The 72089-nt window shown below is 33.5% G+C and overlaps 2 protein-coding genes and 1 long non-coding RNA gene across 3 annotated transcripts; 2 read left to right on the top strand and 1 right to left on the bottom strand.

The window, feature by feature from the left end:
- Positions 1-15058: 15058 nt before the first annotated feature.
- Positions 15059-37359, bottom strand: LOC137396566 (cysteine-rich secretory protein 2-like). The gene is made up of 9 exons (XM_068082879.1): positions 37280-37359; positions 30144-30237; positions 27070-27155; positions 22613-22840; positions 21848-21939; positions 19927-20012; positions 19556-19654; positions 16533-16652; positions 15059-15387 (listed from the first exon to the last, which is right to left on the bottom strand). Exons 1-9 carry the CDS (start codon positions 37334-37336, stop codon positions 15281-15283), a joined length of 969 nt encoding a protein of 322 aa, XP_067938980.1. The 5' UTR covers positions 37337-37359; the 3' UTR covers positions 15059-15280.
- A 13680-nt stretch (positions 37360-51039) lies between these two features.
- On the top strand, positions 51040-64678 carry LOC137396904 (nmrA-like family domain-containing protein 1). The gene is made up of 8 exons (XM_068083203.1): positions 51040-51118; positions 53864-54002; positions 55963-56060; positions 57062-57206; positions 58183-58289; positions 60667-60863; positions 61771-61873; positions 64318-64678. Exons 2-8 carry the CDS (start codon positions 53881-53883, stop codon positions 64428-64430), a joined length of 885 nt encoding a protein of 294 aa, XP_067939304.1. The 5' UTR covers positions 51040-51118; positions 53864-53880; the 3' UTR covers positions 64431-64678.
- A 1282-nt stretch (positions 64679-65960) lies between these two features.
- On the top strand, positions 65961-71439 carry LOC137396161 (uncharacterized). Its single transcript, XR_010978487.1, has 3 exons — positions 65961-66048; positions 68995-69103; positions 71355-71439. It is a non-coding gene; the product is annotated as an uncharacterized lncRNA (long non-coding RNA).
- The last annotated feature ends 650 nt before the right edge of the window (positions 71440-72089 follow it).

Here is a 72089-nt window from a genome sequence, read left to right as displayed (position 1 = left end):
CATTATATTATGAGGATAAATAATTGTAAATATAAATTATGTAATTATGGTAAGTATAATTATATCAGTATACTGAACCGAGCGTACTATATAGTAGGAAGTAATATCAGTATACTGAACTAGTTTTACCATATAATAATATATTACTTTAAATAGTATACAATAGTATGCTGAACTGAGAGTGCCATCTGATAATAAGCATGTGTTAGTATACTGAGCTGAATGTATCGTAATTGTGAGTGTATATAAATACATTGAGTTGAGTGTATCACATGATTGTGAGTACATATAAATGGAAATATACAGAACTGAGTGTATCATACCTTAATCAATATGTATTAGTATACTGAACTGAGTGTACTATATTACAGACAATATATATTAGTATACTGAACTGAGTGTATCATACCTTAGTCAATATGTATTAGTATACTGAACTGAATGTATCATACCTTAGTCAGTATGTATTAGTATACTGAACTGAGTGTATCATACCTTAGTCAATATGTATTAGTATACTGAACTGAGTGTATCATACCTTAGTCAATATGTATTAGTATACTGAACTGAGTGTACTATATTACAGACGATATATATTATGATACTGAACTGAGAATATCATACCTTAGTCAATATATATTAGTATACTAAACTGAGTATATCATATTATAGTCAATATATATTAGGATACTGAACTGAGAGTATCATACCTTAGTCAATATATATTAGTACACTGAACTGAGTGTATCATATTATAGTCAATATTTATTAGAATACTAAACTGAGTGTATCATACACTAGTCAATATATATTAGGATACTGAACTGAGCGTATCATACACTAGTCAATATATGTTAGTATACTAAACCGAATGTACAATGTAATAGTATAAAATACCTCAGTCATATACATTCAGATACTTAAATTATATTCACTGTTTGAAAGTTTGTAAAATATTTTGAGAGTTTATTGTTACACCATAGTAACAGAATTAACTTAACCTCACCATTGACTCTTCCTGCCAACGAGCAATCAAAGCCTTTCATACAAATATTCTTTGCATATGGAGCGCCGGTGCCATGGTATAGCAGTTTTGTTACAGTTGTTGAACCACCCACTTCCTTTTCAACTTTCTGTTTGTAAGACTCAAATTTCCTACAGAGGCCTCCATTCTGAACTTTGATCTCAAACAAAAACAAACATCAATTATTTAAATACTAAGCTTTTGGATTCTTTTGATCTGTAAAAAAATAAAAACCAACTTCTTAAGTACTTAGCTTTTTAAATTTTTTGTTTTGTAAATGCTTTTGCTCATTTAACTAAACTAGCAAGGTTATGCTGTTTTGAAAGATTTTTTGATAGAAGGTTGTGAAGACATCAAGGCTTTGTTTGGTTGCAACAATTGGTTGGTTCGTACTGATAACAACCATAGGCTCTTTAGCGCTTCTTTGAGCAATATATAATGCGTTTGTTACAATTTTTCTCATTTTCAGCAAAAAATAACAATTACAAAGGTTCTTATCTATAACATATACATTTGTATTTAAAATGACATATTATATGTTTTGTGAAAGTTTACTTTTACAAAAAATTAATTTGTGAAGGTTTGTGATTAAGTTTTATTATATTATAGAGGATTTCTATTGAATGTGAATATCTTAAACTAAAAGTACTTACAAGTGGACTTAGTCATCTTGAACGATGCAAATGAAACAACATAAATGCAAACTTAAGATATCAAGCTTCCATTCAATTTTTTGTCATAACAGCTTACCCAGTTCAGAGCTACAATAGTTAAAATGACAATTTTGCTTGGAATGCTAAGATTTAAGAGAAAATGTTATAATAAAATTCGTAGTTGCACTTTCTGCTAGTTGTCCGAGTGTTTAAATTGCGATAATATTTGGACAATTCTAATCGTAAAGCATTCTGGCGGTCTGATTACCTCAAACATCAAAAACAATCCAAACTTATAAAAAACCGTCAATATGTTCTGATAAATCTACTAAACATTTGTGAAAATTCAATTTGAAACTAAATATGACTGACTTACCACAAGATGGTCGGCCTTCAGCATGCCTTGGTCTAGCAAAACAAGTATTCCACGATAGTCTTCTTCTTTATAATGCTGAAGTCCACTTTGTATTGCTGATTTAATCCGCCCGAGGTGAATAGCAGTCCTGCAGACTGCAACAATATTATTTAGGATAAAAGCATTCTGAATATTTTGCTCAACTTACATGTATTTACCGTAAATAACGTGTTTAATAATTGATTCATCTCAAATATTACTTACATTACAGTAAACTTCAACATATTCCTTTAAATTCTTACCCACTTTTTCTCCTTTTTTAAGAAACCTTTTCATGGATTCCAAATTGCGTATAGATCCCTCAGCTTCTATAGATGTGTCCTTGAATGTCAAAGCAACATCTAAACAAGCTGCTTTTCTCATCAATGCGTCCACCTGTGCATTTGTGTTGTTGTTGAGTCGCAAAAGTCAAGCAAAATGTAAATTGAATTTCGTAAAAACTATAGAAGCTTAGTTTATAAAACATATAAAACAACACGTTTGGAGACTGCAGAAATAATTTGAGAATTTCTATTTTGAGAAATAACTAAAATACTAACCTCTTTTTTACGTAGTCTGGAAGTATCTGGATTGCATATCCAGTATTCTTCCTTTACTACAGGCATGTTCAGGTAGTCTTCAAGTTGAAGGATAGAATTTGCAACAGACCAGTCATCAATACCGATGTAGGTGATTTTTAGCTGGGTGTAAGCGTTAAGATGAAAGCTCTTCTTCAGCTTCTGTATGGAAGAGAAAATATTTCAATCTGAAAGTGCATGTGAATTTATTTCAGTCTGAATGTATGTTTGAAAGCATTTCAGTCTAATGATGTGTATGTTATACCAGTTCTGTCTAAGGATGTATGTGAAAGTATTTCAGTCTAAGGATAAATGTGAAACCAGTTCTGTCTAATGATTTATGTGAAAGTTTTTCAGTCTAATGATGAGTATCTTCATTAGTCTAACTATAGTTAGTCTAATGATGTATAACTTGCATGTATGTAGAATTTTTATTGCAAGTACATTTTTATGCACATTGAAAATGTTTATACTAACCTTTTGTAGAGTTGACAGTGGGCAGGTCACTAGGCATGTCAGGGTTTTGTCAAGTTCCTCTTTAATCTCAGATAAGCTGTCAAGAATCTTTTCAGTAATATTTCCAATTATATCCTTCTCTGTCGTTTTTTCAAATTTTAAATTTGGAGGGAATGGTAGGACAACTGCTGATATGTCTTCAACATTTGCCAATTTCTTTAGTTGACGTTGTAAGCCTTCTGTCAATAACTAAAAAGTGCATTTTATTTCTCATCGTAGTTGGTTGCTAAAAATATAATATTTTTTCTGTGCTCACTAAAACTGGCAAGGAGAAGATGGGTGTGAGAAGCAATAGAATTTTCTATGAAACTTTCATTAAACATAAACCTAAATGTGGGAATGATCCAATAATTAAATACACTATTGACTTTAGAAAACTGTTCTTTAGACAATAGTGTTTTTTGCATCATCCAACTACAGGTGTTATTTATCTCTGCAAATCAAGGCAACTCCTAAAAATTGCTTGTTTCCTTTAGTCACATGACCAAATTGGCCATCCTATACAGATCTTACAAAACTTGAACCTTTGCCACATACCTTCAAATTTTTAAAGTTGTCGGCCCAGTTAGAGTCAAAAAGGTGAACTCTGTTTTCATCAACCACATCCAGTTTGTCCTTCTTAGCTCTAAGTAAACTGCTCATTCCGAGTTCCTAATGACATTGTGCAAAACTTAAGTTAACTTAGAGATTTAAAAACTTAAGTTAAAGACTTAACAAAACTTCATTATATCTGACCCATTAGGCAAACTGTAGCACCATGCTCAACAATTTGTACAAATCTTATAAGCAACTTGTCAACAATATTCAGAAAGAATCTTTCGAAGTTTTGGAAGTTGATGTGCTGATAAAGATATACATCATAATTTGATACAAATTAAAATTATTTAAACTTTAAGCTAATTGGTACAAATATATATTTTGTTTACTATATTTTGCAAGACCATTTAGTTAATTCTTAGCTGCATCACTTTTACTTACAACAAACAAGCCACCAACTTTGAAATCGTGTTAAAAACTGCTTCTGATTTGAAGGAAGCAGCTAAAGAAGTTGTATGTTGAATGAAATGTGTATCTTTAATCCAAATTTGTATGTTAAAGCACGAGTATGCAGACTTTCTACTCTACTTGTTTAATTAGTAATTTAGGTTAAAAATTTGGAGTTTAGCACCAAATATTTATACATAGACTACGTTCTATAACTATTATACGTAGTGGTTTATAAGCTAAAACAAGGTCTATTCTGAAAGCCCAAAAGGTAAGTCTCTAACACAACCGGGTTGAAATATCAAACCTTTTAATTTGAAAAAATTGAGTTTTTCAGCTCTATTTAATGCAGATCTTATAATAAAAAATTCACAAAAAAGACTTGGACAAAAGAAACATTATCTAACCAAATCTGACATGGCCATTTAGCACTTACCTGCAACTTTTTAGTGCCTAGATAGCTATCAGAGACTTCTATTTGGACTAAAGCAGCATCCGTGAACTTTTCCTCTTTATAAACACAATGATTATCTGTAGCGATTTTTCTACATTCTTTGCTTGAACACGAATTGTTAAAATGTGCAAGAGCACTTCCTTTTTTAATAACATAGGTCTTACTCGTAATTCGTTGTTCAAACTTCTGAAGCTCTGTATGAATTGATGTGAAGAAAGCTGTTTTGGCTTCAATAATAAGTAAATCATTTTGCACTTCCAAGACCTTCCCAAACTTTTGTAGCTTTGACACCAATGTCGAGGAATGAAATTGCAGCAATTGCCCAACTTGTGGCGACACTTCAAGTTTTATTGTCGCAATTGAGATTTCCTGTAGTAAAATGCTATGAACTTTGAATGTTTCTTCTATAAGACTGACAAAGTTAATTTGAGCAGTTTTGTGATCAACTTCAATAACTGCGCTTGGAGCTGCATCTTTCAGCTCAGTGTACAAATTAGGTAAAAACTCCGAGTTATCCTTGAGCCTCTTTAAATCTCGAGACGAAAGATACTTTGGGGGAAGAGGGTAAACTGACTTTAGAAATAAAGAGATAATGGCAGCTTCAGCGGCGTGGACATTATGGCTACTCTCACCGCAAATCCAGACACAATCACTTTTTATATCCCACCCAGCTCGCAGCTGCCTGCTCACCAGTTTCTTAAAAATGTTTTCACTATCCAGATAAGACAGAAATTCCATTGTGAGTTTGTCGTAGGTGAAGGACATCCTAACAAACTGCTTGACTTGATGGTTAATCGCTGTAAAAGCATTGTGAGCATTTGTAGTCATAGATATGACCTTAAAAGCACCTGCTAAAAGATCAATTTTGATTTGTACTTGATAGCATTTGGTCAGCTTGTCGATCAAAGTTTTGAGATACCGCAGCTGATCAGTTGTTGCTATACCAGTTTTCTGGTCATATGCTGACAGCACAGTAGATGTTCCATAAATGGGGTTCGGTCGCCTCTGGCATAGTGGCATCAACCAGCTTTTAATTTCATTGCCATATGTAAGTGGCACAAGTTGTCTATAATCATCGCACACTACAAACAATACGTTTTCATGAATGCTGAAAATGAGTTGGCTTCACAAACCTCTAAGCCACATTGACAATTTTAACTTTGAGATCACATTGTGAATCCTATATAAAATGTGCAGAGTGTTATAACTAACTAGAGTTTTGAAATAGATTAATGTTACTCATCTTTCTTCCAGAATGATGTTTTTGTTTGGGGAGTGTTACGACAGGTCTGTTTTGTGCTGTTGCACTCTTCAAGTGACATGCGTTAAATGCCTCATTTGTATTGACAATGATACGACCTGTCACACTTGTATATATGTGAGCGTGTGCGTGTGCGCGTGTTACAGGTCATATCATATCATATCATATCATATATATATATATATATATATATATATATATATATATATATACATAGATACATATATATATATACATATATATTTACATACATATATATTTACAATAATGCAAGCATGTCCTACTAAAATAAGGATATTTGCACAGTTTTTAGTACAAAATTTGGGCAATCTTAGGAAGGGTTCAATCTGCAATTACTTTTAGTCGATATTCCGTGTTGAAAGTGTTTTTAATTTACCTTTTCAGTTTAGCTTAATTACTAAAGGTTTTTAAAGTTGAGAGATTCTTTTTTCTTTATCTAAAACTACCCAACAGAAGATTCCAGTTTTGCATGCTTTGTTGTAACACTGCTCATTAGACTACTGCTGGTTAAAAATGTGTACAGAATTTATTAGCTCTAAAAGAATAATTTTGAACATAAAATACTTGAGCTGCTAGTAAACTAGTAAAGAATCACATTTAAATTAGAATGGTTAGAGACCGCTTATTTAATGTATTCACAAACCTTTAGCTTGGGAAAGTTTGTGGTTCAGTTTATCATTACGTAAATTCATGTTTACCATGTGTTATTTTAACACATTTCTGTTACAAAACTGCCTGTTTTAATGCATATCTTACAGAGAACTGTGACCATGGTAGTTATGTAGATTTTTTACCTAGTTTTAGCAAGTTAAAAACTACAATCTACTTTTATGAAACATCTTTTTTTTCAACTAGCATACAACTAGTAAGCTGTATCTTCCACAGTAGTTTAAAGATACAGCTACAGATACTTACACAAAACTCTAGTAGATTTTATCAGAAAGTATTCATATTTTTATCACTTGTGATGGTTTTTGATGTATGAGATGATCCGACTGCCAGGTTAAAGTTTCTAAGAAAAAAGTACTCAATACTTTTTAAAAAAATCTCTTTCAAAACTTGATTTATTTTTTCTAAGTTCATCTTCAACTCACACCTTTACTAAAATTATATTTATAAGATACTGGCAGTTAATTGAGCATAAACATGATATTTAGGTTAGAAAGTGACAAAATTACAAACATACTTGTTAGTGATGATCTGGAGTGACCAAGAGCAAACCACCAACAACAGTCTAAAACACAGAACCATTATGATTAACATTTGATAATAAAAAAGCTTCAAATCGCACTTTAGTATTGTCTAAAGCATAATATAATGTAGTGTATATGTATTATAATATAAACTGATACGAAGGAACAATAAGTAGGCCTACCTTTTTATTTTAACAAGATCATCTAGTGTACTTGGTTGAAAACACAATCACTGTTAACTGACACAGATATAGCTTCAGACTTCTGACATCTGCAAAGACACTCTAGACTCCTAAAAGCAATTTACCAGCAATATAACTGTGTTGCTTGCAATGTATATACATGTATGTATGAACTCTAGCATTACGCTTATAAGATAATCTACAAGCCGTAGATATAACTACAAAGCATGTTTTGCTTGACTAAATGCAAAGCTACATTGTAAAAGCTTCAATATTACGGAGATAATTAGAGCTTTGAGCGTTTCAAAAGCTTAAGAAGTTGTCTTTTTCATTTTGTAAAGTTATATGAAATGTAAATTTAGAAGCCAATGAATTTGAGTTTAGTATGTTAGTTTTTATTGACTGCCAACTTCAGGTAGATCACAGCACTGTTATAAAAATTAGGTTAGGCAATCTTGGCTACTAGGATATGTAAAATACAGAAGAACCAATATAAACCGCAGAAACTTAAAGAAATAAAATAAACCTCTCCAAGTTGGAGCTCTCTGATCATTTACTTTGTGCAGTAATTAATTGACTGGACTGCTTGCTTATTAGCAATAAATGGTTGCAAATAAACTCTCGACTTTTAATAACTGCAATGATTGGCCAATAAGGAAGATTCTGATTTAAGGTTTGCCAGTACACAACTTTGGCGGTAGTTATACAATTTTGCATTTTTATAACTTGCAATAGTTCATCTTTCAAAATTGTTAAAAAAAATCTTTAATCTTGCTGTTGATTGAAGTATTTATATAAAGTAATTTATCTCATGTTTTTGGAATATGTTATTTTGTTTCAAGAAACATTATAATGTAAGTATACAACATAATTGTAAGATACAGAAACAGAGTGAATTGTCTTTTAATATGAGTTTACATGTTTAGGCAGTACCTTTGTCTTCAACCAACACTTCCATTGTCAAAACTTTTTCAATTTGTGAATTGTTTTGAAATAACAGGAAATTAATATGAAATTTATTTATTTTAAATAGTAGTTTAGAAAGAACTGTATCTAATTGTCTTTTAAGACAGAAAAGGAGTCGATGTTATGAATTCTTTTGCCTGAAAAGTAAATAAATGAGTTGGGGGGATAGAGGAGAAAGTTAAAGTTAATCAGTTCTCTTTAGTATTGTATAGCAACAAAGCACGTTACCAGACAATACATTATAGTATTGTCGGACATAGTAAAGAATTCAACTCAAACAACCCAGTTCTATAATTAGAGCATCAATGGTACTTTTAAAGCGTTTAAAAAAATCGAAATGTGATTAAACATTTACAAGTCTCTTTGAAGACTGTATGCTGATGTCTACACAATAAGCGTGGCTTGAAATTTTCATCAAAGTTTAAAATTGTACCCAACTAGCAACCTTAAAGAATGAAACTCAAAAATATGAATTGTTTTCTATCTTGAGATGCTGAGCCACAGTTACTAGTATATTAACTAATGGTTAAAAACTTAGTTTATAATCTAAAAGCTTTTTGTTTTGTTAAGAAGTTTTTAATGAGTTTATAGCTACTTTCTTATGTATATAAGAAATATTATTCTTTATATATATATATATATATATATATATATATATATATATATATATATATATATATATATATATATATATATTACGCATATAATATAATTATATAATTATATCTATTAATGGCACATAATATACGTATATATATATATATACGTATATTATGTGCCATTCATAGATGTATCTACATATTTTGTCATTCTCAAGAGTATCTATATAGTTCATCATTTACAGATGTACGTTGTATAAATTTAAGCTCTCTTATGTGATGTTCATAGATGTATTTATATATTTTACCATAGACACATCTTTATCTTTTGACATTCATAGATGTGTCTTTACCATATGCCATTTGTAGATGTATTAGTATTATTTCGGTATTTATTTTGGTATCGGAATTTACAAATTATAATTGTATTTGTATTGTTATATTGTTATTATTATTGCGCCTTTTGTTATTAAGAGATATACGTCGCTTGTCATGCCGAGTTCAGGGTAATCCGTTATGGTAAAAACCGATTTCCCATCAAAAAAGGGATAAAAGTTTAGTTTAAAGTTCGAAGTTTACAAAAATACGTGTTTAATAAGCTAAATTGATTTAAGTTAGATTCAACGCTTATGTTAACATCTTTTTCGAAGGTAAAACATCTTGACGGTACTTTTTAGGAATAGTACATTGTAATGTTACATTTTTTGCAGACCATAACCACAAAATGCACTCAGGTTTTTGTAGATAACTATGTATAGTTACTCAGGTTAACATCATTATTGTTTTGCTACTATTTTTTAATGATGAACATTTTTACCAGGGGTGCTTGAATTAGATAATTACAATGGGTTTTTGTAGCACTATATACAATGTTTTGCCTCATGATGCCAACCCCTAAATTTGAATTGAAATCATAAAACTGTATACCAAATAATTTTTCATCAAAATCGTAGCAAAAAGTGCTATATTTAGTGGTTACTTGCTAATGAGTTCACTCACGTTTATGTTCTTTATAAAGGTTGAATATTCAGCTCATTGAGACTAACTTTATTAGTTGTGCTCGTCTTGACAGTTGGGAACAAAAAGAAAGCTTTATATGAAAAAGCTATGAGTACCAATAAGCAACAAGCTGTCAAAAAGCACAAAGAGAAAGCACTATGAAAACCATGAACCTGTTATTATTGCAATAGTTTACATTTAAACACCTGAACCGTCTTTTTTCCATAATTTATTTTAGCAAAACACTTATTTTCTTATATAAAATTGAAAAGTTCCAGTTGTTTGTAAACATTTACAGATGTTTTATTTTTCTTTCTTATTTATTGGAGCTGCACGAAAAACACTTTTCTCATGATACAAAGTTTAAAAGTTATAAAGGTAAATGTTGTACATACTGAATAAAAATAAATTTTCTGTTCAAAGACTTTTTTATTCCTCTAACAACTCGGGGCATTCAACTAGTATATATATAAATCTCAAAACTTGTCATCATCCGTCTGTTCAGATGTTTGCCTGTCCAGTTATAGGTAATAAAATCTTGGAATGAAAAACTTGCTATGTGCAAGGTTTGAACTCACGGAGCTTGCAACCACAAGATTCAAATCACTCATCTAACTACTGAGCTGTACAGTCCTTAGAGTTTCATTGCTCTCATCATATATCGTACGCACACGCTAAATGATCGATTAATTGATATATTGTGCCTATCTATTGCAACGCCCTTGTTATAAAATATTTTTGCCTAACTTTATGCAACACGATGATTTTTCGTTATCTTTTTATAAGAACAAACTTGTTTTTCGTCACACGATATCAAAAATGTTTTTTCTTGCAATTAAAATTTGGTGATTGTTGTACTGATTATGAAGAATTAACAAAATGTTGGTGTGCTGTCTTGTTGCTATTAGTGTTACCTGTTATGTTAAATATGGGTTCACAAACAGATAGGGTTTAATTTTAGTTAAAAGTTTGAGGTTCACTGAAATACCTGTTAAAAACTTCTTCAAGTATGTGTTTAGTTAGCTAGATTCATTCAAGTTAAGTTCAGCATTTACATGTATGTTACATGTCTATATCGAAAGTAAGAACTCTGCACGGAATACATTGTAATGTTACTTTTTTACAGATCCTAACCACAAAATACACTAAAGTTATTGTAGGTAACTATAGTTACTAAAGTGAATGATTTTACCGTGCCACCTTTATTGTTATCCACAAGCCGAGTAAATCACGAAGACCGACTTGTTATCAGAGCATACAACGTACATTGATGTAATAAATACATTTGCACGAGTATAACAATGGTCCATCATGCATACATAAATAATAAACAGTATTAGTATACAATGTCTATCATATGCAAGAAGCTGCGCTGCTCTGCTTGTCTCTCTAACACGTTCTTCCTTTTATGTTCTTCTCTCCCGTTGGCTCCGCCCACTTGCGGTTTCTGCTTCCTGCCGTATCGTTCGCTGCTATGTGACCTGCGTACATTGCCCTACAGTCACCTTTGCCCTTTATCGCTGGCCAGGCCTCTGGGCACCAGGGGGAGGCCTGGCTCTATTCACGATGCTAATCCATCACACTTAGGTTATCATACTGCTTTGTTACTATTTTTTAATGAGAATGATTTTGATGATTTTTAGCAGAAGGTGATTGCATTAGATGATTACTATGAGTTTCTACACCACTCTATACAATAATTTCTTTTTATGATCCAACTCTGAAACAAATTAAAATCAAGTAATTGTATACAAAATAGTTTTTTATTGTTATCATAGCAAACCAAACTATATTCAGCCATTAGTTGCTAATAATTTCACATTTCCATTTAAGCACTTTGGCAGTTTTATTTTTTTTCCTAGTTTATTTAAACAAAACATTTCTTTCAATATCTTAAACTAAAAACTTAAAATTGTTTAAAGAAATTTGAAAACTTTTATAGTTTGTTTTCTTGTTTTTCTTAATTTATTTGAGCTGCAAAAAAACACTTTTTTCGAGATAGGAAATTTAAAAGTCAGAATGGTAAATGTTGTATATTTTAAACAAAAATAAGGTTTCTGCCTAAAAACTTTTTTATTACTCGAGAAATGCCAGGCGCTCACTTAGTATATATTTATAAATTTCAGTGTTTGTCTGTCATTCGTCTGTCCATTATAGCAATAAAGGTTTAAGCAAAGAAAAATCACTTTTGTACTAGATATGAACTTACAACATTCAATTCATAAGTTTTCTTACAAGGGTACGTAACCACAAGGCTACGCTGTTCTTAGCATTCCCATTGATCTTACCATATACTGCACAGTGTTCTCTCAGATGACAATAACCCTGTTATACGATTTTCTTTACCCTGCAATGTAGAACACACTAATTTTTTGCTCTCTCTATATGAAATTTTTTTTGTCATACGAAATCAACAAAATTCTCTCTTAACATCCAAATTTGGCAATCGGCGTTGATTCCTCTAACAACGAACGAAAAGGTACGATGCTTGGTCTTACTTAGTTATGTGTTATTTTATTAAGAAAACAAAGTGGAAACACATAGATGATAAAATAAATAGAGCTACGATGCCCAGTTTTGCTCAGTTCGACCTCATGCATGATTAGTTATAGTGAAAACGAAACCGGAAACGGATAAGTGATAAAATTTTGACAATGAAAGGATTGCAGTTTAGTGAAATAGTTCAAAACACATACTAAAACTCAGCTTCAAGTATGTGTTTAGTAAGCCAAATTCATTCAAGTTAAATTCAATGTTTATGCTATAAGTCTGCCTCAAAAGTAAGAACTTCCAGCGGTAAGTACTACCCGTAGTACTTACTTAATGATTATGATTTATAATAATGAACTCAAAATGGTAAGTACTACCCGTAGTACTTACCATTTTGAGTTCATTATTATAAATCATAATCATTAAGTACACTAAAGTTGCTGTAGGTAAATATAGCTATTAAGGTTAACATATGGTTTTATTACTAATTCTTAAATTACGCATGTAAAATTTTGATTATTTTAACCAGGGGTGTTTGCATAAAAGAATTACTATAAGTTTCCATACCACTTTATATGGAATTTTCACCTTACGATGCCAAAACCAAAGCAAAAAAATTCATATACATGAAAGTGTATACCAAATAAATTTTTATTGTAACCGTAGCATACCAAACTTACGTAGTCATTACTTGCGAATTATTTCACGTTTGCATTCAAACACTTTTACAGCTGATTAACTTTTCTCTTAATCTATTTGAACACTTTTCTCCGGATGTGAAATTTAAAAGTTAGAATGGTGACTGTTGTTATACATCAAATAAAAATAAATCTTTTGTGCAGATATTTTTTTATTACTCGGACAGCGTCGGGCATTCATCTAGTCTTTACTATAATAAAAGTTGTATTAGTTCTGAGTTTGAAACTCTGTTTTTAGAGTTTAGGAAAAACATGCTTTAGACAGGAATCGCACTTCCATACTTGTCTCGGCAGCCAGGCACACTACCAACTGTGCCATCAACCCGGAATAATTATGCACATAGATATTACACATGATTGTTTCTCACGGCACTCGGAGCTGCCAGCATACTAGTGCCTATAATAATCAAATTTTTTGTCTAAACATGTTATCTTATATAATTGAGATTGACGTATACATGAGTATGTGCGGTACATTTCTTGTTGGAAAATTTAGTTGAATTACATATATTATCAGCTACAAAACTCCTTAGGTTAGACATAGAGCGTGGTTATGTACAATGATCAAGCAGGCTCTTTTGTTCTTTGAATTAAAAGACAGTAGGCCTATATACAACCATCATATGTCAGTTTTGATTGGCGAAATGTGCAAGTCTGTAGTCATTAAAAATTTCAAAACTAATATATAATTCAATTCTAAAAATAATCATCAAGAATAATAATTGGAAACAGTCGATCTTAGAATGACATGGGCACATTCTAGTCATTTACGGTGTATGCTTTGCTAGATATTTTTGAAATTAAATTAATCTTGTATCTCTTTTGCTTTTTCATGGATCTTATCAAAGTTTTGAGAATCCAAAAATAATTTGATCTAGCGTAACTCAGCTTCAATATGTTTTTGTAAACATACTTTCAAGTTAGTTATACACTAGATTGCAGAAGATTTTAGCTGCTCCTTTTTTAAACACTTTTTCTAAAAAACTTTTTACAGACTTTTAGCTGGTAATAAATTAATTAAAAGAGAAAGACTTTTATTGTTTTTTTAACCAAATTGTACTCAGCATGATAAAATAAACTTTCAAGTCCTGCACCCATGTGAGGTTATACTAATAAATCATTTGTATGCATTTAGTTTTGATTCAGCAGATCATAAAATTGTTTACTATGATCTGTTCAATGAGGAAATTTGCTAATCATATTTATAGTTTATTTAGTTGTAAACATATAATTTAGTGAAATCCGGTAGCCACAGAACTAGGATGAAGTACCGCAGCCAAAGAGCTTGTTTAATTTCTGTTTTACTTTGTTTGTGTATTAACAGTAGTAAATTGTATTAGTAATAAATTGTGCTCATAAAATTGTTGCATTATTTTTTGTATGTGTTATTAAGGATAGTAATATCACTGTTGTATTAATGTGCTGCTGTGTACCCAGAACACGAAATATGGCCAGCACGACATCTAATTAGTTTTATCCTTGTTCGAACCAGTTCTGCCCAAGTTTTACCAATAATTGTCTGTATGCATAAGGAGCCTGATATGTATAGAGTATATTCATTTAGTTTATTGGATCGCAACCACACACATGTGTAGTGAGCTCTGTCACAAACAATGTTATATTACGGATAAGATGAATAATAACCTTTTGATAGTAAAATTGATACATTTAGCTTTAGGATCACTAACAGACTACTCCTATTTTTGAACCAAACATACTAATGGTGTTAATATATTAAATTCAAAGCACAAAACTAGCTGTTAGCTTTTTTCCAGAAAGCAAAAAGTATTTCTGTATATTGGCTCAACAGAATAATATATAAGTTTTGTATGTAAACTAAACTGATAAACTAATTATTAGTAGTAGAAGACAAAATAAAACTGAGTAAAAGTGCTATTTGAGCATAATTGCGAAGATACAACACATAAAATATAAACATTAGTAACACTGTTCTACTGCTAGTATTAGGTGGGTCAGCTAGTTTCCTTGTAAGTTGGTGTATTGTTAAAATGGAGATAGCAAATCTGTAGAGGTATTTAAAGTAACAGTTGTGTTATTGATCATGTCACAGTGAGAAAGACTTGTTTCACCATATTCAAGTTCATTTCTGTTTAATTCACAGTTCTTGTTGTATCAAAAAAACACAAAAATAAAAATAATATTCTCTGAATTTATACTAAAATATCCACGAAAATATAGTTGCGTATACTTTGAGCTATTTATTCGTTTGTATAATCTTCATTTGGCAAGAAGTCATAACTATGGAATTCAGGCTATTAGCAGGTATTGCAGAGAGATAAAAAGAAACATGAGAAGTTCTGGATAAGCAACAGCTGCTGCAGAGTCGTCTTCTTTTTCAAATTCTACTCCAGAATCTGTCAAAATAAAGGCATATAAACATTGATAGGCAAGTAACGAAACCTTGAGTTGTGCTGATTTTTGTACAGCGTCGCAGTTCAGACAACTGCATAGCTGAGTTTTGTTGACTCTTAATCATTTTCAGCAATAGAACCAAGTTGTTAGTAAGATTACCTAAACACACTACAAATACAGTAGATGCTGCACGACAAAGTACGTAGCGGATAGAATGTTCTGGCTGGAAGTAAGAAACACGGTTTAGGAAAGCGAAAGCTTTGAAATTTCAAATTAACAATGATCTCATTCAGCTATTTAACTATATAACACTTAGACCTATTAACCATGCATACACTATACATATATACTATACATAGTATAGTTAATAGGTCTATGACATAATATATGGAGTAAAATATGAAAAGACAACTTCAAATTCAGAGGTCACGTAGAAAACAATCAACAAACATCTTAAGTTAAGAACAAAAGTCAAATGTTTGTTTTACGGCAGAGCTGAATATAGTAAAGCTTTAAACTAGTTTAGTAGGTTATTGAACTACTAGCTATTTTACAAGCGTGTCTAATGACAATCATACAAATTATCTTTTCACTATGTAATAGATTTTTGTTTATGTTTAGCTTGCTGTAGCATATTTTTATCATGAACCGTATTCATTTTTATGATGTGGTTATGCGACTTCTTTGTAATTTTATTATTACTAATACATGTACATACATATATATATACATATATATATACTATCATTAAGCAGGCCTAAACATTTTTGGTAGAATACAGGTTTTATGTATGGTGCGCAAAGCAACTAATACTAAATCAATAAATGAAAGATATTGGTATGTGGAAGTCACACAACAAAAAATTGATACAAGAACAACTTGAAGAAGGCTTTAAACTACTAAGCTTAGGTATACATCCTGTCCCTTTTAAAGAAAAACTGAAAGAATTACAAATACAATTGTTGTGTGCAACTTTTGGTAACTACATAATAAAATCATCATATTTTTTTCTATGTATACTTTAAAATTCACCAAAGTTTGTAACTGAAGCTTTAAGCTCATGGCAGTTCTCATATTCAACCTAACATCTACGTATATTTAAGAATAGGGGATATTATATTAGACTCTATATTCGAGCGATACTTACATGGGCAAATGTTGCACATATTTGGGCACTCATCTGGCACATTTGCCCAACTAAAGCACTTGCCATCATAGAACTCGCCGGGTTTACAACTTGATGGCTCTTCTACCGCTGTGCAGTTTACTACAAAAAATCAGCACAAAGAGCTAGAATGTTCTTGAATGTTCTTGAAGCAGTCAATGGTTGGTGTAACTAGTAGTAAGATCTCAGTCTTTAAAGATGCTTTGTTTTCCTTAAAGGTTGGCTTGTAACAAAATTCACATTACAGTTATTTGGTATCATAAGATTCACCATGTCTTACTCTATTGTGTTGTAGGTGCAAAATATATGGGAATGTGATTAAAAGCTCTTAAGAGCTAAAAAACGAACAGTTAATCGCAGCTACACCAAAACACTTTCCAAAACGGCTCAAATGGGACGTAGTTGTGGGAGATGGTTTCTGTTTACACTTTCATGCAACCTCATTCGTTGAAATATTTTCACAAATATGTTTCACGCATTCAATAAAACCATGTCTTTTGTTCTTACGTGTCTGTTTTATTGTCATTGTAATGCTGTCACTTTTAGCACTGATATCTTATAACTTACCGTAAAAACTCGTTAAACTTTTTAACCTTAGCTCGAAGGAGTACATATTATTGTCTGATAACCATGGCAAGTCTGTTGGTTACCTGTGATAATCGAAAAGTGCTGCAAAAATTATTTGCGAAGTATTGGGTCACATGATCAGATTACGACTTGCCGATTAGACCAGGTCACGAGGGTCGAAACAAAACTGTAAAGTAGCGAGCATTTATATTTAATACGGGGACTTCGGTAAAACCCGAAGTGTTTGTCATGAACTAGTACTACGATATATTTTAGAGTGAGCTTTTTATTGGCCTTTCAATACATGTGAGAACATCACGTGACAAGACGATAACCAAACTGTAATGAACACGTCAGATAAATAAACAGATTCCAATCTACAGCGGCTTTTCGTTTTTGAGCTTTTAAGAGCTTGTAATCACATTTCCACGTATTTGGCACCTACAACACAACAGAGTAAGACATGGTGAATCTTTTGATGCCAAATAACTGTAATGTGAATTTTGTTGCAAGTCAACCTTTAAGTATATCGCATCAAGGAAAACCTAAACATGTCATTAAATCGGTTTTTACATAAAAGACAGGCAACTAGTATGGCCTGTAGGTTTGATGAAATTTTTATTTGTCTCGTCTCAAAATCTTTGAACATATTGCCTTATACCAAACTTGTTCGTTTCTGCATTTGTTTTACAGTTTTGTCTATGAATAAAGGCAAAATAATTGCGGAAACTGACAATTTGAATGTAGTCCATTGTTAGTTCTCACATGTAGGGTTGAGAAACTAAACTTCATTATAATGTACATGTATACGTAAACAGAATGACAACACTCTGTCCTTTGATCATAGGCATTGATATTTATTTTTTGATCTCACCATACCAACAGCAGAAAACTATACTAAGGCTTGGGTACTACCAATAACATATGACAGCTCATCACACTTCTATCAATCACATCAAAAAATCTTTGAACATATTGCCTTATACCAAACTAGCTTGATTCAGCAATTGTTAAGGTTTCAAAATTCTGCTTCAACTATCCCCAGAATATTAGTATTTATCCTTCCACGCATATGATCAACATAGCTTTCTTTCTATTCCATGACACCAGCATACTACATCCACCATCGTATGTTTCAGGTTAGGAACTTTCTGTCACTACAACCTACAATTCACTATCTCAATTCCTCGGTGTTACTGTTAAATTACCAGCTTTAATAACTAATAAACCAGTAATGTTCAACAACCCTCAAATTTGAGCCTTGAGCTGGTATTTTAGTTCTCGGGCTAAGGAAACATTTCTGATGATCTTACCAATAGATAGCCAAATACAATCAAGTTTTTAAGCAGCTTTTTTAGTCCTGTTTGGAAATTATGTTTAGCCTACTGCGTTTCTATGCTTGGGATAGGTTTGAGAGTTACCAGCTACAGACCAACTCACACCGTATTATTTCAACAATTCAATATAGATTTTTTCAAAGTTCATGGTGTGTCCTTCAAACTAAAGCTTGTTGACATAGTAAAACTAAAAAAATAATGATTTTGTCATTTTTGTATGAGCAACCCATCATTGTCATTTAAATGGTAATGCAAACACCAGAACCCAAGCAGAAACAATAGTGACTAGCAGTAGAGCATGTTCATAGCAGAGACACGCATGATTAGTGTGGAATTTTTGTTACATCCACTGGAAAGAGCTTAGCCGACTATTACCAATTTATATCCATCAGAAGTTAGCTTTGCAATTATGTCAAAGTACTCTCACAGCGAATGCCTTCAAACAAATTTAGCAAAACAAAATGGCGTCGAATGCATTCGGAATCACTGTTTCATTGATTCAGAGTGGAAGCAACTCTGACTCTATTCGAAGCATGAGAGTGCAATACTAGTAGCAAGCAGAAAAGTATACTCATATGCAGCATATCAAACTGGACCTTCCATGATAATGTTTAACTTATCGGGGTGCAAAAATAAAGTTGAAATAAAAACGGAAGAAATTTTTGTCAAAGTGTTTCAGGGCTGACAACTCTTGGTTTAAGTAAATTGAGAAAAAAACTGAATATATTATTGAAATAGTCTACAATAGATTTTATTGATGTTTTTTTAAATCATAAGAATAGACAAACACTATTAGGCAAATAAAATAGGTGACATATTTTCTTTTAAATGTCTCTCAATTGAACTATTTGAGTACTGAAATCAACATCAAGATAACCCATGCTGTCAACAGCTCTGTTACTTACATCCGCTGTCAACAGCTCTGTTACTTACATCCGCTGTCAACAGCTCTGTTACTTACATCCGCTGTCAACAGCTCTGTTACTTACATCCGCTGTCAACAGCTCTGTTACTTACATCCGCTGTCAACAGCTCTGTTACTTACATCCGCTGTCAACAGCTCTGTTACTTACATCCGCTGTCAACAGCTCTGTTACTTACATCCACATGTACCAGGAATATTCCAAGTCTGTGAGCAAGTGCATTCACATGTATTTAGGTCCAGAGATCCGCCATTTTCACATACCTTCCCATTACAATCTGTAAACAAAGAGTTGCAAGAATCTTAGTCTATATTTAAAACTGTGGCAATCTAACTTCTTTAGTCTATTAAGAGAAAACTTTGAATCCTATTTGACAGCAAAAGATACTAACAATAAGAAAGATGATAAGAAAAGAATTAAACAGACACTTATGATAAAATGAGCTGTATGGCTGTTAAGCCATACAGCTTAGTTTGAGCCATAACAAATAGTTGTTATGGTTTTAACTAGAGCGGACGGATGTAAAGGTTTGTGACAGCAATGCCTCACCGCACAGTTTGTCATCATCACAAGTATCAATACAAGCTCCGCATGCGGTTCCTGCTTCATATGGAATCCACCAATCAAAGTTCCCTCTACAATATTGACAGAAGATATTCTAACTTGATTAAATTATAACCTCTTAGAAAAGTATAGTCGAAGCAGATGTTATAAAAGTCTGCAAGGATTTATTAAGGGTGATCTTTGTATAGCCATCAAGTCAGGTTTTTGCCTTGCAAAATAGGAATATTGCATTAGTTAGTTATTCAGTAGGTAATATTGTAAGAGAATGATTTTAGAAATATGGTTTAATTAGAATACTTCATAGCAGCATATAAAGTTAAAATCAGTAAATGAAACAAGAGGCAGTACAAAAAAGAAGAAAATGATAAAAGTTCTTACTGGCTAAGAAAGCAAACTTAGAAAATGTTTTTGGTTTGCAGCTCTCTATACAAATAAAATTGATTATAAAGATTATATATGAACTATGTTTCTATAAAGAGTGGTGAACCAAAAACATTTTCTAATCTTGTAATCTTAGTAAGTAATGTTCTAAAAGTAGCCACCTAACAAATAATCAGGTAGATTAAGTTAATAAAACTAATTATTAATAGAAAAAAACAAGATGAAACCGAGTAAAAATGCTATTTGAGCAGAATTGTGGAGATCCAACACATAAAGTATCAACATTAGTAACACTTTTTTAATTTACTTATTAGGAAAGCCAACTAGTTCTTTTTAAGCTGGTTAATTGTTAAAATAGTTATGCTATGATCAACAAAGGTGATGAAATAGCAATAATACCTCAAAATTGTTAAAGTTTGTTTTCCATAGCTTCACAGGTTGCGTTCCTGCTCAACCATGTTGATAGATTGAGCAAGTTTTAACTCAAGAACTCTAATATAAAGACTATACTGTATATAAAGTTTTTGAGTTAGGACCCGCTCAATACATCAACATGGCCGTACTAAAAAGAATGTCCCAAATAAGGATGATACCAATATGCTATATGATGTAATTGTTGGCTTACATCCTGTTATAAAAAAACATTTGAAACCATTAAATAAAAAGCTTTTAAAAATTAATTTTGCTTAAAGATCCGTTATATTGGTAAAACATTTTATCAAAATCAGTAGTTTTGATGTTTTGGTTTAAACCCTACTGCTTTAAATAGCACTTCTATTATTATTACTTATTATTATTGTTAGTTATTATTATTATTAGTTATTAGTATTAGTTATTATTATTTGGTTTTTTTGATTTAAAAAATAAAATAATTAACCGCAGAAGTGTTGGAATAACAACAATACATCCAATTTATTAGAATTTGTTTCCATAACTTCAGCAGACATTTATTTATTTGAAAAACAATAAATATTTAGAATAAAATGTAGGCCTATTGCTGATTAATTGCACCAACTGACTTTTGGTTTAAATATGGGAACAAAAAGCATTCAAAGTTAAATATAATGCATTAATCAAACTGCATTACCCAGTTTTTAACAGTGTTCGCTAGTTTTATATAGACAAGTTGGCTTCCTGGCTTATTAGAATGTTAATATTGTCAACAATGGAAAACAATATTAAAAAGCCAAAAGCTATCAATTTGTGGTTGGTATTTGAAAAAACCATTACAGCTTTCTCAATAGAATACATATAACAAATAATAACATTAGAGCAATGAAACTACAAATTTGCACAAATTGATTTCAGAGTAGAAGCTGCTGAAGTTGCATACACATATTTATTGTTAGGAAAAACTGAACTAGTCAAAGAAGTATAAGGTATGATGCATTCCTAATTACGTAAGGATTACAACAAGCGATTTGAACTAGCAAGAGTTTTATTGTTAATGCAGTAAACATTACTAATTTTGTACAAGAAGTATTAAAAATATTTTTTTGCATTAAAAGTAGTTATCTCCACTTACGCTGGCCCGTAGTTGCAGACGTAAAAATCTGCATTCAGGTTAGAGCAGTATGAGTAGCCACAGCCTATTTTAGAGGACGACGCCCACACGATCTAAAAAGTAGAAATGCATGCCTCAAGCTCAAAGGTCGTGGTCCAAATGCACTAAAAATAAATCTTTCTAGATTAACTCTTTGGTTAGAAACAAATTCTCAGACGCCAGTGCATAGTCATTCTTCATTATCAATGTGCCTCAAAATTGTGCACATCAATGTACTGCATGTTTGGTACATATAAACAGCTGATGGCACATGCTAACTGAGGAGAAAACTCCCAGCATCAGGAGCTTCAGTAAATACTCCTGCCAAATTTTGTAAAAGGTGTTTCAAAATACATTTTGAAGCACATAAATTTTGGCTTAAATTTTGAAGCAAAAAATGTGGCTTCAGCCACAGTTTTTGAATAGGTCAAATATTGCTAGTTATGGCTAAATCCCTTGAAGGCTTTCAGACCATATTATTCAAGATTGGAAAGAAAAAAGATTGCATCCTATGGGATTTGAACTCATGACATTCAGATTGGTAGCTAGACACTCTAACACTTACTAACTTGCCAGAAGGCACTTAAACCATGGTTGCTAAGGGATGCATATAGTGTTCAAAGTTTACAATCTTCACCATAGTGAGAGGTCTACCGGTCTGTCCAAAGCAGTGGTTGGAGAGGTTTGGAAAAAGGTTTGCTTTGTATGAGGCTTGAACTTCCAAGTATAATGTATAATATAATGTACCTGGGTGTAGTGGCCGACATTTGAGAAGACGTTCGCAGATTCCCTGCCATAAGTGAAGACATCGACTTCATCGTACCAGCCTTGAATTGCGGTGTCCCACAATCTGTAGCCTAAAGCCAAATTCTGTCCCAAGGAAAATCTTCCGGGAATCGTTCGGTACTTGTCATGATTGAAGTCGCAGTTGTCTGCCCATCTTTGTGCTATACTTGCGATCTCATCATCCCAAACCTTTGGATATTTCATAACCAAAAATAAAATACAGTATCAGATTATTGTCAGAGCGGTAAGTGTGCAGACTACCAGAGACTAAGCAAAAAAACAAAAAATAGCAAATGGGAGTTGTCTTCCTGCTAAATTAATACATACACCACAGCTTCAGTTAGTTTCTAAATATCACCAAAATCTGAGCCAAAGATTATAAAGCACTATGGTTGATTTAACAATATACACATTAAAGAACCTACACATCTGAGAGTATCCATATTTTTCTATCATTTGCGATTGTTTTGATGCTCATCGCATTAGGACACTCAGAAGAAAAATGCGTGGAAAATGACATCACTAGTTGCTATCATCGCTATAGTTGATATCAGCTATTATGTTCAAGTTGCAACATTACGCGTCTCTAGTCTGTTGGTCTCCTGGCAACTATAGATGTTATAATCGCCCTTTCACTTGATTTGAGCATTTTAACGGCAATCAGGTTTTACCAATAATTATTATGATCATGAAATATCCTAGCAGTTAAATCAACTCAAACATCAAAAACAATCGCTAATGATAAAAAATAACAATACTTTCTGATAAAATCTATTGAAACTTTTTGCAGGTTCATCTTTACTGTGAATGCTTACTCATGGCCATAAAAGACATTTCCATTCATTTTCCACTCTTAATTTGATCTTGTTTATGCCCATGCTAGCTTATTTACATCTGTCCTAGCTTGTTGGCTTTGGTTATGACTCCTAGCCTTGCGTACAAATTAGATTATACCAAAGCTTTATTGACAACTAGCGGAATGCACCGCATTGCGCAGGTATTAAAAAACAGCTTATATACAGTGGCAGGTAATGTACGTAGTTGCCATCGGCTAATTTGAGTAAGCTAGTGTCCGTATTGCTAAACTTACTAACAAGAACCGTGAGAGCAAGCTTTAGTGACATTGAGCTGTGACGCAAAGAAGCTATGCATGTTTTAACCCTTTCAATGAATTATATTGCTTGAGTAATCATTGCATCTAGTATAGCTTAATTGGTTAGCTTCTTGCCTTGTGAACAGGAGGCTTCAAGATCAAATCTTGCGTAAAACGCATGTTATTTTTTTATTATTCAATGTTAGATTTAAATTGTTATAGCTGGATTGACAAATGTTAAACTTGGAGATGTATATATACATAAATTATTCTTCTTTGAAGCCAGACAAATAACATGGCAGCTTTTCTCTGGATGACAGTACACTCTTGGTGCTCATAGAGTGGGCCTATGCATATCCTGCTTATACATGTATGTACCCACAATGGAATGGAATGAAATTTTACTAAGCAAGAATACAGATATAAATATCCTGATATCAAGTGTTGTTACAATGTCGAGCTGCATGTCACTAGAATAATAGTCATCTCTGATTATAAGTAGTTTTTTAAACTTTAAAAGAGCCGCAATGGAATTGTGCGACATTAAACTAGTTTAGTTTGAAATGGGGAAAAGCTATGTGAGCTAACTTTTACATAATCTAACTTCTCAGCTCAGGGCTGGCTGCTTGAGGATCCCTTCCCCCTTCAATGCACTGATGCAATTAGTCTAATATAGCAGATATACACTATATTAGCCTGTTGCATACTAAATTCTTATAGGGTAACAAAAGCATTTTAAATGTTACTTTTAAATTTTAGCTCTTTACTGTTTTAAACAATTTTTCATATTTCTATGACATGATATAGAAATAAAAGTACATGTGTTGCTTGACTCATAAACATGCATATTCTTTGGTTTTTGTTCTCTTTATCATAATCTTAAACTTAGATTTTCCCGCATACTGAAAGTTATGTTTTGGAAATGAGAGTAACCTTCATTTTAAATTCTCAAAATCAATCCCCTATTGAACATTTATAGATTGACAAAACAGCCCACATTATCAAGACATCTATTTTTAAACCTTTTTTCACTTTTTTTAATAATATGTTACAATCTTTAGGACAAAAATCAGGAATAGCCAGAATAATATAATTTACTGTTTATATTTCTTTATTTGTATCGACAGTAACTGTTTCTTATTTAAGTCTTTCAGTAGATATTTACTTCATGATTTAAATTCAAATCCAATCACTGCCTTGTTTACACCAATCAGACTTTATTAAACATGTGGGTTTCTGTTTATTGCTATAAAAGATCCTTGGATACATGTCTTTAAATCTTTGGACTTCACATTCGTCAAACCTCTGAATTTTTAAAAGAAAACCTCAACTCCTGATCTGCTTGATTCTTTTTTTTCTTTGAATGGTTCTAATTCGATAAATGGCCATACAATTTTTGCAGCATTTACATTGTTTAAAGTATACATTTGTATAAAATATTCTGCTAAAAACTGTTTGCTAGCCACCTTCACCTGATTCTCTGTTGCTAAATATAGCATATATATATATATATAAATATATAAATATGTATACATAAATATATATATAAATATATATATATATAAATATATATAAATATATATTTAAATATATATAAACATATATATATATATATAACTTCAAATAAATCTCTTTTAAAATAAGACCTTTCTAACATGAGCTTTTATATGGAGAAACTCCAGACAAGCAGCATACTAGTAAAGTAATACATGTATTTTGTTAAACCAATTAAGCTTTCATATCATTTCATGAAGTTAATAACAGTTACTTGACAATAGTTCCTAAATAATCCAAAATGTAGAAATATACCATTTAGCATATTCAAACCATATTTAAAAGTAGCTCTTTTGCACAGTGCATACTAGCTTTGGATTTAAAAATCACTTGGCTACACTGAGAATTAGCAGATGCGATTTGCCTTTAGTTTTTCCTAGACTAACACAAACCAATTATCCGTCAAAAGCCAGACACCTGGATACTTTATGAAGTAGTGCCACACAATTTATTATCTAACATAATTACTGGTCAAGGGGTTTAAAGGCAGTTATTTCTAGAGTTAATTATAGGCAGGCATATCATTCTGTAATTTAATGTACTTAAGTTACAATTGAGGATTGTCAGAGTAAACCTCTTCTTTCAGAATGTTTCAATCAATATGATGGGTATTTTCCATCTTGACTGTTCAGAAAATATAAATACAAAATAAGAAAAATTTTATCATGATTTTTACCATAATATATGCCAATTAAACAAAACTCAAAACATTGAAGCGCTTTTTGGTAAAAATTACTATCGTGGATACATTACAGCTGTAACTCAACAGTTTGCCCGTGTTTATCATTGCTTTAGCTGAATACTGCACGACTTGACTATAAAAACATTTTTTGGTAATTTAAGAGACTCGTTGGTCATATCTAGCTTTACTTTGTTTGTTAACCTAAAAACTTGTAGCTTACAGTGATTCAAGCATGAGGCGAACAATAAATGTCTAGCGCTTCTGGTCAATGTATCATTACTATTGTTCCACTCCAGGTTTGATGAGTTGAAGAAACTTTAACATGTACTAGAAACATGAATTTGAACCAAAGATTTTGAGTGACTTCAGGTGCATTTAAATGAAATCCTCTCTCTGAACATTGAGCTTGTAGATTCCACAAGTTTGCTATGTTTGAGAAGTATAGCAAGAGCTAAGTATTGTAGCTTTTATTGTAACTATAGTATTGTAACTTTACATTGCAGGTTGATAGCTGTATTATCAACTTTTTAAGTACACTTAACTGAAATCAGCGTTAACTTTTCATGCAAGTGTTTAAAAATAGATGACAATTGTTTGTAGCTGAAATGTGCGCTAAGCACTTTAATGGTTTTGCTCACAGTCTGCATGAACTGTGATTTGCCATTTTTCAATTGCAGATAATTGCTGAACCTAGAAACCATATCAATATAAACAAAGGTATAAGAATTCTATAAAGTGATCTGCAAGCTATAGATTATTCAACTTTCTTATATACCATAATAATGATACAAATACATTATAGTGTATGGTATAGCAGACTGTCTCAATGTCTTGACCTTTCCGTCTCGCCAACATCAACTGCTACGTTTGGCTAAACACCGATGAAATTACATCACCTATAGTATCTCTGTTTCTCACGCGTATTTACTATCTTTCCAATAAAATTCTTATTTTATACAACGAAAAATTAACTTTTATATAAGATACATGTATATATATATATCCCTACTGTAAAAATTTTATATTACGGTATAAGAGAGATAATTTGCTTACATGTACATTTCTCTAGCCCTGGTTACTTGTACTTACCATTTTCTGCATGTTTGTTGCACTTTGCAAGGCTCTTAACTGGTTATGTTTGTTTACAATCAGCTTCTGATCTGCCTCCGAAACGCCTAAAATTTTACAGTTTAATCCGATTTAAAAAATGTGTAATGTTGCCAATTGCTATCATATTTACTGTAGAATAGCAAGATTGCCAATAGATAAAGAGAATACACCATATTTCAAAAGACTGACTCATGACTTCGCTGGCCAGAGGGGCAGACATTTTGCTGCTGAAACTGTAAGAGTTAAACCTAGAGTTTATTTCAACATTTGGTTACTTAAGAGTTCATTTTCCTTTCTGTAAAAATATCAATTTTGCAAGCTGGCATAAACTGATTTTTTTTAAATGCAAACTCAGCTCTTCGTCTACCAACCACCTGTTTTTTATCATTTTCCTTATCTATATTTTACAGTGTTATAGTCTAGTATATAAAAATAAACTGCAAGAGCTACCTAGCCTAGTGAAAACATATCTTTATTGTGTTTGACTCATAGTTACAAAACATTTTTTGGCACTGCCATGTAATCTTTTGTTTGAAGCTGACAATTAAAAATTTAATAAAAGTCAAAAAGCTTAACAGAACCTCTCTATAAAATAAACTAAAGCTAAATATTTTGTGAGGTGGTGTGTTTTCTGCAAGATTAACTCTATATGTGAAAATTTCATACTAGTAACTCTATTGGCCCTCACTTGTTTTTAGCAAGTATCTATAAAACTAACACATTTTCTTGCACTTTGTTAGCTCCTATTATATACATGTCGATGCCTTTTAGTTACACATGAATCACAGTAATGCTGGCTCATGTAACCAACAATGTGACAGATTAAAACACCACCTTGTCAAGTAAAATGAGTAAGTGATTACTTTGAAGATGGCAGCATGCATTTACACAGTATTCAACAATCAAACCTTTTAAATTTGAGCAGTGTATTTATAGACTCTAGCAAACAACCTCCTTCCCTTGTATAATGATGAGCTTGTAGGATCTGACAAGACAGATCCTCTACAGACACTTACCTAGATTCAACATAAAGCGGTGGTGAACTCAAAGGTTTTAAACTCAACAGGTCAACATAGCTAAATGTTATGTACAAAAAATCATAATGGAATTTAACCATTTTCTACGTAATATCTGGCCTCTTAATAGAGAAAGATATTTAAAATGCTATATGTCACATCATTTATTTGCTTGTAGTGGCTAAAGTTTGTTCTTTTATGATTTTTATATGACATAATTAAAAATCACTTCTATTTAAAATGAAATTATTGTCAATAAAGTAATAAAATAGTGTTATTTTTTATTATTCTTACAGCTGTGTAAATTTTTTATGATTATTGTTTGGCAGCCACTTACTAGGGTGTTGAAGTGGCCGGCTTTATTTGTAAAAATAATACAAAATTTATTTAACTTATGGTTTGGACAAAACTGCTGTCTGGGAAAACCTGAACTCAAATAATCTTTAGAAATATAGCAAAACAGCCCATCAAAGCAGAGTTCTACTTTGCATGTATTTGCTTCAAAATAACATAGCCCAAGTTTCCCTATGATTCAGATGAGTAAAATATAGGTGTTCTCAGCTGCCCTATTCATGGGAGGTTCGTGATTAGGTAAGAGTGAAGTGATCCGATTCTGTTCATGTAGGCTTACTCTCGATTTCACCAAAAGCAGGTAGCAGAATAGTGCTAGCGTGTGCCGTAATAAGCTACACAATGGCACAAGAGAATCACGCCAGATGATGCTTACTGATATTGCATATGAGTAAGATATTGCGCCAAATATTGCCTATCGATATTGCATGTGATGGTACATCTGCAGAAGCCATAACCCAAAATCCATATAAATATTTTAAAGATTTTAGGTTATGATAAGAGATTGCTCACCTAGTACGGTGAAGTGTGGAATAAACTGAACCCCTTTGTTGGAGAATTAAAATTCGCATTTACAAAATTGTTACTCATTGTGACTTTAATCAATAACCATAGATTATAAATCAAATTAATTCTCATTCTGTACTCATTTCAAATGTGTGAACCAAATAGCTGTAAATTATGTTTTTTGAATGATGCGTGGGCTTAATTTGGAACATTTCATTTTAATGGTTGATGATAATAATCTGTACAGATATGATCAACCATATACATTTTGTTAGCTTATTTCAAATTATATACCCGCATATGTATAATAAATGGTTTCATTTTTGTTTGTTTTATTAAAATTATTGGTAGGTATTCCATTGAATCGTTACTATGTTAATCACATATCGCAAAAAGAAGCAGGTTCGATCACAGCTACACGTTTACGGACATTTGTAGAACTACACAAGTGCTATCGCATACCTTAGTCACCAGAGATACTTTTAGTTACATCTCTTGCTATAAAATTAAAAGACAACTAAATATTTTAACATTGTGTGCCAGGTGTCCAGTCATCCCAGTGTTATGCTAACTTTATGTTTATAGGTGACACAAAACAAATAATTCATAATTAAACTAGAGAAAAATCAGTGCTGAGCATTATCTTCTGGTCATTAAACTAGCGCCAGTTGATCTCTACAAATCTCTTCTGTCACATAATTTGAGTTTTAGACTTGCGGCTAACCATATGTGGTGAGAGAGAGTCCTCAAAATGGTTGATGTTGACTCACACAGCTGTCCAGTTGACATAGTATGACTCATTGGATAAATATGACTCATTGGATAAATATGACAAATTGGATAAACTATGAATAAGCCAAATAGACTCTAATATAATGCAATACATTAAACATTCTAGTTGTGTGAATCATTCTAAGTGGCAGATTTCACTGAGAAATTCTCTAATGAGGCCTTTTGTTGAACTTTGTTTTTGAACTTGTAGTTGTATGTTGCAGGCTGGCAAGCCTTAGCCTGTTTTCTGCTTCAGTAACATAGTCATACCGTATACCGTATACAGTATATATATATATATATATATACATATACACATATACACATATATACATATATACATATATACATACATATATATATATATATATATATATATATATATATATATATAAGTACAAAACTCACCAGAGCTAGTAGCATCATTTGATTTAGTAACACAAGCTGTGTGCTCTTTGGTAAATTGAAAGTACTTCTCTGCGATGCAATCCTCCAGAGAAACCTGCAATTTGATATCAGCAAAATAACACTTTTTAAAACAAATACTTTCTGAAACAAATAAAATTAAAAATTGGTTAGAGTTTTTCAACTATAAATATAAAAAGTTTTAAACATATTTTACAAAAGACCTTCCACTTCAGTTTTTAGTCCTTTTTTGAAGCACTTTTCAGATATTTTAGTATTTGAAAGAAACTTTGATTGCATGCACTTGATTAACTAGATTGTAGGCTTACTTTGTTAAACATGTTTCATAGTTGTTATCAAAAGAATGTACTCTGTTCAATCGTTTAATCGTAAAAACAAAAATGAGAAAGTCACAGCTGGTATTAAAAACAGCAAACAGCCCGCCCTAGAATCAACAAACATCTGATACTAGAGTCAGCAAACAATTGACATTGGAATCAGCTAACAACTGGTATTACAATCAACGAACAACTGGTATTTGCATCAGTAAACAGCTGGTATTAAAATCAGCAAACCTTTAACAAGTCAAACATTAAAACCACAAACTAGTAATTGAAACCAATAATTTAAATCAATTCGTGAGTCAACACGCCGTACAATTTGTTGTGATTTTAGCAAAACTGACAGATATGTAGGTTTAATGCTGGTCACGCTAGGTTAAGGGAATATAAATCAAATAGGATTATCCGTTATAATTGAGACATTTTTATTGTAGCCTATTTACTGCCCATATATGAAGTAGAGAGCCGTGATACATGCTCAGGCAATGGAACCTGTTCAAGGGATTCAGATTCTCTTCATATGCATAGAATACCTTAAGATAGACTTAGGTTTTTAGATGTCTTTTTATCATTCTGCTGTGGAGGAGGCAAGAAAAATATTTGGCTTTATCAAACAATCTTACTTGGTTTAACACATTGAACATGTTTGCAACGAGCTATCATCAAACGTGTTTCTTTTGAATCAGTAGAAATATTTCATAAACAGAAAGACTTCGCTGTTGGTTTACTTTCAACTTTTGCATTGTCATCTGATCAATGGTGTTGATATACCGTGTATATTTTTCTGTCCTATTATGCAAAAAAAGATATTCCTTTTACAGAAATGTATATACCAAAACTTGTGTACTCTTGGTCTCTTATTCTATCTCACCACACTTGCACCAATCACATCACTAACTCTTTGAACATATGGCCTTACCCCAAACTTGCTCATATCTGCTATTGTGTTACAGGTTTCAATATCTTGTGTAAACTGAGCCCATAATATTTCTATTTTTCTTTACGCATATGACAAGCATCATTTTCTATTTTGTGGCTACAACATACTACAACCCTCAATTCACTATCCCTACTTATAACTTACCACTTACCAGCTTTTAAGACACTATAGTTAAACTCATTTAATAATTCCTGATTTCTGATTTATGTTTTCTCATTTCTTTTTGCTTGTCATGAAAAACATCAACTTGTTGATGATCACTGATGCAAATAAAAGAAATTTCATACGTAGGTATGTACAAAACATAAACATAATACTTTGAAGTTAAACATCACTGAACAATAATAACAACTTGAATAATCATTCAGGTATACATATCTACATAAACTTGGCAATGTCTACCGCCCACTGCTTTTAATCAAGCATTACTCATTCAGTTAGAGGGTGACCCTTAGACAGAATAAAGCATTTTAGAATTAACAGACTGTATTGATCACCCAATTGTTCGATATACGGTAATCATCGCCAACAAACTTCATTTATAAACATCTTAGGCTCCAACTTGCAATGAAGCATAGGAAAGCAAACCCTTAAGCCTGGCTCCCATATCGATTGCGAAACTCCGGCAGTAACTTGCGCAGCAAAATGCTTTCGATGGCAGGCTCGCCGGCATCTGTTCACATATAAAGCTGCATCGCTAAATTAATCGCGTAACCAAATAAAATGTTCGCTCGCCATGTCGTTTCTATAATGGTGATTTTCACCTGTACAGTGCATTTCGGGAAAGTTTTGCCTGCAGGCTTTTTGCGAAATTTGAACAGAGATAAACTATTGCGTTGCCGCCCGCAACTACCGGCGGTTCTCGGTGGTACCCGGCGCATGTGTTCCCAATTCGCTGCTAATAGCCTGCGGTGCTGTCACCGGTGCTTTGCGACGTATATGGGAACCAAGCTTTACTCATTGCCAACAAGATCTCTGAGGCTTGATTATCACATATCTCTGGATAATCTGATTATATCATATCACATATCTTTGATTATTTTAATCTCTGAAAAATCTACCATGACTCTTTCACAATAATGAGAAGTATACAATTGCAATTGAAACTCATGTAAGCTTCCCTAAGCATGACACTTATGTACAGGGAACTACAAAGCATCATGCAAACATAGTGGAGAAACACTTTCAAGTCAAGCTGCGGGCAAGACTTTACAAGCAATATGTGTAAATACTTCAATGGATTATATATTTAGACATTTATCATTTAAACTTTAAAGGTTTATATGGCTCTATTATAATCTTCACGCAAATTAATCTCTTGAACAACTTGAAGGACTCATTTCGTATTATATTTTATTGCTTTAACACTTGACATGATCCTTGTCTCAGTTTATGCTAGATATTTATTGTTACACATTTGCATGAGAACAGTTGTTTCTGAAAGACAAGTTGCCTCTTAGAGATGTCTGAGAACAGTTGCGTAGGTAATGCGTAAGTAGCTGTTGCGTAGGTTACATTGTGGTAAGTAAGACAGTTGAATTTGTCAAATCACAAGATCAGTTTTAGCAATACATAGTAGCTTAAGACAAATGTGTGTAGAGGATTGTGGAAAAAGTAGCAAATAAAAAAAATTTTGATCGATGGACTTGAAGTATAGCTTTTTCTGGCAAAAATATTGCAATCTAGTCTTCTGTATGTATAACTTTTATTGGCAGTATTAATCATTAGAAAAACTATTTGTTTCAATTCAGGCAAAAACGAAAATGGAAAGACAAAAAGTAAAGTTATTGAGTGAGTTTAACAAAAGTGTTTTAAAAGTTGATAATCTAATAGTATTGCAGAGAAGTTGGAATAGTGAGTTGTAGGTTGAAGTAACAAAAAGTTCATAAACTGAAACATAGAATGACGGATGTAATATGTTGGTATCACGAAAACGAAAGAGATGTTTGTCTTTGTCATATGTGTGGAAGGATAAATACTAGAGCTGCACAATGATCACGTTAATTAAACGATTAACTCGACCAATACAAATAAACGATTAACTGAGTTGGGCCAATTAATCTTCAATTAAAATGCAACCTAGGTGATGATCTTGATGTGGTTCCTTTCCTTTGTACTGTTTAGTACCATACGTTAGTAATACTAACTACTAACGTAGCAGGTTACTACCATTTAATTTACTAACAAATAAATATTATGACAAGCAACAATTTCTTACCAATAAATTACAACCACAATTATTTTGCACTCAACTATGAAAACACAAAAGAGTCGCTAACATTAAACTTGTTTGTACAATGCACAAGCACCAAGCCTATCTAGCCGTAAGTGGCTATGTTGTTAGTTGTTTGAGCATGTTTCTAGGTAATAGCAACAAAAGCAATTTTAGAATTATTTAATACGTATCTTACAGTCTATTTTTTGTTTATTTTTAAAAACTTTCTCAAGTAAATTATACATGTATGTTCACTTTTCAAAAAAATCCCTATCATATTTCAGTTGCAGAATATTAGTAATATAAGATTGAGAATTTATTGGAACATGAAAGCAGAAAAATGTTTTCCACCCTAAGTAGTGCATTTCTGTAAGTTGTTGGAAGCGTAAACAAGAAAGCGAAGCACAGTATATGCCAGAAAGGATTTGCCTACCACCACAGCACATCATCATTAAAATATATTTTAATTAATTCTCATCCTACCGCGCAGAAATCATCCCCAGCTGTCACAGACAATAACTATTACTACCAGTCTCCTGCGAGTGGCTGTTCTCTAAAGCTGGAAATATTGTATGTAGGAAGAGGGCATCTCTTTAGTCAGATAATGGGAATAAACTGTGCTGCCTCAACTCTTGGCTGACTTAATTATAGACTCATAGACAGTTTTCATACTCATAATAGTTATTACATTGTAACTTATGTACATTGTACATAACATGTACTACTACTAACAATTGTCTCAAATATAATTAATTTATATGTAGCTGTATTATTTGTTTTTGAATATGCAAGTTTTTGCTAGAATAATTCTAAGATTAATCGAAGATTAACTGGTTCAGACCAGTTATTAATCGCGATTCATTTTTATAATCGTTGAGCAGCTCTAATAAATACAAACATGCTGGATATAGTTTTGAAGGATTTCGAAACCTGCAACGCAAGTGTGGAAATGACCATGTTTGGCGTAAGGCAGTATGTTCAAATATTTTGTGATGTGATTGATTGGAGGTATGGTGAGCTGTAATACGTGATTGGTAGTGCACAAATCTTAGTATAGTTTTATGTGAAAATAATAAAAAATGTTATATGTTGTGTTTCCAACTACTTATATGCCAAATGAAAAATTTTTGGTAAAATTTGAAACATTTAAAATTTGTAAAATTTTCTAGCAAAGAGGCAATCAGAAAAGCTTACAAAAAGCTGAAACTGGTTTGATATAGAGCTAGCATTAGAATAGACATCAAAAAAGCAAAAAACTAGCTACCATTTTTCAGATTTTAAAAAATTCCCATTCTTCCTAAATAAATTAGAAGTAAACAAAGATTTTTAAAGCAAGATTTAAATGATTTGGTATAATTTTCCTAGTCATTTTGTTTCTCTAAACCTTAAAAACCTTTGGTACATGCTAGAAGAATACTGAACAGTTTTCTGCCATCAGTCACATAGAAAATGACTGCATTTTCAAATGCTAAGCTGTCTGAACAACAATATGTCTATTGCCTTACCAAGAAAATTACAAAAGGATATTTGTGAAACAGTAGCATATGTTTTGAAAGGTTTCCATAAGACACCCGTAAACTTGTAAACACATATTGCATGTAAACATACAATACATGTAAACATATATTATGTGCAAACTTATATTCTATAAAAACATATATTATATATAAACGTATAGGCTGCATGTATTATATGTAAACATACATTAATTGTAAACCTATACATTGCCAAATAACGCTTTCTATCATGCAGTCTAGCCATGGCTGTAGTTTGCGTATCATTGATAGAATCTAGTCTATCGCTTTCCCTCGCTACTTTTGGCAGTCTGTTGACATATATGATTGGGAATCATTCACACGCTAATATGATTCACATTGACATAGCTTTTATCTATATTCATATTATAATCAATTACTAGCCAGTCGTTAGTAGAAATCCTTACATACAGAGCAGGAAGCGGGCGGTCACCAACTACCCACAGATAGCACTTCAGCACTCGTCACACGTTGAACATAAATATCAGTTATTATAAGTGGCTTGAAGGGTATCCAAAATATGCTAGCCAGCTGGCAGTTTACACCAGGGTTTCCTGATTAGAAGTGGGTGCTTATGTCCACAAGGGGGTGGAGAACAAGGAGGTGAAAGGGAGGATGCAAGAATCAATTAAAAAGCTAAGAAATTGAATTTCGACAAAAGCAATCAAGAATCATAAATTAATAACAGCTTTTGTTCTGAGGTATCATTTGATACATCTTTCATCACTTTCTGATTATCGATAGAATTATTTTACAATAACATATTGTTTGCATATATTCTTAATATGTCCTGTATCATTTTGCTTTAAGCCTTTTTATTTCAATCTAAACAAGAGGGTGCAAGATTGCCCGAATCAGTTGTAAGGGGTTTGCCGATGAAAGCAAAAAGGGAAAGGATGTTTTACGCTGTGTGACTGAGCTAAAATGAAAGGTTGTATCCTTATCCGAAGTCAAAAATCAAAAGATTTGAACGCCGCACCCTCGACAGACTATTAATTAAGTTTTTGAAAAGCTGCCAAATGAGAAATACCAATAAATGTGGCATCTTTGGGTGTGCCACTTCCAACTTGTGCGAGTGTAGCTGGTGTTTTGTTACTAAATGCTATTTATCTGCAACTGTTATGGGAAGCTCTTCTTAACACCACCAATGATGCACCTTTCATGATTTGAACTACTGACCTGCTGACCTGCTGACCTGCTGATTATATGTCAGGCGCACTAGCAACCGGACCATGGCTGATATTTTTGTTGGTTGCTATTGAAGTAAGACAAATACAATTAGTGGTGACAGTTTTATTATGCATTTTCAAGCAAGCTTATAATTTAGAAGGAAGTAGCAGTAAGACCTGCGATGCCTGGGATCTTTTAATTTCATTCGAACAGCCGGCAAACAGGTTTTTAAAAGGCTGGTTCTCAAAAACTGGATGAATGTTTGCAAACAAATATTTGTAACAAACTAAAAATGCAGAGCATATGAGTACAAACTTTGAATGAAATTGGCTGAAAAGTGTGGTAATGCATAGTGTTTTTGCAGACTAACAGATAGACACACACACACACACACACACACATACACAAGCACATACACGCACTCACACGCATGCTCGCACGCACGCACACGCACACACACTCGCGCACAAACACACAGTGACAAAGTTGGTTTTATTCCTATTAGATACTAGCATTTCTAGATTTTTTAGCTGGAATGTTCTGACAAACATTCAATAAAAGATTGCATTTTCAGATTTTTTCATTTGAAGGTAGTGTTTCAACATTTTATGCTGTTTTTTGAAGTATTTCGGTTCAAGATAAAAGTTTCATTTAGCTACATTAATCAACTAATGAAGTGCATCTCCTTTACAAAATATTTGTTGACAGCAATAATAATATAGTATAATAATATAATATTCCAAGCAGCAAAGTTGACACAACAAAAATTCTCCCAAATTTTAAGACTTGAAGCTACTTTGAAATAGTGACAATCAATGGCAGGTTTGGTACTATTTTGGTTATATTCGCAGCTACACAGATTTGTGTGTATCTGTAGAGAAAGAGCCGCCAATAGGCCAAGTTGATTCCAAATAGTCAAAACACAGCAACTAACATACCTGGCTTGAAGGACAGGCAAAGAGCAGAACCAGTAGCGTAAGTCCTTTTGCATCCATGCTTCCTTTCTGCAAGTAGCAATATACATGCCACTCTAAATGCATTCATTGAATCCATGATAAGATGATTAAACATTGATACGAGCCTGATCTCTGATTGGCCAGATAGTGGTCTGTGATTGGTCAAACTATTGGCCCTGGGGATATCCTTATGATTCACAGCTCCTTGACTTATGACTTCGTGTTGGCGAGTGTATAATTGATGTATTTTGCATAGCAAAAGAAAGTGAATGTCTGCATATGGGTGCAACATAGTAAAGTAAGTCACGGCTATCTACTTAACACACGCTCTAGCTCAGCCCAGAAAGATAGATATAACGCCAAAAGGCTCATCTCTCTAACCAGGATGGTATGGCCTATTGTCTTTTCTGTCATATGCCACTCTAAGCTGGTATCCCTTTGTATCAAAGACTAATGACGAAAAATGAAAAAACTTTCACAAATTACGCTTTAGAGTTAAGCTACCTTATATGGACTATTACGACTAGTGTCTATATGCCGCTGAGGAGCTGACTCTCTTATTAGATATTTACTGCCTAAGATACCCAGATCACATCTTTAATTTGTCGGACCTTTTATTACATAGTGACTTCTAAAAAATCAACAACATTTTATACTAGATACCAACACCTTACCAATCCCCATTATAGAACACCGTTATTCAAAATGAACTTTAATCGCAATATGAATATTTTTCCTTTACTGTTGTTTATTGCTTTTGGCTTGCTGGTTTAAATGATTTTCAACAGCTTTCACTAGTCGTAATAAAAATCATATCTATATTATCTTCCTAAAAATTCAATAACTTTGAGTCTAGCTATCTCATGAACTTGGAGTCTAGATACAAGCATATCTATGAAACCGCAATTTGAATGTGTGCTGGTAAACGATATAAGTCAGTGATGCTGGTCAAGCCGCATCAATTTCCCAACTGGTATGCTCATCGATGTGTGACCTATTATAGCACTGTGATCATGATAAATAGAGCTTCTATCTGATAATAAACAACCTATGAAGAGAAGACCTGGTATCCAACGCTTGATCCAAAAACAACAGGTCAAGGGTCAATTCCAAAAAAAGTCACCAGTGGTGACAGGGATGACATTCAACCTTAAAATGCCCTCTGCAACGGGGGATGTCTCTAGTCATCAAAATTCCTATGCCACTAAACTCATGTGTGTTCAGTCAAAATAACACAGCGATTGTTTAATCAACGATGATTTAGAAAACATGCACAGCCTCTGCTTGCAGTAGTCTAACGAAGCATCGTAGTCGATCTTAGAGAGATTACTAACACAGACAAGTTATAACCTAGTATGATAACCTGACTGAAGCAGCTTACTATAGTAACTTTTCTTGGAGTTGTGTATTCTTTTCCAGAAGTGCCAATTACTTGTACATTTTTGTTATAATAGCTTCAGAGCTGACGCCAATATTTTGTACTTACGGCCAACAGTTGCTTCGAGTCTGAAGTTAAGTTTTGAGCTCTTAGCCTCCTTTTAGTTTTGACTATCAGCTAGTAGAATCTAGAAGAGATCTATTTAGTTACATTATATGAACCTTGTTTGACTTCAGCTGGGAGAACTAGCCGAAAGTCAATGAAAGACGTAGCGTGAATGAATGGATTATTTTGTTGAGTTGAGTAAGCATGAACCTTTTGTTAGTCTCACAATACCTAGTGTTGTCTTTTGAACGTGACCAGCTAATTGGTTAAACTGACAATACACAATGTCAATAAACTCTCAACGCGTACAGATAGGGTTTCAGAGTGTAAATTTTCTGACCAAACCCTTGTGTGAGATATGTATATCTTGACGACACCTGATAGTCATGCCATATTCCCTCCCCATTTCTACATACCAGCACCCTTCCATTCACATGTGAAAGCTAAATGACAGTCGTTCTAACTTACATTAATTCTAGCGAGCTGTATTTTATTATTTATATATATTTAGCATATATACATGAATATTTATATATGTATATAAATGTATATATGCATACTAAATATATATATATATACATACTAAATATATATATATATATATATATATATATATATATATATATATATATATATATATATATATATATATATATATATATATATATATATATATATATATATATATATATATATATATATATATATATATATATATATATATATATATATATATATATATATATATATATATATATATATACATATATATATATATATATATTTATATATGTATATAAATATATATATGCATACTAAATATATATATATATATATATATATATATATATATATATATATATATTTATATATATATATAACATTAAACTGTGAAACAATATCAGCTTAGAATCCGAAGCCGGTCATCGACGTACACTAAACTAGCAATTTCCATGTCATACAGCCCACGACCAAAGTGATACATATTGGAAAAAACAAAGGGTACTGATGGTTGAGAAATGAAATATTAGCAGTCAAATGGCACTGCAGTGCAATAGAATAACTGCAATGGTAGCTGTAATGTACTGGGTGTGGGTGTTATTATATACGACAAACAGCAATAATGAAAGGAAAAGATTATATGTTTATATCTCTCTCCCTGCAATAGGAGACATGCAATATAAGCCAATATTAGAAGTAAAATGCACTGATATTATTAGAAAAACTAATATTATTAATATAGTAACAATAGAAAACCATTGCACAATTTTGTTTACATTTCAAAACGTCATAGCTAACAATATCAAGAAGTGATATTTATATAGATTTTTAAAAAATCTATTCAAAAAAGTGTTTGGTCATGACAAACAACAATAATGAAAGGAAAAGATTATATGTTTATATCTCTCCCCCTGCAATAGGACAAATGCAATATTAGAAGTAAAATGCACTGATGTTATTAGAATAACCAATATTATTAATATAGTAATACAGTAATAACAGAAAACCAATGCACAATTTTGTTTACATTTCAAAACGTCATAGCTAACAATATCAAGAAGTTGTGATATTTATACAGATTTTTAGAAAATCTATTTAACAAAAGTATTTAGAAAAAATAATAACAGTAACATACTGCCCATCATCAATGTTGTTAGTGTGACTATAAGATTTCAATAGTCATTCAAACTTATAATTAAATATTGTAATAATCTCATAAAAATTGCCAGAAAAAAATATCATCGCCATTTCCTTTATTTTCACTGCTTTGGACATCAGTTAAAATACCAAAGTACTCAAAAGTTTATAAAATGTCAGTTACTTTGAAATCGGCACAAAAGAAACGATTTCTGTACTTCTACGTTAATTACAGAAACCGTAGCCAACTCGACAATGCTATAGACTGGTGAAATGTGCACATTAGTTTTTTCGTGAAATGCGCACGACTTAATGGTTCTATTCGCTGTCGCTAGTCATTTCGTTTGCCGGTCTAAATTTTAATAAAAGTAAGGCTTGGCCAGTTTCAATTAAAATTTTTGGGCGAATTAACCTGTCTATTTATGTATAATCCGATCAGATGGGTTAGTTATAAGATATTGCGGTAACCTTTCAAAGACTTAGTAACATATTTAAATAGGTTTATATGTGTTTTATATCGTTATTATGCTTTAACGACTCTACAAAAAAATGGTTAAAATTGTTGATGAGATTTCAATACAAGGGTTTCCGACGTTGTTGATGAATAATTTTCGTAATATTTAGCCTTTTGCTCAAAGAGCAAAAGGCTAAATAGACTTCTAGAGATTATGATTACCGAAACTAATGGACATGGGTTAGACGTCTAGGAGACACGTGACCCCCATTGATATATAATGAGTGGAGAGGAGGCAACTTCCTCTTTTGATCGAGTGTTCATGGTGAGTGATAAGTTGCCCTCGAGCATTATAAAAAGCTCAGTACGTTGACCTTGCACAAGAACAGTGTATAATGTTTTTGAGCCTCAAATTACATATTACTTTTGTCCTATTTTGAGCTAGTGTGTTTTGGCCTTTTGGCTACAGATATGAACTAGTGAATGAGTTAATAAAAAAACACGTTTAAAAACATTATAACTATTGAATTGCCATTGATTGTTTTTCATATTGAATAAACTACAACTAAATATTTTATATATATCACAAGTTCTGGTGAATTGCATCCTTATGCCAGCATAACTCATATGTTTACATTAAAGCAGAAAAATAACAGAATACCGAAGTCTTCTGTTATTTGGATTTTTTGGAAATTGCTGCTGTATTTGGTGCTATTTATCATTTTTATATTAAAACTCTCCAATACTCAAAATTTAAACTAAGAATAACAACCTTGCTGTGTAGTTATTAAGTTCTTGCTTTTAAATACGTGCATGATGGAAATTTCGATTTTTGTCTGCTATATACTTTTCTAAAGTTTAACAAAATATACGATTTTATTATATTAGAGTTTAGCTAACTAAGGTTTTCTAACTCACCACATTAAACCTTAAATCTTCAAATATAATTATATAATAATACATAAATATTAAAACACAGTTTCCTTTATCAGACCAAACAGCTTTATAACCAAAAAAGTTAAAACACAAAAAGTAAAAAATATTCTTACAATAGGCTTCACTAGTCAGGGTAACTGACCAATTTCAAATTCTCTCCTCTACCCATTATACTACTAAGCCACTAAATACTGGAAACTATTTAATTTTTTGTCATATAGGGTTGAATAAAGGGGATATTATCTAAAAGTAAATAAGGAAATGTTATAGCAACACTGTTTTGTTTATACTGTTTTGTTTTTGTTTCGATAAAAATCAAACGGAAAGCAAATGATAAAAAACAAAAACAGTGCGCTGTTAAAAAATACGGCTATCGATTGCAACCCCATAAATACATCAAATATTTTTGATTTGTTAGTTTATAAAATAGTCTCAGCTCTGAGACGATTTTATAAACTAATAAATCGATTTAATAAAGGTTTATAAATTTGTCTCTGGATGAACTGCTTTTCTATTCGGATCAATATAAACTACAAGTAGATGCATCCTGAATCTATACAAAGGTGAAAAAAGACAAGATCAAATCTAAAAGAATTGTTAACCGGCTCTCGAAAGCACTGAAAAAGCTCACAGCATTCTTTAGTTACCCTCATGTAATAATCAAATATGTATTTTCTGAGAGTGACGTCTGTAGGTATATAATAGCCTATAATCTATTTACATCACCAATCGATGCCTGTAGTAGCTCACTGGCTGCTCATTGTGTTCGGAACATTGTATTTACATGTAAGTGCATCAGTGTTGGCAAATAAACAAGAGGACATGCCTGTGCATGTGTGCGTGTGCGTGTGTGTGCGTGCGGGTGTGCATGTGTGCGTGTGCGTGCGTGTGCGTGCGCGTGCATGCGCATGCATGCGCGTGCGTGCGCGTACGTGCGTGCGCGCGTGTGTGTGCGTGCGCGTGTGTGTGCGCGTGCGCATGTGTACATGAGTATGTGTAAACAAATAAGTATAAAAATAACAGTTAGTGTAAAACATGTAAGAGAATATATAATATATAATATAATATTAGTAAGAAGTCAAAATGGCAGTTGAAAACAAAAAAATAACAAATAAGCCTTCTAGAGAGAGTCACTACTAACCCATGTTTTTAAGGTTTACTGTTTGATTGTACATAAGATCTAGGCTATTTACTGCAAGCTCTCGGATGAAAAATGACCAGAAAGGCTTTGCCTTTTGACACTCTTACTGTTGGTTGAGGAATCTGGTAGTACTTTGTACTTGGCATCTTTTACAATTTTAGTCAAAAACAATGTCAAGTCATAAGGGCAAGCATTGATTTTAAAGGTTGGCTTGCAACAAAATTCACATTACCGTTATCTGATATGAAAAGATTCACCATGTCTTACTCTGTTGTGTTGTAAGTGCAAAATATTTGGAAAGGTGATTACAAGCTCTTAAAAGCTCAAAAACGAACATAAAATCGCAGTCACACGAGACCGCCGTAGTTTGTATTCTCTTTCCAAAATGGCTCAAATGTGTCGTAGCTGTGAAAGATGGTTTCTGTTTACACTTTCATGCAACCTTATTCGTCGAAATATTTTCATAAATATACTTCACGCATTCAATAAAACCATGTCTATTGTTCTTACGCGTCTGTTTTATCGCCATTGTAAATGCTGTCACTTTTAGCAGTGATATCTTATAACTTGCCGTAAAAATTCATTTAATTTTTTAGCCTTATCTCGAAGGAGTACATATCATTGTCTGATAATCATGACGAGCCTGTTGGTCACCTGTGATAATCGAAAAGTGCTGCAAAAATTATTTGCGAAGCATTGGGCCACATGATCAGAGAACGACTTGACGATTGAATAATGCCAAACCAAAACTGTAAAGTAGCGGGCATCGATATTTGATACCGGGTCTTCGGTAAAACCCGAAGTGTTTGTCATAAACTAGTACTACGATAAGTTTTAAATTGAGCTTTGTATTGGCCTTTCAATTCACGCGAGAACATACGTGACAAGACGACAACCAAATTTCGTGGCTACGTCATCGAAATAAAGAGATTCCAATCTACGGCCGCTTTTCGTTTTTGAGCTTTTAAGAGCTTGTAATCACCTTTCTACATACTTGGCACCTACAACACAACAGAGTAAGACATGGTGAATCTTTTGATACCAAATAACTGTAATGTGATTTTTGTTGTAAGTCAACCTTTAAGAAGATCTCTTCCAAAACTCAACAAGAAATGGACATATGACAAAGGGGATTTATAAAAATAATGAAAGCATTATCATATGCATCAGGGAGGCATTCAAACAGAAAAAAATATAAGAATAACACTGGTTTTAAATAGCCTTTTTATATTCAACCACATTTTGTGGCATGGTTTAGTAAAACAATTATTGGTACTTGTTACGTATCCGTTGTTAGTAGACTGACACTCTATTAGTTCCCAAAATAGTTCAGCAGGTGTTTTTCATACCCTTATATGGTAGTCCATATTGACTGCTCAATATTTTGAAGACCCTTGATAATCATAATAAATTTTCATATAAATATAACTTTGTACACAATACTTTGCAGTTGGACAAGTCCTCACAAAGTTATTTATTTGGCAGATAGCTACAGTATCAAAAAACGTTTTTACCTTGTGACATGCTACCAATCAGTAAATTTGAGCCATAGTTCTTGTTAACAATGATGAAAGGGTGGGTTGACAGAAGGCACCTACCTATTAACTGAATGCATAGCCCAGGAGGACTTGATAAAAATGACCAACAATATACAAGTATTAACATGCTGAAGTGACAGTGACAATTGATGCTGCCAACTAACAGGATAACATCTGAGGCTAATTTTTGTGTGAAGATTACAGGTTTTGAATTTGACCAGCTTCAGTTGGATGCATAGACGCTTTCATAAAAACAGCCAAACCGTGCTTGCAAAATTATGTGATAAGTTCTAAATGATATGAACTACCTTAGTAACTATCTGTATTTGTTAATAATTGAGCTAGGCAATCTTTTAAGGTTTTTCTTAGAGCCAACCAGTGCAGGGGGCATAATTACTAATAACGTCAAACAACAATATTTCATTTGAAGATTTGAATAGAAGGCAGCTTGATTCACTTTACCCATTGCTCTTTTTAGTTTATATAGAATAATCATAATAAAGGCAAGAAAGGCTCTCTTCCGGAATCCAGCTAAAATTATACGTACATGTATATCAAATAGTATTGTTACGTACATAAGTTTCTGTCATATCATAGCTCATTGGATTGTCTACATCTTACTGTAGAAGCAACAACCATTTTACAATAAATTTTCAACAAATGCATCAATTACATCTAGTTAAAAGCAAGCAGAAATCTTTATGATGAGATAGAGCTATAACAAAATCTGGCTTTATTTATTATCATCATATAAATATTTAATTAAAATACAAAATGTTATTTTTTATATTAGATCCAATCTGAATTCAGGCTATTTTACTACAAAAAAAACAATAAGCTCGTCTGTTTCTGTTTCCCAAATAATCTGTGTTACCAAACATTTTGTTATCAATAAATAAGCAGCTGTATTAACAATTTAAGTTGATGAGCGAACTACCTACCAAAATTAAGTTTGCACTCAGCCTATGTATGGCTAGATTGTCATTTATTATGAAAGACATGCATTTTTTTAAACTATATAATTTCAAAAATAATGCAACCACATAATTATTATTATTGTTATAGTGCAAATATAAAGTACATGTAAGCATATATAAATATTATAGTTTAACAGCCTATTATAGAATTTGGTGAACTAGCTTTGCCAGCATCTATTAACCACAAAATAGGCTGGCCTGTTACCTTTTTAATACTTTGCATAACAAACGACATTTCTAGTCTGTTATGCTGGTTTATATATTAAAAGATTTAAGGTTCTACGTGTACTTTTTCTCCTTATGCATGTCTCTCTTCTGCGCTTATATATCTAAACATCATTACCAAATTACTTTCATCACAATAAATTTCCAATCTACATTATTTGCATCAAAATAGTAAATTACCCACTGTAGTACAGTCATTATTAGGTCACAAGTTTGATCGGTGATTGGTTAACGATTCCCTAGTCATGTGAACTACTGCGTTGCTCACTATTCTCTGGCATGCCTTGACTCAATCATAAATACTTTAACAAGGTTTTAAAAATATATTTGATGTATTCAATGCTAATTGATGGCAAAAATTTTGTTATTAACATTATATTGTTTATTATGCTTGTATTATGATGTTGTAAATTTGGGCTTGTCACTACCTACACAGTTACTGACTGACCATACACTCATAGAAAACCAAACACGGAGGAAGAGGAAATCGTTGAGCAAAAAGCTCCAGTAACTCCAAAGCTCCTTCTAGCTCATTATTTCAAGTTGTGAAAGGACAGACAACTCTTTTTTGTTTCAGCACATGCAGTAGACTATTGTATAACTTTATTTATATTTGTATATACAAAACCTTTTCAATACATTTTCAACACATTCAATACATTTCAAATCATTCATTGAGACATTTTCAATACATTATGAGTTATCCACACTTGCAAACCAAGAATACTCATAAATAAGCGGCTTAAATCTCTAAATTTTTATAAAGGTGCACAAACGTATTTATATATTTGTGTATCTATTATTTCATTGTAATGCTAGTTCTATTTACATAAAAATGTTTTTATTTTATTTTAATAAAACAAAAATATGACGTATTGACTCTTAAAAGTTTTGTTGTTGCATCAGTGATTGGAGAAGTTATTTTTGAGAGCTGGTCCCTAACGAATGAACGTTAACGGGGACCCATTTATTCTTTTTGCTGGACATATGTTTAATTAGGTGATCACCATGACGATCAATGTGTACACAACAGCAACCAGATGCAAATGCTGGAAATTGAAATAGGGATCACTATCATTTACTTTGGCTTTCAAAGATTTATCAATCATCCACCCTAATGGATTTTCCTATAGTAATCAAAACATGAGAAGGCAACTTTGAAACATTGACCAAAAAGCAATGGTACAGAGCACTCCCTGTGACAGCAAATGATGGATAGCATGTAGTTAACCACACCTATGCTTCATAAGATGAATGTTGTCTCTCTATAGCGGTGTATATGACTTGCTAAACAACACATAAAAATTACAAATTCTGTATATTGCAACTATTGTCACAATGCACATGCGAGGGTGTGTATTAATATAATGCCATTACAAAAACACTGCTAAAAGTGAAATAAGAGGTAAACGAAAAATCTAAAAACATTACTAGCAGCAAAGTCTAAACAAAAATATTATGTACCTCAATACACTAACATATATATAAAAAATTGTTTCCTCACCCCGGATACCCTGTATGGGTGGTAATTTCTGCTCTAACTCGGGTCTCCTACCAGAGACCTGGGAGTTTGAGCACTCGCCTCAAGATCTTAGCTGTTCCCAGTAGCGCACCTTTCTGCAACTCACCTGAGTTGATTGTTGTTGGTATTTGGGCAAGCCACATTTTATGCGCCGGTATTATTGCACCCAGTGCCCCAATGACTACTGGGATTACAGTTGTTCTCACATCCCAGCATTTTTCAATCTCTTCTCTAAAAGGGAGATATTTCTCTACCTTTTCTTTTTCTTTGCTGTCTATATTGTAGTCATTGGGTACTGCGATATCTATTATAGTAGCTCTCTTGTTCTCCTTGTCCACCACCACTATATCTGGTTGGTTTGCTAGTACATGCTTGTCAGTCCGGATGTAGAAGTCTCAGAGGATCTTAGCGCGATCATTTTCATTGACCTTACCAGAAGTTTCCCACCAGTGTTGTGGTTTATTAAGGCCATACTCGTCACATAGACTTCTATACACAACACCTGTGACATGATTATGCCGCTCAGTGTATGCATTTCCTGCTAGCTGCTTGCATCCACTGATGATGTGTTGGATTGTCTCAGGTGCATCTTTGCACAGTCTGCATCTAAGATCGTCTCTAGTGTGATAGATTTTTGTTTGGAGTTGCCTTGTTGGGAGCACTTGCTCCTGGGCTGCCATGATTAGCGACTCTGTATTGGCCGTTAGGTTTCCTTTGTTCAGCCACATATATGTCTGGTGAAGATCGCCAACCTTAGATATTTGTCGGTAGTAAGCACCCTGAAGAGGTTTCGTGTGCCAGTCAATTTCCTCATCATCAGGGCGAAGGTCCATTGTAAGAGCAGCCGATTGAACTTCAGCTAGCAACTTATCTGAAGTGGCCATAGAGGCTGCATAGGCTTTGATGCTTTGCTCTTCCTCCTTCACTATCTGCTGTACACTTTTGAGTCCCCTACCGCCTTCTTTCCTATCGAGATACAATCTAGTAGTATCAGATTTTGGGTGGAGTGCTCCATTCATGGTCAGCAGTTTACGAGTTGCTATATCTGTTCCCTTGATGGCTTCCTCAGTCCACTTTTTTATGCCTGCTGGATATCTTATTACTGGCAGTGCGTAGGTATTTATTGCCATGACTTGGTTCTTGGCATTGAGCTGGCTCCGTAGAACCTGTCGAAGGCGTTTCTTGTATTCGGTAGTGGCTTTGTGACGTACAGTACTTCGGCTTCTTGGTTGATGTTGCTTTGCATAATCCCCAAATACTAGTACCCTTCTTCTATATCTTTGATGGTACCGTTTGGCATTCTCAGGCCATCTGTGAGCATAGAATGGTTTTTCTTAAGAATTAGCCTTCCACATTTCTCAATACCAAAGGTCATTCCGATGTCCTTGCTGTATACCTGAGTGAGGTGTATTAGCGAATCAATGTCTCTTTCTTTGTTAGCGTACAGCTTGATGTCATCCATGTAGAAAAGGTAGTTTATTTTAGTGCCACTCTTAAACTTGTACCCATAGTGAGTCTTCTCCAGCATATTGCTTAGAGGGTTTAGGCATATGTAGAAGAGCAGCGGTGATAAAGAGTCACCTTGATAGATGCCTCGCTTAATTTGTACACTCGCCAGCTTTTTGCCAATAGCCTCTAGTTCCGTCTTCCATTTGGTCATTGACATCTTGATGAATGCCACAAGAGCAGGGTGAACATTGTACATACTGAGGCACTCAAGTGTTCAACTATGGCGAATTGAGTCCTAGACCTTTTTGTAGTCGATCCAAGCCATGGCAAGATTGGTATGCCTTCTCCTGCTGTCTTGACAGACCGTCCGATCTACCAGTAACTGATGTTTGGCTCTTCGGGTGTCACGCCCAATTTCTTTCTGAGCACTGGTCATATAGTGACTCATGTGCTGATCCAGTTTGTCTGCAATTATTCCTGAGAGCAGTTTCCAGGTGGTGGGCAAGCACGTTATTGGTCGATAATTCTTGGGAAACGGCTTCTGCTTTGGATCTTTTATCAGAAGTACAGTTCGTCCTTTGGTCAGCCATTATATATATATATATATATATATATATATATACATATATATATACATATATATATCTATATATATATATATATATATATATATATATATATATATATATATATATATACATATATATTTATTTATGTATATATTTATGTATATAATTATATTTATGTATATTTATATATATATATATATATTTATGTATATATATAAATGTATTTATTAAAAAAGTGTTATATATAAGTCCCTGACTTGAATTCTTCCTCCCATCTAACACTACTATAAAGCTGCCAGACAGAACATGATCGAAGAAAACTTGAAAAAATTTACTCAGACTGAACCCTTCATGTCTCAACACTTTTGTCAATGCCACTGAAGCGTCTGAATTAAAAGGAAACCTAGAGCAAAGTGCTTGGTACAGTCGAAAATAGTAACATATGTTTGAATAATTGATAAGATGCATATTACATCATTTAAAAACATATGTAAAATGTTCCTAATACTTGTGGTAAAACTTGTCAGGTACTTTTGAAAATTTGTTGCTTCAGCCAAATGCAGGGCAAATGTTTGGCATGGTTTTGCTTAAAACAATATACTGTAGTGAAAAACATTTGGTCAATGCAGTAGAGAGCGGAATTTAAAAGTTTATCGAACAACTCATCTTTTGAAGAAGAAGTGGTGTGGGAGGCAAAAATACAGTATCTCTGCTCGCAACTATGTAGTCATGAAATTTCAAGCAAAAACCAGAAATTAGTAAAAAAGAACATATTATTGACTGCCACAATCTTACACAAACTTCTGGATAACTGCATTCTCATGTTGTCTGCACACATATTTTATGCGGTTTTAGCAACAACTAATTCTATCTGGATGTAAGAAAACAATTGGAAATAAAAAAGTGTGAAAGTTTTATTTACTGCCACTTTCATTATCATCTTTTTTTGTTTTTATTTCTCTATTTACCATTATTTTGGCAGTTTTATTATCAGTAGTGCAACGAGTGCTACAGGTAATGAGTCTGCCAACTAATAAAGGGCGTGTGTCGCCTGTGCAGGTAAAAAAGGTGTGACACCAGTAGTCTGTAACAAGAGTGGAGATCATGTATTATTCTTGCTATTAATTATTATAGTTGAAAGATATAGTTATAACAACAACAATATTAATTGGTGTTCTGATTGATGAGAGTCAAGGAACAGCAATAAATGCATATAATGATAAATGTTTAATAACAAAATATAATTGTTTTATAATAATAATGATTCTTAGTTTTGAATAATACCTAATTAAAGAAGCAATTACTAAAACTTCTTTGTGGCAAAGTTTAAATAAAATAACAACATGTTTAGTCGCAGTTGCTGCCTAAGTTCTTAAGTTTTACTAAAGTTTACTGCAGATACCGGTTTCTGGTTCAATGTTTTTATATTATTTAGGTCTACATAAATTTTTGAGCTAAATCCGTTATGATTACCAATTGAGCGACCGACATAACATCTCAGCCAAGCCTCAAAGACGGAAGAGAACAACTCCCTTTCAGTGCACCTGATGCATCAGGTGCAGTGCGTATTGTGACAAGCTGTTGTTTGCTCCTTTGGTTTGCCGGGGGGATAACTCCGCAAAGTAACAGTTTGTCAAGCCAGGCTAGCTGTTACCCCGTTGAAAATCAAGGTCGTTCGGAGACGGAGCTATTCAGCCTCCTTGGTTACCCCTGCTGGGCAGTTAATAGCGCTAAATTTACAAATACGACGAGTATTTATCGAAACCACTCGTTACGAGAAAATTATTGAAGATTCCTGTCTAGACGTCCATGCGAAAGAAAGTGTCTCACTGGTAGAAATTTTAAACAAGCCTTAACTGTTGTATCATTTCAAAGCAACTGTTGATAAAGTACGTGCTAAGTTAGTTCAGTATAGTGACATGAAACATAGTGTTGTCTATTAACCACTTTTTAATTAATATCGCCGTAATTTCTTTTACAAATTAGACGGCGTCACTCTGCTTTGAGAACTAAATTTTCTGCATCACACTTTTTAGCAATTTACCTTTTTTAAAAATGTATTTTTTTATTAATCCAGTCTAATAGAAATTTGCATAAGCTAAATAAAAAATGCTGTACTTTCCACGTTCTATGACAGCAAACGCAAAACAGCTTATAAATATAGGCAACTAGACTCTAAAGTACCACATAATTTTCGTTTGCTAATGCTACAAGCTCGTTGATTATGTACAAAACAAAGTTCAAGATTTCTTGCTGTAATTTATTATTAACTCTAACTTTTTTTGACAGTGTTCAGTATACACTTTTCTTTTCCGTGTATTTCAAGAATAAAAATATTGGAATCTTAGCATTATCCCAGTGTTTAATACTGATTTAAACACTGAGTTTTTACAACCAGGTGTTTATCCCAGTAAACATCAGGTTGAGTAACTGTCTGATAAGGTTCAAAAGTCAGTATAATATTTGAGCAAATGCATGAACAGCATATGTTCTCAAGAAGTCAGTCGCATTGTCAAATCGCTCTCATACCACTGCATACCAGAAATTAATACCTTGGGGCAATATTTCCTTTTTTGAAAAAATAAAATAGGCCTAATTTTTTTTAATTGTCATGAACATGAGCTAGCCACATCTGCAGTCAAAATCTTAATAAGTTTCTGAAACTAATTGGCATCAAAAACAGGTTTCTGAAAGTGGCCGATAATTATGACAGCAGACACAGCATTCAAACAATGAAAAGCTTTACCAATGTTCATCTCCATTTTAGTCGATAAGGCAGCTAATTTATAAATTCAAGGACATCACTGCATGAATGTTTAAAGAAAGTGGAGTCTGGACAAGCTAGCTCTTTAGAACACCAGGTTTCATGCAGTTTTACGTAGTTTAAGGGTCTTGAACTACTTTCGACTTAGCATTTTGTGAGGGATAATTTTAGTTACTTAAGAGAAATTGCTATTACATAACTGCTACCAGGTTCATAGTCGAACTCTCAACAAAGTTCACTCAGCTTATCGCTATAGAAGACTTGAAAACTCAATTGTTAGTTCAAAAGAGGTGCTAGTTACTTAAGTTCGTAGTCTCTCGATTTATGACTTTTGTAATTTTCCAAGGCTGTGACACAGGGAAGTAGCTGCTCAAAACTTAATGAGTTGAAAAATAAAAACTCTCAACATGTCTTAATGTTAAGAGGTCTCTTAATGTCTAGGTTCTGTTGTGCAGTTTTTTATGCTTTAAATAGTTGCAACTTGGTTTAGAAATTAATGCATGGAAATTAGACAGAAAATGTCTGGCTTCATATCTATGGTTTTGAATGATCTTTATAATCTCAAGTCTCTCAAAGTATCAGTTGAAGTCTAAGACATCACAGTTGCTTGCTAATCACTTCTCAAAGTTGTTAACTGAATGTTCGATTGCCGGGTGGGGGGGCAAAGCCCCGGCCACCAAAGTCTACAGGGCTTGAAAATCATGTATATGATATGAGAAATGAGCCTCTGACCTTTGTCCTTTAGTACAAATGCTAACTGCTATTGGTTTGCTGTAATCTGATCTTAGCCTTTGTTTTAGACAACTAATTAGGATCACAATCTTGTCATGTTACATGAATATTACATCACTGTATTGTACTGTATGCTGCTTTTATATTGAATGGCCATTGAATGTCAACGATAATGACATTAGTTTACTTCAATAAAATAGAGCTATAATATACTTTGAGATATGGCAAAGTCTAAAGTTTTTTAACCCCAACCATAGTTATACTTAAAAAACACAAATTTTTTAACCATAAATTAGGGAGAGTTAGGGTAGCACTACATCACTGTACACACGCCTATACTAAATGTAAAACGTGTACCCATATGTGAAGAAAAATGCTTAAACTTGTATGGCCAAGACTATTGCAATCAATATAGATCTGTAGTAGGTACATCAGCTGGTACAGCCTGAATTACACAAAAATAAACACAATCCATGCAATGCGGAGCATTCATCTAGTTCGTAGATATAATTATCACAACACAAATATTCACAGAGATGTCGCAAAATCCGTTTGCTTTTTTGTAATCCCTCTCTTATTTATACTCTTCTGACTGGTTAGGATTCAGTCGGGTGCTGGTCTGTGCCGCGGGCTGGCTCTTCCACTGGCTGAGTTCCCTATTTGTGCTGGCCTCTACTCAGTGTGTTAGTAATAGCTAGCTATTATTGATTTAAAGGCATGTACCACAAGCTATGTCATTTTCACAATATAGTTTTCACTCTGGTATCGGTAAGATAAATAATGAGTCTATTTCTTGGTCCTTCTAATCATGTAAAAGCAGTAAGGTGTTTAATTATGGCAATTCCAAGTCCAAGGTTTTTGCTTCTCTTCTCACACATGTGTAAACAGTGAGCTCTGTTTTGTCTGATCGTTGTGTTGAATAAGGCAAACCGATACTTGTTTTAAAAAGGATTTGATCGAAAGGCCATGTAAACGATTTCTGGTCTTGATATATAGAATGGAAACTAATCTTGATTTTCATTTTGATTCAGAATTAATCTTGTTGAAACTATTTTCCTTATTTCTTTTAACAATAAAATTGCATAAGAAGTATTTTGAAATAAATAACTTGCACGATGCAATGTATTTATGTTGGTAGAGTTTATAAAAGTTGATATGCAGCGTGAGTTGGTGCTCTTTCTTTCTCCGGAACTTGTAAACACATTAAAAGATGCAGTAGAAAGGAGTGACAGCTGGCATTCAACAATCTACTCCACTGGCCCACAGAGACAGCAAAGGTACTTAGTTTGTTGGCACGCCATAGCAGTAAAATCAGTTGATCTGCATTACACATTTAGTGGTTAGATCTTGTTGTTCTACATAAGAGTTGTTGCAAAAGGACTTGACTAACTGTCATTGCAAATGACTAGTCATGCAGTCTGAACATTACATGCAAGGCTGAATGATCAGGTACATAAGAATCGAACCTTCCTTATTATTTTCATCATATTTTAGCAGTGCAGCAGTTTTTTGCAAAAATTCGACTTCCAATGTCAACACATTTTTAGACTCTGAATTATCAGAGTCACCCAATCAATTGGCTGCGATTGCTCAAATTTAATTTTTTATCAATGTTACTAAAATTAGGAACTAAGCAAATGAAAGTACATACATATATGTGTTCTGATTTAAGATATACACTGCATTTAATGCTTTGAACGGATTCGGACTTGCTTCTGCCCTAAGTTATAGAAACTATAAAATCTGAGCCCATTCGCCGCCATTTCGCTTCACTAAATGAGTATGAAACATAATTACTTTTCAGGGCAACTCATTGACTACGCATTAATTGAAAAGTGATCATCACCCGAAAGCAAGTCTACTTTAACAAGTTAAGTTTGTTTTGAGGGGTACGTCACAAATCTTGAAAAAATCCTTATTGCCACCTCGAATCGCTGAAACAGTTAGGGTATGAATTCGTCAGCAGCTCCGACCCCATTCAAAGCATGTAAATTCAGTGATTATCCTCTTGTTTGATTCATGCAGTCTACTAGCAATAACAAAAATACAAACATTGGTTTTTGATTTTCAAGTTCCACGCAGCTTTTTATTGTGGGTTTCGATCAATAGTAAAGTATAGACCAATTTTTCAGGTCATACATTGCATCCCATGAGTAATATAATTTAGAACTTTCAGTTCTACGATTCCATTTCAGGATTTAGTAACATGAATGATCTAATCTCAGTTCACCATAAATTTATTGACGAGGCTCACTACTATTTTTCATCCATTCTTTAGTTGTATCTTTTAGTTGACAAGGTCCTTCGTTGTTGTAGCTGAAGACACTTTTTGGGGTTCTAGGTAATTGCTACTACTATTTTGCATGCTTGTTTGATCTTCAGGCTTTATTAAAGGTGACTTATTTTTTGTGTCATTGCATATGGTTTAGTTGCTTGGAATAAGATAAAACAAATCAAACCCTTATTTATTGCCTTTGATCAGATGATTCCACAATGTTTTTTGTGACGATTATATAATAGGGATTTATACCAAGGTTTTCTGCGGGCCTAAATTTTGATTAATTTCCCTTTTTTCTTTTCTTCTTTTCTCTCTCTTGTGTTTTCTATTGAATTAGATTCGTGACTTCTATAATTATAATGAACTTTGCACTTCACCCTATTAGATACGCACTTCATCCTACGAAATATTATGTTGCTACTTTTGCATGCTCATACCGAAACCTCTTGCTATTATACTGCTTCTACAAAGTTATCAAATTGTTATGATCCACAATTTTTGTCGAAGTATTAAAAAAATCCATCTTTTTCTTCTCAAAAGATTTCTACCTGAACAAAAATGTGGAATGAGCTGCAGTTTGGTTTTTGGATGCTTATTCTTCTTGCTAATGCATTTATATTATGGAAAGAATTGTATTTTTTAAACTTCACTACAGATGCTCATATAATAATACAAGCGAGTGATATTTATTGAAAGACCAACCTGATATGCTATTGGCCATTTGTTTGAAACAAATAATTTTAACTGGGTATAACAGCTTTATGGCAATCATGACGAAGACATTTTGGGTTAATGTTTACGCAAAAGTTTGTAGTTGAAAACAAATTTCAGGATTAATTCTGAATAGGGATTCTCTTATTTAGTAACCTTTAATCTTTTACTAATGTGCAAAGAAAGTTAAAGGATTATTTTTTACCATTGTGTGATATCTTCAATGTGTCTCGGTTCTAATCCTTTAGTTTACGAGATGTCGAAGGGCTCACTTCTTTGCTGAGGAATGCTGACACTTGCTTCATTGCTACCCACACAGATTTCACTCAAGACGCTTGTATTGAAGGTCACTGACATAAGTATCTCACTATTGTCTATACCAATCTATTTATATTTAACACCAGCAAGATTAAAACAGCATTTAGTAGCAACGATAGTTGTAAATTTGTAATTGGTTAAGGGTCTTTGAGGGAGTTGTGTACTGTCGATCTTTCAGACAATAGGCAGATAACTTCTCTGTTAGATAGGATAGGGAAGAACTGCTGTTCGTAAAGCCTCTACTCATACACCCAGCTATCATCATTGTTATTATCATTGATTATTTGAGGATCTGGTTTATTAGTATCTCTTCCATCTGCCCTAAGGCTAAATTGGGCAATACCCTTTTCAGAAAATGCTCTTTTCGAGTCGTTATAATTTACTTTTGAGTTAAGTTATGACATATAAATAGATGTTCACTTTGGGTATGTATATATAGTATATACTGCATATATATATATATATATATATATATATATACATGTATATATATATATACTGTTATATATATACTGTATATATATAATCTCAATGTTTTGTGATAGGGCACGAAAGGACAACCCCAAATTTCAGCACCCAATCTCGAATTTCCTTCCCCTAGATCAGGGTTTTCTCTGAGAATTGTGATTTAGAAGAGGGAAGCTGGACGTTGGGGAAGAAATTTAGAGTTGTCCTTCGGGATCATCACCATCACGTTATTATTAGAGGACAAATAAGTTTACTTGTAAATGTCCAAGACATGCCCTAAATACTCCCATATATATACAGGTGTCCCCTGAAGAGCACGGTAAATCCTAAATAATAGTATGTAACACCTTTTTGCAAGGTCATTTCTTAACCAATTGCTAATAAATTTGTTTGCTATCCTAATATAGCTTATAAGTTTGGCACCAATCATTTCTCCTAGCCTGTTGCCCCTTATGTTGCTTGTTATATCTCTGGTTAAACAGCAATAATTGGCAGTGCAAGATAAACTAATGGTGCTAATTAATATTACCATGAAATTGCTGATGTTGTTATTCATTCCAGTCGAGGAAGGCATGGCTCTTGGGTCAGCCTGCAAGAAGGCTGGAGTAAAGAATATAGTTCTCTCATCTCATATCAGCTGTGAGAAAACAATCGGTATTCCAGCAAAGCACTATGACGCTAAGGCTGAGATATACACTTATATGAGGTTAGCTTTCTGTTTGCTTGTGCTGACATGTTTATTATAGAAGTATTTTAGCACTTATTTCTGTCATATTAATTGTATTAATGTTATAGTTTTATTGCAGTTGCTGATAGTTTTTTTTGTAAAATTATTGATGGTCTTTACAGTTGTTTTATTTTGTTTTTTTGTTGTCATAATGGGTATTTAAATAACATTTTATTGTTATTACCCCAAAATATTAATACTGGTACCCTAACAGTCTTGTGTGCCATGAGAGATTGTCAGGTGTACCAATAACGCGCAAGGTATAAATACATGCGCAATCATTCAGCAATGTCTAATGTGGCTGGCTGGTGCATATGTTACTGCGTCGGGCTAATAAACCAAATGTCACAAGTTCAAATCCCGTACAGTGCAATCTTTTTACAACATTTTTTTAACCGTGGACTCGGACAGACAAAGACGGCTCTTATCATAGTAAAGACAAGTGCTCTGGGAGTCACATGTACCATGAGAGACCATTGTGTATAATAAGAATGTACATAGTTATTCCATCATACTGCAAGGAGACGCAATGGTAGTGTGCTTGGCTTTGAAAATAAATACCTGGGTTGGATTCCTGTGTGATTTAGTTTTTTTAACACTCTTAGCATGGCTTCAGACAGACAGACGCTGTTCTTATTATAGTAAAGATTAATTTGTTGAAACTGTTAAGATTTTTTACTAAACTTCGTAACATATTCGATAGAAGCAAATAATTCCATGATTAGAAATCTGTTTAGATAAGCATCCATCTTCACATTATTCCGCACTTTTCAAGATCTCGTTTACACAGCAACTTCCTACCAATCTATTTAAGAATTACCTGCTACCACAATTAGTACTATGCAATTAGTACTGGTCGATAGTGCTTCTCAAAGTTCTTAACTGTTACTAAATTGTGGTTAGGTTAGTGTGTTTTATCCTAGCAACATCAGTACCCTTGGATTTGTTACTGTAGGCACAAGCTAGAGCTTCCGGTTACTATGGTAAACATTCCGCCAACCTTTGATCTCTTCTTTAACTTTTTGTGTCCCAGCACTACAACAAATGGCTCGTACCAAGTTGGTGAGTATCACTATGTGTTCACAGTGGGGCTTTTGGATTTGGAGTTGTGCACACATCGAGTTACAGCCAAACTTCTCAACACAAATGTTCTAACATTCAATATGCTTCTAGCAGATATGTGACCCTAAAACCGAAACAAAAAACTATGTTTAGAGTTTCTGGAAGTATTCTATTTTTATAGGCAGAACTAAGGCTCAGGATGATTATAACATGATTAAACATATGAAGATTACAGATATTCAAGTTAGCTGAGGCTTTGTAACCATTGAATGTGTTTAAAATCCATTGCAAATCATTGCAAATTCTTAGACGTTTGTATTGCCTGAATCACCAGTGAGTGCTTCAAAGTCATGGCCTAGCTCTCTCGTTAGCGAAATTTAGCGACAGTGTGCAAAGACAAAAGAAATTGTCTTCAATCTCCGTTTATTATTAATAGCCAGTAAGGACCCGAGATTAACATTTGTCAAGATTTCAAATGTTGATTTTAGAACAAATTAATCAGCCATATAATAAGAAATGACTTTAAAAGAGGTTTACTTCATGTTTGATGTTAAACTTCTAAATTTTAAAAGCAAGTGTATGTAACGGGTTTCATCAAGTTTGAGTCTAGTAAGTATCTAGTGTCACGTGTACTGGTAAACCTTTGAATTGCGGTGCCTGCACTTCCGGTTCTGTATCCTTACGATATGCTCACCAAAAAAACCTCTTAATGTTTGTAATTATTGCATTAGTTAGGTTTATGTTATCTATGAATTACTTTTTAACATTTAAGTGTTTAAATAGTTATACAGTGAAACATGGATAACTCGCCTTCGGATATAGCGAACACATGGCTAACTCGAATGGATTTGCTTGGTCCGTTCCCACGCAATGATAAATGGCTCTATATAACTCGAACTCAACACTGTTAATTCGAACTGTTTTTTGCCCAACGGCTACCGAGACGGTTGCTATCGCGTTAGAAAATCACTTTATTCCAAGCCATAGAGGTAAACCTCAACTTTCGTAATTCATAAGCGTTGTTATTACCTCCATCGGCAAAATATTTTTGTCAAGGACTTTTCTAAAGGTTTGGTGAAGTTTGATTTATACTGCTATACGATGAATAACACAGGCTAGCCGGGTCACGCGCGCAAGGATTTTCGCCACGCACATACAAAACAAAAACAGCATGTTGTTTTTGTTTTGTATTTGCGTGGTGAAAATCCTTGAGTACGTGACCCGGTTAGCCCGTGATGAATAGTTTTTTGACGTTGATTCCGTGTTGAATCAACGTCGGAATGTTGAATGTTTAAAACGTCTTAAAAATTGTTGCAATTAAACGTATACATTGTCTTAGCTAAAAAAACTATTCATCGTTTGACCTAAACACAGAATACGTGTGTACATTCAATAAGTATCCATTCAAAAAGCGTGAGTGATATACAATGTATACATATATACATGTATACACATACACATACACATATACATGTATACATATACATGTATACCGTAAAACCTCGTAAAACTTTTAATTGAACTGCCTCGGAGTGTTGCTCTTAACGAATCCCAGGTAAAGTAAGGTAATCTTTGCATAAACTTCAAGAAAAAACGGCAAAATTTATCGTGGGTAAAACGCTCAAAAGAAAAAGATGTCATTTCTTTTGAGCATTTCAGCAACGATCAAGTTTTGCCAATGTCAATCTAAAAAACGTCCTGGCAATAACATCACCTCAAACAACAAACCAATCTCAAGTGATAGAAAAATCTCTATACTTGTTGATAAAAACGTTTTAAACTTTACATTAGAAGCATTTAATTTGAAACAAGCCATTTGTGCTTTTGATTTATATTATAGTTTGTATATGTACATGTATCTACTAATAAATAAGTAAATACATGGACTTGTGACAGTGCTCTGATAACTTGAACGCTCTGATAATTCGAACACTTTTGCTCAGTCCCTTGAAGTTTGAGTTATCCGAGATTCACTGTATTTATATATGTATTATAATTGTACTAATTAATTAATATATATTACACTTTTTTAATGTTTTTTATAGTCAGCTGCAGTATTTTTAAGGATTTATCGTAGGCTTTTCATCTGTTGAGCAAATTAAATGAATATCGGCTTATTTACTCAGAATTACTCGTTCTGACTGACAGCAGATCTTACAACAAATTAACTCAATAAGGATTCGATTTTTGCCCTTATCGCTAAAACTCAATTGCGTTGTGGTTTTATAACGATTGTATTACAACAATGCAAGCATACAATGTAACATCAGCTTTTAAAAGCTGTCAGCAAAACCTCTCCCAGATTTCTTGCTGTTGATCTGACCTGTGACGTGCGCTATGTGTTAACCATATAACAATAAGATATTTTCTTTGTCAGTTTTCCCATGCGTGGGCCCAGCTCCTATAGACTTTATAGCCTCAGAGGATATTGGAAAGTGCTTGCTTCCTGTTTTTGAACATCCTGAAGTATTCAGATGTAAAACTGTTGCTCTGTGTGGAGACAAGTTGACAGGGAAGATGGTAGTTAGTATACTCAACCAAGAACTTGCACCGATGTACTTCAGAGAACGACAGGTATAAGGCAGTACTTGTGTCAAGGTTTTATAGTATTTTATTGTTTTTAGAAGATTAGCAAATTAAGTTGGTTAATATGCTAATTTATGTTGTGAGTAATTTGAAACTTACTGCATTTATAGCCAAATAAAATGACCCATTAAAAAGAAGAGATCTACAATTTTATGTTAATAACAAATCTGTGACTAACAGTCGATCTGTCCTGGAGTTTCAGGTTTGTGCAACAATTTTTTGGAAAAATCAGACATTTTTGGCTGGACTGAAGTCCATTCTGCAAAATTAGCTGATGTTGTCGAGTTCAGGAAGCTCCTGCCATGCCAGTGACTTGATCGAATCCAGTAGTTAAGGTTTTTCATATTTTTTAAATAGATTATTCGTCTATATAGATCTCAAACTCTGTCGTCATTCAGTTTTTTTACCTATAGCTATTAAAACCCAGGAATGAAAGATCCGCTTTATGCTGGATTTGATCTCAGAACCTCTCGTTCACCAGGCAATAGCTTAACCAATTAAGCTATGCGAAGTGCAATGGATTAATTAGGCAACACGAGTCGTTTTCTCAACTAAAATACGCATAGCACTCTGCGTTACGCAACGTCACTAAAGTTTGCTCTCTTGGCTCTTATTAGTAAGTTTAGCAATACGGATACTAGCTTACTCAGATTAGTCATTGGCAATGTTGTAGACTAACGGCATGTGGCAGGCAACTACATTACCTGTTATTGTTTATAAGCTGTGTTTAATACTCGTGCAACGCCAAGTATTCGGCTAGTTGTTATTTATTGTTGCTTGACTAGCATCATCAAGATATATTTGCCTGTTGCTATTCTACAATACCGTATACCAATATTACTCTGCTTTTCGTGTTGCTACGTAACAATTTTCATTCATGTTGGTATGTTGCTAGGTAACAACACAAGATGTGAGAGACAGGTCCGCAGTGGGAGCAATTGATATGGCCAACATGTTTGAATTCCTTGGTAGAACTGACCTCAAATCTAGTCTAAGCGGTTTGTATTCCCTTAGTCTCCCCTTTTTTCTTAGTACTTTCTGCTTTGAATAAAGTAGTTGTTTTATTGTTTACACGTTGTTTAAGTTTGTAAGTATAACAGGCATGGTTTCCTCAGTCTCTTAAGGCTCTACCCACAGCCTTTTCACACTCCATTGACATTCCTCACTTTTTTTCATTGCACTGGTCAATCCCTTGCTGTCAGAGTCATGGTTACCTACACCCTTTGCTGCCTTTTATTAAATTTGTGTTATTCAACTTAGGCAAAGATTGTTTTACTTAGTCAATAAGTGATTGACTAAGTACCTTTTCAAATCACTTAAAATTTATTTTCTAATTTTCAAAAATATATTAGATTCTAATTTTTCATATGACAAGGTTAAAACATTTATTTCATCATTGTTAGTATTTCACATGAACTGTTTAAACACACAAGTGCTTCTTTGGCAACCATATAATAATGTGTTTAAAATTCATTACAAATCATTCATGAACTTTTATAACTTTTGTGACCCGAATCACCAGCAAGTAGTTCATGATCATGAACAACCCTATCGTCAATCAAATTCACCGACTGTACATAAAATCAAAAGAAATCGATTCAATTCAATCGAGCATTCAATTTTCAACTTTTTATTTTAACAATGATGCATTGATAAACCGCACAAACCTGTGATTAATTTTTGTCAATATCTTACAAGTTGCTTCTTGAACCAATTGTGATTCATTATTTGCTCATAAAAAAACAAGTAATTTTTGTAAGTTGCACTACATGGTTGACATTAAACTTCAAAATTTTAAAACCAACTTCAGAACCTTATTAAACAGGTTTCATCAATGATATGCAGCCCCTCAAGGATAGGCGATGGTATCATTTGGGCGGGGTTTAATGATGGTGCTCTGTTAGGATTGTGCTAGCTTGGGTTTTGGAGCTAACACAATTCCTGCGGGCGGTCGCGTTGCCTTGTTAGGTTTTGGAAAACACGACTCGCTGTTATCGTGTCATTGCTCGTTCAGTCAGTAGGTCCCACAATTCACAGTAGCAAACCTTGACTTTCTACAATGTAGGGGTAATACCTAACTAAAATTATGGATCCATGGAAAATAAAACATTTCAAATTATCTACTTTTACTAATTTTGAAATTGGTAGGTGTCGTAGTATATGCTTAAAGTTGAATATAATTTACCAAAAAATCACCCGAACAACGGCCTTTTTTTCCTAGCTTTTGATTAATATTTTGCCATCCCTAATATAAAATGACAAAGTCTTTCATCGTTGTCACATTGTTTTACCTGGGCAATGGGATGTGATGCCAATAAGATGGGACAGCAGGCAAAGCTATGGAGTGTAGTTTTCATACTCAAAATCTAAGTATAAAACCAAATTTGGGCTATTTTACGATTGTGACTACTAATATCGTGAATACTTGTGAATGGCAACTGACTGATCATAACGGTGACAATATTGGCCAACTATATTTTTTGACAACAAAATGAAACCAACAGCTCAGTAAAATACCCACTATTGTTCATAATATTTGTAAATTTACAAGGGGCTTTAGTCAGCATATTTGTTTGTTCGGGTTCTTCCCAACTGAGCTCGATCGTTAAGCCCCGCCCACGTGATGCCTATCGCCTATCCTTGTGGGGGGCTGTATATCATTGATTTCATCAAGCTTGATGTGTGTCTTTTCTTCAATAATTACCCATTACCATACAGTGATATGGTAGCGACTCTTGGGTGTGCCAGCGCCAAAATTCTACCTTGGCCCGACCATCAGATCTTGTCTCCATAGGGTGCTATAGTAGAGCGATGGCCGTGCAGCGCATAAGAAACAGGAAGGCAAGGCCTATGCGCACGCACAAGTGTGATGCTATTGGTTGCCGTATTTATTGTACAAAGATGGCGCATCGCACGGGTGTTTTGCTTCTAAACAGTGACACTGCATCATGACAGAATGAGAATAACACCAACAGTCTTTTGTAGCTAAAGAAATTGCAGTTTTAATTGGTATGTCAAACGCTTGGATTTGGCTACAGCTGTAATCATAGAGCCATGAAGCAGTTTAACGTCTCATCCTTGGCTAAATGGAATGTTTGGGAACTTCATTAACTCGCTGTATTTTATCAGTTTGTCCTGTGGTGGGAAAAAGTGCCTATACTCAAAGCCATTTAACTATTGGCAGAGATTTATTTCTGGATATCAAATTTGATCATAACAGCTGCAATCACATGCAGTTGTGTTTAAGCAATTGAACATATTATTTATGAAATACTTTTTTATTCTTTTTTATTAGTATTCACATTTATTCTCAAATGTGGACACCTTTGGGTTAAAATGATTTTTGCAAAATACTTGCAAATTACTTCATCATCGGAGTGCTATTTGACTAATTTCTATATATAATACAATTAAGCTAATACTTTTAGTTTCTCATTATTAGGGACCAAGGAACTCTACCCACTTGTGAAAAGCTTTAAAAGTTGGTTGGCTGATAACAAGGTTTTATTGGTTGAAGCAACCCTCAGCAACCTGAGCGATAATATATCAACATAATGCTGTCTCTGTCATGGCTACATTTTTGTTTTGATATTTAATTTTTGCTAATATTACCATCTGCATGTTTTTTGGGGTTTTTTTCGTCTCTGGTTGTTTTATATAAAACTATAATACTTATTTAAGAATCTTGTTTATCATCATATTTTCATATTATATTTTCCATTGTCTTGGGCTATGGTTGTATAAGTGTTTATGAAGTAGACCAATTTTCTGCATAACTACATGTATTCACAATGTCTTATTATTTGCTATCTGTGATATTGTTAACAAAGTAGTTGCAGTCTTATGCTAATACAATATAGGAAGAACTTGTCATCATTTTGTCCTGTTTTGTACCAACTCAATTTGTGAGTAATTTATGAAAGAGGTAAAGCATTAGTTGAGGTAACAAGTACCCTCGCAGTCTAGTGTGGCATGAGAGATCATCAGGGCTAATGACTATATATACTACTATTATACAATGAAACTGGGTAGTAGATTGGTGCAGTTGTTAGTGTGTTTATCTAGCAAGCCAAGTGTTGGGAGTTCGATCCCCGTGTAATGCAAGATTTTATTCCAACCTCCAACAGTGACTACAGATGGGTGAATGCAGTTCTTATTAGAGTAAAGACTGGCAGTTTAGTGTATCGTGAGAGATTATGTTGCACGAGATCAAATCCCGTATGATGCAATTTTTTTTCACAGCCTTCAACTGTGACTTCTGACACATGGACGCGGCTCCTATTATAGTAAAGATATTATTGAGCAGTCTATAGACTGTCAGTTGTAATACCTGTTGAGGCTTATGCACGGTTATCCGGACATATCATTGGGTATTTGTTTGATGCAGCTGTACCAAGTGTATGTCGTGAGTTCGAACCCATTACCGAGCAATCATTTTTCATAACCTCTGAGTGGGGCTGTCGATAAACAGAATGACATACCGTATATCATAACAGTCTAGCGTGTTGTGAAAGATCATCAAATGTGTAGATAAAACAGAGAGAATAAGCCCCTGCACAGTTGTTCTTCAAGCCAGGAAAGTGGTCGATTGATGCAGGTGTTACATTGTTAGTCAACCAACCTGCACAACACGAGTTCAGGTCTTGGTCAAACCAATGTTTTATCTCAATATCCACCCGAGCTTCAGACAGACGCAGCTCTTATTATAGTAAAAAATATCATTGTGACAATTGGCATGAGAGATCATCAGGGCTAATGACTATATATACTACTATTATACAATGAAACTGGGTAGTAGATTGGTGCAGTTGTTAGTGTGTTTATCTAGCAAGCCAAGTGTTGGGAGTTCGATCTCCGTGTAATGCAAGATTTTATTCCAACCTCCAACAGTGACTGCAGATGGATGAATCCAGCTCTTATTATAGTAAAGAATATCATTGTAACAAAGATTACAATAGCCTCTTGATAAAGCTGGCCAGGTAGAAAGCTATAAAAGTTAAATAAAGCTGTTGGCTTGTTCTAGAAGTTTTTCAGCTTTAATGTAATCTGTAAAGCTGTATTATCTCCTTACAGTGAAGAGGTACTCTCACGTTGAAGCTAAAGACGAAGTAGCTGAAAATCTTTGCTTCACAGAGCTTGTACAGAAAGAACCTGTTTAGCTTTTCTCACATTTGTAAGTTGCTCTGAAGGTCACTAACCTCTGAGGTGAAGGTGAATACTATGTTTAGTCTTTCAGAGCGATTGTCGTGGTGAAAGTTCTGAGGCTTGAAAATTTACTTCGACATAAAGGCATGCTATCCAGCTTTTTAGATTTTGTTGAGATTTCCATCATGATATCATAGAAATAATATTATAGCGAGTATTTATGTAGAGGTTTATTTATGTTGAGCATCTCAATCTGCTCACCCCTATAAATGACTAACCCAGCGTTTATATTGTACAAAAATAATCTTCAATGAAATCGGCTTAGAAATTAGGAAACTACTCAGGAAATTTCCAATGTGAATTTGTGGGATTTTCCAAGTTGACTTCCTGTTACTAAACCAGACCACATTTTGAGTAATTTCATTTGAACGTAACTGCTGCATTCAGGCATTGCGCAGACTGCAGATAAAATGGGAATCGGGAAGGTTCGACTACATTTTGCCTTACCAAGTCCGTCTTTTGAGTTGCTGATATGGTTGTTATACGCATTTCTCAAATGTTGGTACTATTAACTAAAGCAATAGAATAAAGCTGACACAGCTGCTTCCTGAAACAAGTTATCTGATAATAGTAATGTGAAACCACTCATCTTGCTAGCAGTTATATCTAATAGAATATATCATACATTGATAGCAGTCCTTTGCATGATCATGTCTCTGCAGGTAAAAATTGCTTCAAGTTTCTGATTTGGTAATTGTGTTATTGCAAGCGAGTAAACCACCTGCTGTTCTAAGAACTGATGGTTACCTCTACCTTAACAAGCAGGCCATTTGGAGTTTCTAAACTTTCTATTGAATGTCATAGTCACTGACACCTGTCAAATTATGTCATAGTAGTTAAGGGGTGCAGTTCTCAGCACCTGTTGGTTGAGACAATTTTAAAATCTCAAATCGCTATAATCTCAAATAAATTGTCACCAGCTCCGATTTTCTTTTACACACCAGAAGTCAAGCTGCTGGAGTGACAAATTTTCTTGCAAACAGTCAACTCATGATTCAGCAATTGTTGGGATGACTTTTGTTATATGATTTGGCTGAGTTGGCAATTTTAAAGGAAGCTTGTCGTTTTGCTGTATAGCACAATTATTTATCAATTGGTTAACGGGAAAGCGAAACAATTCATGCTTTCTAAGCTGCTGATCAAAGCTTGCATATTTTATGTTTGGGTGTATTTGAATTTTTTCAAAGCTTTCAGTACACAATGGGAGTGCAATCATGAATGCCGCTAGGCCTAGTCTATAATCAAAACCCTAGTGAATTTTCCAACAGAAAAATAAACTCACAGAATGGTTTGAAACACAAATTTGGTTCTTAACATAGTATGTCTTTTATACTTGAATCATCATACAGTTCTGCTGAATGTTAAAAAGATAATTTTAAATATGTGACTAACAAACGCTTATCAGGTTTATCGCCAATTTATTTTTGCTCAAATTTAAAATTTTGCCATTTGGTGAAGAAAAACTTAAACCACTTGTTTACCCGCTTCTGTTGAAATTTGGATAAAGCATTCAAATTAAAAAGCTATATATGAAGTTCAAGCAAGACAAAGCTTCAGTGTTTGCCTGTAATCTTATGTTCATCTCTTAGCTTTCATGTAATCTTCCATCTTACAGTAGACTTTCTTCGGAGGAAGCTACAAAAGCCTAAAACCCAAGGCTATATAATAGCGTTTATGCTTATAAATCATATATGCAAACACTCTCCAGCTAGGAGAACATGCATTTCTGTTCAAATGGATTTTGTTGGTGTTTGAGTAAGTGGTCATTCTTATACACTCTTTAACGTTATGCTAGAGCTGGTGGTTAATTCAATTTAGTTCATGTAGCGTTTTTTGTGGCTCTAGCTAAGTGAACTTATTTGGGCAAAATTTTGTAGTTGTGATCTTAAAATTTTATGTTTTAACAACATAAGTATTTACTGTTAAAATTTGGACTGAAACTCATTTTAATACCAAAGAATAATTTTGGGTTTTGCCAGGTTTGCTGCCTTGTTAAATTCCTAAAATGCTTACATTGTCAAAAAAATAGAATTCTATAGTTTTTCTTGGTTAACTGAAAATAAACTAGTACCCGAAGCTGTTGTTTGGTTCTTAATTTTATCGAACTAGTTTTGAAACGGTTTGGCTTTAGAAATGACAAACTATTTCTTTGTTACAAAATAAGAAAATTTTATTCCTATTTTATGTGTCACTTTTGTGAAAGCCCATCTGCCATTAGAGGTACAGATTTTCAGCATATTTAAATCATTCTTTTCAAATTGCACCCCATTTTCATGGTCAAAATTTCTAATGCACATCAAAAATGCTTAAATTATTAATTTGTTTGATGCAGTTATAACATTAGCAGTTATAACATTAGCAGTTATAACATTAGCAGTTACATGTATATTGTTCAGCCTTACCAGCTAGCATTGTAGAATACATAACTATCGTAAAAGTTGGCATATATCTCATACAGTAAGGCATGTATCAACGGGTATATGTGTATATAGATATGAATTGTCTTTACGTATACATAATAAATGTGTATGTATTTTTATATAAGAACCTCACTGACCTGATTAGGTTATAGAAATATTTTGGTTACTGTTAATAATTCGTTACCATGGCTACGCATATCAGGTCTGACTGTAATGCTATACAGTACTGTAAATTTAATGATTAGTGTTCCACTCTAGCATTCTGGGATTTTTCATATAATTTTACGTTGTTATGTTTCAAAATGAAAAGGATTTGAGTTCACTCCATGCTTTGTTTTGTTTACGAGCCAATATGTTCATAATATTGTGTTAGAGTCATATTAATAAGGTATCAAATAAAATACCTTTGTTTTTATTTGTATATGCAAGAGAAAGCATATATGTGTATGCATATACATATATGTATATATCTTACAGTTACATTTTCTTTGCAGATACGAATTTGTGAAGAATTTTGTCCAAATCAAGAACTGCCATCATGGACTGTGCAATGTCTGTAAAACCAATGCTGATGTCAAGAACAGATGGATACATTTGCAACGGGTAAATAATTAATCTAGTTCTTTTTCTAATGTTTACCATATATGGTTAGACACCCGCCAGGTGATGTGATAATAGGGAAACCTTATAACCATGCTGTACAGTTGTCAATACTTAATGATTTTGACAATTTTAAAATATTAAAAATTCAAATTTAAATTAAATTGCAAGCAGCACCTACCTGACATCTGACAAAGTATATTGCTATATTACTGACTACAACAAAATTTTGTTTTGAAATTCTATAGCACCCTGACAGAATAGTCTGGTTAGAAATTTTCAGGTGATCCAATAAAGCACAGAGAATAATTTTCTACGCCATTTAAGGTGCTTGATTGGGGAAGATGCTATAATGTTAGTTCAACAGACTGGATGGCATATGTTCAAGTCTTGTCGAAATCCATTCTATATTTTAACTACCAAGCTTGGGTTCAGAATGATAAGCTGGGTAAAGATTACCTCTCACTAACATAAACCTTTGTAGTGGTTATACCATTTTTGTTCACACATGTAATTACATGTCCATAATAATGAGAAAAAGTAATTCAGATCAATCTTATTATAATAAAGCTGCGTTTACACTAGCTGGTTTGCACACAAAGTTTTGTGGCTGATATTTCAACAATTTTATGGGAAATATTGGCCTGATTTTTTCTATTCACACCAGGATGAGTTTGAGCCAAAAGTGAGCAGCTTTGCCGTTATTTATTTGCAGGGTCAGAAAACTTTCAGGGTCAGAAAGAGTCAAGATTTTACATGTTGTTGACTGCAGTTGTTACCTATAAAGTCTTACATGTTGTTGACTGCAGTTGTTACCTATAAAGTCTTACATGTTGTTGACTGCAGTTGTTACCTATAAAGTCTTACATGTTGTTGACTGCAGTTGTTACCTATAAAGTCTTACATGTTGTTGACTGCAGTTGTTACCTATAAAGTCTTACATGTATGTTTTGGCAAGTTTAAGCAATTATTTTGCTCTGACCAGTTCATCCCTCATAACAGAAGTAGAGGGAGGGTCTTTTGCTAACATCATCTGCTTCCAATATTATAGCAATGTGAGCTATAATTCTGTTGATAGCACTCAAAGGTGCCATCAACAGAATTATTACTCACATTTAAAGCTATAACAAAAACAAACACAAATGGGAAAACCAATACGGTGTTCAGTTTGAAAAACATTACGTGAACTGCTGTGAAAGCGATTTTATTATTGGCTAATCTTTCGATTGGGCACAGCTCAATAAAATTTCTCAGAAAAAATTTGTCCCGAGCTCATTTGCTTTTTTTTACACACGGCAATTCTCAACCAGTGGACCAAATTTTCTAGACAAGTATATATGTATATATATATATATATATATATATATATATATATATATATATATATATATATATATATATATAGCATGAAATCAGCTGATTTGTACCTTGCTTGAAAGCTACGAGCATTAGGAAAACACTCTCACATAGGAATTAAACTAGGATATTACGTTTTACAGGCAGGTGCTCATTGTGGACATATTTAGATGCATATTCCGCTAAGTAATATTTATGGACATGTTTATTGCACATATCTTTCATCGCATATGGTACCGGCAGCGTACTGCAGATTAGAGCTGTGATATCATAACTAAAAATGTTTATGCAATCTTATATGTAAGTATATTTGAACAGTAAAGCATAGATTTTAAGTATTTACCCCAAAAACTTGATGAGGCAATGCTTACTTGAGCAAAGTTGCCAGAATTTTAATGGTGTTGTAAAAAGTGTGTCCAATCAACTACAATATCAGCTAAGGGCTAGCAGAACAGCTTTGCGCTTGCTCAAGGTTAGCATTGGTTAGATAATTATTTTGCTAAGGTATATATATGCGTGTGTGTATATATGAATTTGTATGTGTTTGTACATGTATACCGGTCTGAATGTGTTTGTACATGTATACTGGTCTGGATGTGTTTGTACATGTATACCGGTCTGGATGTGTTTGTACATGTATACCGGTCTGGATGTGTTTGTACATGTATACCGGTCTGGATGTGTTTGTACATGTATACCGGTCTGGATGTGTTTGTACATGTATAATACCGGCCTGGATGTGTTTGTATATGTATACCGGTCTGGATGTGTTTGTACATGTATACCTGTCTGGATGTGTTTGTACATGTATACCTGTCTGGATGTGTTTGTACATGTATACCGGTCTGGATGTGTTTGTACATGTATAATACCGGCCTGGATGTGTTTGTATATGCAGGTTTAACAAGCACGAAGAGAGTGTGATGGGGAGCACAAAAAGCTATGACAATGTCACAATCAAGAAGACTCTACCAGAAGTAGTACACAAAGTAGCATTGGAGCAGCATATTATCAGGTACTTGAAATCTGCTCGGTCGCCAAGCTTTGCTGATCTACCTAACATACTAGTTGAGTATAAATACGAGGGTAAAGGAGAGTGGAGTCTTCTCCTGATTTCAAAAGGAGGTATAGAAGGTGAGATGGAATGCGCTCTGGGACAACTGGATAAAATGGTCACAAGTTTTTACTGTAAATCATTTTCAATTTGTCACAGTTCAGCGGAGTTACTCCAACGCACACGCAATACAGTTGTTGTAGAAGCGCTACAAAGGGAAAAACTTCAGGTTGGCTGGTATGCTAATCCAACAACGGAAGAATTGCTAATCTGCAGCAACACGGAGGAAAGCGCGATAAAAGCATTCAAAACCCTTGATAGCCTCGTGCAAAGCCAGTTCAGACATTCTCGCCAAAAGACTCCTTCAAAAAGCTCATCTGAATACTTGGTAGAAAAGGCGGTACTCGTAGAAACCGATATTCAGCGGTATCTGAGGGCCTACCAGGGTTATCATTATAATATTGAGAAGAGTTTTCATGTAAGCGTTGAATTTGATTTTGCAAAGAAGCATGTGGTTGTAAGAGGCGACAGGTTGAACGACGTCAACAGAGCTATTGCAAAAATAAATCTCGACGGTAA

The sequence above is a fragment of the Watersipora subatra genome, chromosome 5 (assembly GCF_963576615.1).
Source record: "Watersipora subatra chromosome 5, tzWatSuba1.1, whole genome shotgun sequence".
Taxonomy (NCBI): domain Eukaryota; kingdom Metazoa; phylum Bryozoa; class Gymnolaemata; order Cheilostomatida; family Watersiporidae; genus Watersipora; species Watersipora subatra.
The sequence above is the reverse complement of the archived record's forward strand: the minus strand, read 5'-3'. Positions and strand labels throughout refer to the sequence as shown.

What these genes read in the sequence shown, in the direction of transcription:
- LOC137396904 (XM_068083203.1), top strand. Translation starts at nt 53,881, where the DNA reads ATGCAGCGTGAGTTGGTGCTCTTTCTTTCTCCGGAACTTGTAAACACA. An exon ending in TCAAGACGCTTGTATTGAAG is followed by an intron (nt 56,061 to 57,061) that starts GTCACTGACATA and finishes TATTCATTCCAG; the next exon opens with TCGAGGAAGGCATGGCTCTT. An exon ending in GAGATATACACTTATATGAG is followed by an intron (nt 57,207 to 58,182) that starts GTTAGCTTTCTG and finishes TTGTTACTGTAG; the next exon opens with GCACAAGCTAGAGCTTCCGG.
- LOC137396566 (XM_068082879.1), bottom strand. Translation starts at nt 37,336, where the DNA reads ATGGATGCAAAAGGACTTACGCTACTGGTTCTGCTCTTTGCCTGTCCT. An exon ending in ATGTCGGCCACTACACCCAG is followed by an intron (nt 21,940 to 22,612) that starts GTACATTATATT and finishes TCTACTTTTTAG; the next exon opens with ATCGTGTGGGCGTCGTCCTC. An exon ending in TATGTGCAACATTTGCCCAT is followed by an intron (nt 15,388 to 16,532) that starts GTAAGTATCGCT and finishes TTATTTTGACAG; the next exon opens with ATTCTGGAGTAGAATTTGAA.